This window comes from Saccopteryx bilineata, chromosome X (genome assembly GCF_036850765.1).
Source record: "Saccopteryx bilineata isolate mSacBil1 chromosome X, mSacBil1_pri_phased_curated, whole genome shotgun sequence".
NCBI classification, from domain to species: Eukaryota; Metazoa; Chordata; class Mammalia; order Chiroptera; family Emballonuridae; genus Saccopteryx; species Saccopteryx bilineata.
The window spans coordinates 135,662,539-135,734,627 of record NC_089502.1 but is presented as its reverse complement, the minus strand read 5'-3'; the positions used below and the strand labels follow the sequence as shown (position 1 = coordinate 135,734,627).

At 38.7% G+C, this 72,089-nt stretch overlaps 1 protein-coding gene across 1 annotated transcript; it reads left to right on the top strand.

Annotated features, from left to right (window-relative positions):
- The first annotated feature begins 21,435 nt into the window (after positions 1 to 21,435).
- Positions 21,436 to 69,511, top strand: GRPR (gastrin releasing peptide receptor). Its single transcript, XM_066249890.1, has 3 exons — positions 21,436 to 22,180; positions 61,285 to 61,639; positions 62,678 to 69,511. Exons 1-3 carry the CDS (start codon positions 21,786 to 21,788, stop codon positions 63,065 to 63,067), a joined length of 1,140 nt encoding a protein of 379 aa, XP_066105987.1. The 5' UTR covers positions 21,436 to 21,785; the 3' UTR covers positions 63,068 to 69,511.
- Positions 69,512 to 72,089: the final 2,578 nt, after the last annotated feature.

Genomic DNA, 72,089 nt, shown 5'->3' with positions numbered 1-72,089 from the left:
AAGGCTGATGATAGCTGGTCTCCAAAGGTAAAACTTGATTGAAACTTTTTGGCTAGAATTTTGTAAGCCAAAGATATAAATGCTTCCCAGGGGTCTAAGAGATGCTGACTCTTCTTTCCCTCACACCCATCTGTCCGGGAGACATACTCGTTTTCAGTCAATAAAGAAACAAGGATCTCTTTCTGAAACTTTTACCTAGAAGTTCAGAAATTAAATGTATACTGTTTATCTGAGGCTCAGTCTCTATACATTTCATGTGGCTCTTTAGCTATGATTAAAAAACTTTCCATTGCCCAGTGAATGTCCTTCAGTACAGAATTGACATATCCATTCACAGGAGCATCACTTCCCCAAATCATTGTGCTTTAGAAGTACAAAAAAAGATAAAGAAAAATATTCAGCTACAAAGAAATAAATAAACATTTATTTTAGAAAAAAATAAAGCTAAAAGAGATCTGAGATTTTATACTAAACTTGTTCAGTTTACAGATAAGGAAACAAAGATCCAAAAAAGCCAACAAGATATATCAGTCAGCTATTGCTGCTGCATAACAAACAACTACAGAATCATAGCAGCTTATAATAAGCATCTATTTAGTAAATGTATCTCTGGACATTTACTGATTTGGGTTTGGCTGATCTAGGTTTTTGTGGCTAGAGAAGTCTATTTCACATTTTAGTTTCTTGGATTTGCTCTAAATGACTCTCATTTTCCTTCAGCCAGAGGGCCAACTAGAGTGTATTGTACTTATGGTAATGGTGGGGGAAAAAAGAAGTAAATAGATGTGTAGAAGACATTTTAAGGCCTACAGTTGAAAGTAAAACAGTGTTATTTCCACTTACATGTCACTGGCCAAAGTAAGTCACACAACTAAAGTCAAGGAGCAGGGAAATACTCTTTGCCCACAAGGAGGCCCTTCCAAAGGTATAGATTGAGGATGAGATAAAGAATAAGGCCAATGAATTAATCATTCATACACCATTTGCCTAAGGTCAAAAAGCTACATAATGGCTCAATTAGAACACTAGATCCTAATCTCTCCACACCGACTCCCCCCTCCAATCCAAGGCTTTCCTCATTAATCCAGCAAAACAGTCACTGAAGTATACAATAGATATATTTAAAATATCTCTCTGGAAGATTTCATTGGTTTTGTGAAATCCCTTTTTGGTGGCTCAAGAGAAGCCTCTTCATCTTTTCCCCTTGAACACCTTAAGAATATCCTCTACTTGGTGTTGTTCATTACAACAACCAGCACTTTGGGGAGAGTCCCAGGTTCCCCAGAACTGTGAACCCTCCAGTTTCCAAAGTGACATTGTATTCCCTGAAGCCTGCCTTCATAGTCCTCAGCTATAGTATACTGCTCACAAAAATTAGGGGATATTTAAAAATGAATATGAAGTAATAAAATATCCTTTAATTTTTGTGAGCAGTATACAATGCCGCATAGATCTGTAGATTCACAATTTCTCATGAAAATTGGTCCCTAAGTTTTTCTTGTTATCCCATCTTTCCAGATAGTTCAGACATAACTATATAGAGCCAGGCCAAGGATCTATATTCTAAAGGCCATTTTTTACTCTTCCTTAGGTGATAAAGCAAATTTCTCTTCCTTTAACCAAGGCTGTTTATATAAACCAGTTTACAGATATAAATTTATCAGACATATTTAAATCACAGTTAAGACCTAAACTAAAATTGTCTCCATATATTTTTTTTTGGAGAATGAACTTTCAGATTAGCATAAAAAAATATTGTTTCCCAAAATGGAATGCAGCAAAGGTGTGAGTCAGTCATTTTCATTAGGAAATGGAAATTAATGATGCCAATTTTAGTGACTTGATTTGTATTTCTCTTATTTTTTTCTCCTTAGAAATTATTACTTGACATTTTAAAATAGTTTCCAAAATGCAGTTTATAGGAAATCTCTCAGTTTCATGGGGCATAGCTAAGTTGAATTGGAGCATGGCAAACCCATTTAATTTTGCTGAGGATGCATTTAGAACCTGAATCTTTCTACTAAATGCATGTGCATGTTCCCAAAGGTCATTTTTTCCCTGCTGAGATAAACTCTCAACATGACCCTGAAGATGTAGATGTCATTTCAGCTTTCTTTTTCTGTTGAGAGATCTGTACCTTGCTTCCCTTTGGCTAGAAAAACAAATGCTTTTCTTCTTAGGTACTATTTTGCCATAAAGGATCTGGCTTAGCCCTCCTTAAATATCTTAAAACACAAGGCACTTCTGAGACTCATCTGTCCCAGTGCTGTACTTTTATGCTGAACTCTCCTGAAAAATCACTATCTTCTCTATGTATTCACTACCCAAAGAGATAAAAAGAAAAACTATTGTTACTTTTAAAATATAAAATTATATTAAGTATGATTTTACAAACTATACATGCCTCCCAGATATTCTGATTCACCCTTATAGAAAAAAGCTGCCCTCTCCCAATCATTTTTATAAGCATTGCCTTAGATCCTATCAGTGAAGCAGTTACCGTGTACACTTCACCTATATCTAATTGGGCCTTACCATTTTAGTAGAACGATCTGATTTCCATATGCCAAAATCTCATTTCTTTTCTTGGAGATATTCTCTGGCCACTGAAGCCCTATCTGTCCATGGACAAGACAGGCCAAGAAATGAATTCCCTTTCTCTCCCCCAGTAGTCCTCAACCAATGTAAGATGGGAATTGGTGTGCAAAAACCCAAGTCCCTTGCCCTTCTAGTAGCACAGTTCTGAGCCATGTACTCTACACTGGCTCTCCAACTTCCCAGTGTGATTGAGCTATAGTCTCTCACTGTGGAAAGTAGTTTAGCACTGTACTTTTTATTCATTCCGTTTCTTCCCAGACATGCTTCACCACTCACCTGCCAGAACTTCTTGAATTTTCTCACAAATAATTTTCACTAAAATTTGTGTCTCAGGGTTTGCTTCTGGTGAAATTAAACCAATCAGATACAATCAAGACAGACATCACATCCTGATAACAGCATCAAGTAGCATACTTTAGACACTGGGAATACAAACTTGTAGGATATGGTTCTTATTCTTATGTTCTTTTTTTTTTTAGAAAATTAAATTTAACAAGGTGACATTGATCAATAAGAGTATATAGATTTCAGGTAAACATTTCCATAGTATTTAAACTGTTGATGATGTTGTATACCCATCACCCAAAGTCAAATCATTTTCAATCAGGTTATACTTGTCCCTCTTTACACCCTTCCTCCCACCCACCCCCTGGCAACCATTTCACTTTTATCTATGCCCATGAGTTTCAGTTTTATATCCCACCTATGTATGAAATCATACAGTTATTAGCTTTCTCTAATTTACTTACTTCACTCAGTATAGTGTGTTCAAGGTCCATCCATGTTGTATATGGCACTATGTCATCATTTCTTATGGCTGAGTAGTATTTCATTATATATATGTACCACATCTTCTTTATCCATTCATCTATCAAAGGACATTTAGGTTTTTTCTGTAGCTTGATTATTATGAATAAAGCTGCAATGAACATGGGAGTGCAGATATCTCTTTGAGATACTGATTTCCTTTTTTTTTAGATATATACCCAGAGTAGGATCAGCAGGATATTTTTAATTTTTGAAGGAAACATGGGCTATGCAACATCTTCTGGACACTATGCAAACTACTAGCTTGATGTAGTTCACAGTTTCAATATTAGATCTACAGACATAACATGATGTCTTTGTGAAAGCTGTGTATTCAGCAGTTGTTATAATAAAAAGCAAATTCCAAGTGAAAAATCAATGTAGAGCAGGAAATGAGGATCGTGGTTTAAGGAATTGATTCTGAGGTTTGAGAAATTGTACAATGTCCAGCAGGTACACACATCCCATTGGGAAGTAATTAAGTAATTGTGGTTATTGAAGAATGAAATTTCATAATATATGTTTTTATTTATATGTATTTTTTTCAAATGGCTTCTAAGTTGTTAGGATACAAATATTTAATAAATTATTTGGATCTAACCACTTAGTAAATGGAATTGTTAGGTGTTTGGCAAAGGATACCAAGAAAAAATTAGAGACATGAAGTGCAGTGAACTTAGGAAATTTTGGAACCTGTGGTTTATTATATTTTAGCTATTAAATAGCTAATTGAAAGTAGAAATTAATTAAAAATATTTGGCATATGCAACTTTGACTGTATCAGTCTACTGCTTAAAAATCTCAGTGTCACCTGACCTGTGGTGGTGCAGTAGATAGAGCATTGCCCTGGAATACTGAGGTCACTGGTTTGAAACCCCAGGCTTGCCAAGTCAAGGCACATGCTTCCCACTTCTCTCCTGATTTCTCTCTTCTCTAAAATTTGATAAATAAAATCTTAAAAAAAAATTGTGTCTTCGCATGCTTGCCAAATAACCACCAAATTTTTCAGACTAAAATTGCGGACCTTCCAAGATCCATCCACCCCTAACATACCTTTTAGGTTTAATCTTGTACCATCATCATCAGGCTAAACCAAAATATTCACTATTCCTGGAGCTACCACTTGCCCTCTCTACAACTGCTTTGCCCAAAATGCGTTCTCTTTTGTTCATAGTGTCCTACTAATTCTTCATGAATCTTCAAAATCCGAAGTAATTCTGTCTCTTCCATTGAAGAACTTTGTCTTTCCCTTCTGTCAGATGTGATTTCACATGCTTTGGAAATCTGTAGACTTATATAACTCTCAGGAGCATTTATCTCATATTTTCTCTTGTTTTCTTTTCTCTCCTAATACATACAAAGTTTCCACATGGTAAAGACCATTTCTTATATGTGTTTCCATTCATTTCAATGTTACTACCTTGAGTAGACCTGTGGAATGGATGGATGAAAGGAAGAATGGATGCATGGGTCAATGAATGGTTAAATAATAAAATGATGATGGATGGGTAGAAAAATGAGTGCATGACTAGAGGATGGATGAATAACAGATAGAGAGATGAAAAGTACATGAATGTGTGAATAAATGTTACAGCAGTTAAAAAGATTTTTTCCTAATGGTTTAGTCCTTTATACTCATAAATTACCCAGGGGTTCCATTCAATTAATAATCCTTTTACCATTCCATTCCTTTTTAGAACTCTAATGTCTCTTCTCATCATATTATAAATTATAACAAAATTTCTCCTACTCACTAATAAGATTTATTTTCCCAGTAAAATTTATATATCAGCTTCCTTATCAAATCATTTTGTCTGTCCAAAAGTTAAGACATATAATTTTATTATATATAATATTTTTATATTATATATCACTTAAAGGCAGTGTGCTTATAGAGAATAAATATTCCTCCCATAAAAGATGGAAGTCAGCTAATTTTATACAAATATGGTTCAAGACACTGTAATGGAGCTGTGACTATCAAGCACAAAATTTGACAATGATCTTTGGAATGGGAACCACTATTTATTGAGTGTCACTATGTGTCATTTAATTTTCACAACTACTTTGTGAGTCAGAGATTATCATTCCTATTTTAAAAATGATAAGATAGAAATACATAGACTTTGTGAATCTTGCCCCAGGTTGCGTGTATCATATATGGGGAAAACAGTATTGACAGTTGCACTGTTTTTACCAATTTAACATGGCTCAGACCCATGCTTTTTGTTCCTTGCCATATTGGGATGCATGCATGGATACCCAGCAATGGTATGTATACCATTGGTCAAAAACAACCAGCTACTAATGTTCCCACCATGCTGGGTGTTTGATTGGGGACCACCGAGGAAGAGTGTGGCCTGAGCTCAAAAGTTAAGGTGGATCTTGAGGGCACTTAACAACTGGAGGTTCTCAGCTAAATGTACTTGTGGCTGAACAATATTTTGTCTGGAAGGAAGATCTGAAAGTGCATCTCAACATTGCCATGATTCCTCTGATGGAATGTCTCCTAAAATAATAGCATGGAAGAAAGATGGAAGAAGGGAAATAGGTGAGTTTACAGGAGACCTGGTTTCTGACCTTCACTCAACATTTGTTTCCTATGACAGTCTCAATTTCTTTGAGTCTCAGTTTTCTCAGCTAAGAAGGTGTGTGTGTGTGTGTGGGGGGGAGTTCTATTGAAATCGGAGAATATTTGACTCTAGATAGCAATAATTCTTGTTTAGAAATTCCATGGAACTACAGTGGTATTAAGAGCATGGATTCTGGGCCAGATTATCTGAGTTTGAAATCTGAGTTTGCTTTAGCACTGACTAATTATGTAATCTTGGGTGAATTGTAAAATCTCTCTAGATTTTGGTTTCTTTATCTTTAAAATGAGATGACTACTAGTACCTACCCAATATTGTTGAAAATTGAAAGAGAAGAATGCATTTAGAATAGTGCCTGCTACATAGTGAATACTCAGCAAATGCTAGTTAAAACTTTCAACGCCTACCTACAAATGTTCCCACATACTGATACTCCTGAGAAGACTTGGAGCTGAGAGTGAGAATTTAAGGGACCAGTGGGTCCAGGTTGGGCCCAGCAGCAGTTATGTCTAAGGAAAAAGATTAGTTATGCTTTTTGTATATCCTCGTTTCTGAGAAAAGAGTGAAAAGCATTTTTCTTCAGAATACAGTTTGTGAGGCTTCTGGGTTGCCTAGTAACAGGAGCCTCACCTCATTCTTTTTTCCGATCTGATTGTTTTCACCTGAACAATTTTTTAATTGAAGTTTTTTTTAAAATTGGTAATTGAGTTCTGTTCCTCTGACCATTTGAAGTCACTGAATCTCAAACAAAATGCTTCAAAAGTCCATTAACATTATCATCTGCTACAGCTTGCTCAGTTATTAACTTCCCATTCTTTTATTTTTAGGGTATTTGACAACCAGGTTTTCTTTCCTATAGCCATAATGAGATGTTATCCTTAAGTCAACCTCACAGCTGAGGAGGGGTAGGGGGTGTCTGGCTAATCTCTTCTCAAAGGCAGAGTTTCCACATTTTCAGCCATTTGATTAAGGAAAGAGAATGTGCTTTAGAAATTGATTCCAATGCTACAAAACCCAAAGAGCAAGATTATTGTCAATCATAATCGTCAAAAGGAACATTTACAAATGAAGTAAGAGGGTGAAATGTTTTTGAATGACTGGAGTGCGGTCTTTCTAATTACAACAGAAGAGTTTGGCTGTTCATTTTGAAAGGTGGCATCCTCACTGTTGGCGAAGGGATGCAGAAGTGGAATTAGGACAGGGAATAGGGAGTGCAAATGGGAAATGGAATGGAATGCGTCAAGCTTTGCTCTGAGTCTATGTGTTGGCTCTTTGCTATGAGATTAGAAACAGGGGCATGTTAATTGTTGTTAAGAGTCACCCTGAAGACTGCAGTGTTTTCAGCAAAATGGTGCATAATTTGCTTCATGTTTCTATGAGGATGTTTTATCTTGTTTATTGAAAGAGGAGGCACACTGGGAACCAGTGTGTCATCTCTACACTACATCATAAATTACTTTGATATTGAAGAAATGTGACTATAGACATGAGACAGGAACTGAGCATCCTGTTTATTTCCCTAGATGCAGAACACAAAACAAACAAACAAACAACCCCCCCCAAACCAAAATACACAGGACACCATTGCCAAGGAAGAAATAGAAACCACAGCTGTTGGACTCTCCATGTTTTTTTTTCCACTAGCTTTTCAGCTTTCTAATTACTTATCCCTACTTTCTATTTATTTGTGTTTCAACACTTTTTTCCTCTTTCCTGCTGGTCTATTTCACCTCCCAGGACAAGTCCAAGGCATGATTGTCTCTCTACTTCTATCACTTGTCCCCTGAGAAGTGTGTGGTCTAGTAGTTAAACATCCAGTTACAGGAACACACTATTAGCTGTGTAAATTCAGGCCAGTTACTTCTCTTCCCTATACCTAATTTCCTCATCTGTAAAAGGGATGTAAAAAGTCCTATATCATACGGTGGTTGTAAGTACTCCATGAGGAAAAATGTATAGAATCAACACTGGCTCTTCTATTATTATATCCTCTATCCCCACCCCTTCACATGGATCTTGTATTACTTATTACTAGCAATTTAAAGAAAAAAAAGAGAAAACTGACTAAGAGAAACAGAAAGGTAAATGCAGTAATACCTTTCTGGCAGAGAGAAAAGGGAACACTTAGCAATTGTTGAGATATAAGAAGGCCCTCTCTAGAATTTTTGTGTAAGAGTCTAGAACAACCATCTGAGTATATATAATTCACATAGAAAATAAGGATATAGGCATAGTCATTTTTAATTTTTCTGACACCCATAATAAAGGACCCCATTTAGCACACCTAGTCTTAGGAAGGAATTTGAACTTAAAAATTGATCTCATATTTTTGGCTTCTGTAACACACAAGCAGAATTTAAAGTATACTAGTATGGCCATGGGGAAAAATAAGAAAAGACGAGAGAGAAAGCAGTAAGAAAAAGCAAATCAGTTCATTTCCCTGATGCATCTAAGAGACACTTTCCTAGGCTGACAATCTGTTGGCCAGTATGAAATCAGTTCCAACCCAAATCATGTGGGCTCCATGGCACTTCAATCTCAGGCTTCTGATTGACATGGAGCAGAGGAAATGCATAACTGAATAGCTGGAATGATGGTGCCATGCTCTGGGAAGCTTGACATTATGCCAGCCAGCCAAGGCCACAAAGGTACATGCATGGGTAATTACTTGGTTGGCATTATTAATCCTGTTAGTAATAAATTACATGTTGACAAACTTTTAATAGTGGAAGATTTAAAACATACAAAATAGACAGATGAATATCATGAATCCTTACGTACCCTTCACTTATCTTCAACAATAATCAACTCAGGACCGAGCCTATTTCATTTTGCCACTACTTATTTTTCTATTTTCCATATGATTTTGAAGCAAATCCTGGCTGTCATATCGTTTCATCCATAAGTATTTTAGTAAGTTTCTCTGAAACAGAGGTTTGCAAACTCTGGCCCATGGAACAACCTCCTGTTTTATAAATAAAGTTTATGGCAGTGCAGTCATGCCCATTTTAAAACTATTTTCTATTCTCCACTTTCCACAGAGACCCTATGGTCTGCAAAGCCTAAAACATTTACTATTTGGCCTTTTAAGAAAAAGTTTGCTGACCCCTGCTCTAAAGAATAAGGACTTTCCAAAATGTAACTACAGATAGCATTATCACATCTCCAAAATTAGCAATAATTTTCTACACAGTAACTTAAAATTGTTTAAGACTTTAGGACTTCATACCTCTTAAAATGCCTTCTTATTTTTTTTTTATCTCACTTGGATCTTAATGTCATTAAGGAAAACCTTAATGTCATTTAAATCCTTTTTGCAGTAGAAAGAAAAAATAAGTATAGAAAGTTTACAAGTGATTTCATCGAAGGCATACAACTAATAAGGAATTTAAATAAAAATCTTCTACTGTACTGTGGCAGGGTAAGGGAAAGCTTGAATTCTATAGTATGTGAATGATAAATTCCCTGTGCATTTCTCAGTTGTTCCATTTTAGGAGTAGTTGACTTGAAGAACCTGCTATAGGATATATATTTCAGACATAACTTGGAGTTAATTTAAGGTGAGCCTCGCTCCAGTAGTAAAAATAAGAGTTTTTATATTGAGTGAGAATTCCCAAGGAACCACTCTGAGTTTGAAGTGCTATAGTGGCTGGAGAAAAATCTACTTATTGGTAATCCGGTTTCCTGGCATCTTCCTTAGAAAAGAACATGGTGTATTATTTTACAGACTGAAGAAAAAGGGTGAAATGTGAAGTGTGGAGATTCACTTCAGTTACACGAGTGCCCAGAATCTATGGGTCATCCCAGCTTTTTTTTGCCCCATAAAGCTGTCTGTAAACAAAATAAAAGCCAGAGTTTCTTATGAAAAACCTGATAGCATTTTTATTAGTCTGCCCATGAGATAATACTCCACCTTTGGGGAGAAAATCCATGAGAGCACATCTAAGTGGGAAATAGTCACAGAAAATCTAATCGTACTTCAGAAACTATGAGAAAATTTATTTCTATGTATGCATGACCTGACAATTTATACAATCAAAGGTTGTCACCAAAGTAGTGTCCAAATTGTTTATTTTTTTTTAATAAATTTTTATTAATGGTAATGGGATGACATTAATAAATCAGGGTACATATATTCAAAGAAAACATGTCTAGGTTATTTTGTCATCAAATTATGTTGCAAACCCCTCGCCCAAAGTCAGATTTTCCTCCGTCACCCTCTATCTAGTTCTCTGTGCCCCTCCCCCTCCCCCTAACTCTCTCCCTCCCTCCCTTCCATGTCCTCCCTCCCCCCCACCCTTGGTAACCACCACACTCTTGTCCATGTCTCTTAGTCTCATTTTTATGTTCCACCAATGTATGGAATCATGTAGTTCTTGTTTTTTTCTGATTTACTTATTTCACTCCTTATAATGTTATCAAGATCCCACCATTTTGCTGTAAATGATCCGATGTCATCATTTCTTATGGCTGAGTAGTATTCCATAGTGTATATGTGCCACATCTTCTTTATCCAGTCTTCTATTGAAGGGCTTTTTGGTTGTTTCCATGTCTTGGCCACTGTGAACAGTGCTGCAATGAACATGGGACTACATGTGTCTTCACGTATCAATGTTTCTGAGGTTTTGGGGTATATACCCAGTAGAGGGATTGCTGGGTCATAAGGTAGTTCTATTTGCAGTTTTTTGAGGAACCACCATACTTTCCTCCATAATGGTTGTACTACTTTACAGTCCCACCAACAGTGAATGAGGGTTCCTTTTTCTCCACAGCCTCTCCAACATTTGCTATTACCCGTCTTGTTGATAATAGCTAATCTAACAGGAGTGAGGTGGTATCTCATTGTAGTTTTGATTTGCATTTCTCTAATAACTAATGAAGCTGAGCATCTTTTCATATATCTGTTGGCCATTTGTATCTCTTCCTGGGAGAAGTGTCTGTTCATGTCCTCTTCCCATTTTTTTATTGGATTGTTTGTTTGTTTGTTGTTGAGTTTTATGAGTTCTTTGTAAATTTTGGATATTAGGCCCTTATCTGAGCTGTTGTTTGAAAATATCAGTTCCCATATAGTCGGCTGTCTGTTTATTTTGATATCAGTTTCTCTTGCTGAGCAAAAACTTTTAATTCTGATGTAGTCCCATTCATTTATCTTTGCCTTCACTTCTCTTGCCATTGGAGTCAAGTTCATAAAATGTTCTTTAAAACCCAGGTCCATGATTTTAGTACCTATGTCTTCTTCTATGTACTTTATTGTTTCAGGTCTTATATTTAGGTCTTTGATCCATTTTGAATTAATTTTAGTACACGGGGACAGGCTGTAGTCGAGTTTCATTCTTTTGCATGTGGCTTTCCAGTTTTCCCAACACCATTTGTTGAAGAGGCTTTCTTTTCTCCATTGTGTGTTGTTGGCCCCTTTATCAAAGATTATTTGACCATATATATGTGGTTTTATTTCTGGGCTTTCTATTCTGTTCCATTGGTCTGAGTGTCTATTTTTCTGCCAATACCATGCTGTTTTGATTATCGTGGCCCTATAATAGAGTTTGAAGTCAGGTATTGTAATGCCCCCAGCTTCATTCTTTTTCCTTAGGATTGTTTTGGCTATTTGGGGTTTTTTATAGTTCCATATAAATCTGATGATTTTTTGTTCCATTTCTTTAAAAAATGTCATAGGGATTTTGATGGGAATTGCATTAAATTTGTATATTGCTTTGGGTAATATGGCCATTTTGATTATATTTATTCTTCCTATCCAAGAACAAGGAATATTTTTCCATCTCATTGTATCTTTTTCTATTTCTCTTAACAATGCTTTGTGATTTTCATTATATAGGTCCTTTACGTTCTTTGTTATGTTTATTCCTAGGTATTTTATTTTTTTTGTTGCAATCGTGAAGGGGATTATTTTTTTGAGTTCGTTTTCTAATATTTCATTGTTGGCATATAGAAAGGCTATGGACTTTTGTATGTTAATTTTGTATCCTGCGACCTTACTGTATTGGTTTATTGTTTCTAATAATCTTTTTGTGGAGTCCTTCGGGTTTCGATGTATAGGATCATATCATCAGCAAAAAGTGATAGCTTTACTTCTTCTTTTCCGATATGGATGCCTTTTATTTCTTTGTCTTGTCTGATTGCTCTGGCCAGAACTTCTAGCACCACGTTGAATAAGAGTGGAGAGAGTGGACAACCCTGTCTTGTTCCTGATTTAAGGTAGAAAGTCCTCAGTTTTATGCCGTTTAATAGGATGTTGGCTGATGGTTTATCATATATGGCCTTTATCATGTTGAGATATTTTCCTTCTATACCCATTTTGTTGAGAGTCTTAAACATAAAATTGTGTTGTATTTTATCAAAAGCCTTTTCTGCATCTATTGATAAGATCATGTGGTTTTTGTTCTTTGTTTTGTTGATATGGTGTATTACGTTAACCGTTTTGCGTATGTTGAACCATCCTTGAGATTCTGGGATGAATCCCACTTGATCATGATGTATTATTTTTTTAATATGTTGTTGTATTCGGTTTGCCAGTATTTTGTTTAGTATTTTAGCATCTGTATTCATTAGAGATATTGGTCTGTAGTTTTCTTTCTTTTTGCCATCCTTGCCTGGTTTTGGTATGAGGGTTATGTTGGCCTCATAGAATGTGTTTGGAAGTATTGCTTCTTCTTCAATTTTTTGGAAGACTTTGAGTAGAATAGGAACGAAGTCTTCTTTGAATGTTTGATAGAATTCACTAGTATAACCGTCTGGGCCTGGACTTTTATTTTTGGGGAGATTTTTAATAGTTTTTTCTATTTCCTCCCTGCTGATTGGTCTGTTTAGGCTTTCTGCTTCTTCATGACTCAGTCTAGGAAGGTTGTATTGTTCTAGGAATTTATCCATTTCTTCTAGATTGTTGTATTTCCAAATTGTTTAAAAGGAAAGCTTGCTTATGTTTATAAACTGACTTTCTTCAAAAAAAAATTTTTTAATGTTATTTTTAGTTAGACAATTATCTCCTGGAGAGTGGGCCCATTGCTGGTTAATTTCTTTTATTTCTAAGGCCTAGAACTGGGTCTGGCAGGGCGTGGCACTTAATGTAAGTGGTGTCAAATTATTATTACATAATGTCAACATTATCAGTTTAGGTATGAACACAGTCATGTTTCTAGGAATTAAAAAGGAAGCTTTCACCAAATAATAACTTTACAGTGAAGAATCCTGGCAGACACTACCTTAATCAAGTGATCAAGGTAACATCACTACTTATAAAGCATGTGGATATTACACAGCCTGCATTGGGTAAATAATGGCCCCCAATATCCAAGTCCTGATACCTAGAACCTGTGACTATGTTATATAGCAAAATTTATGTGACAAAGGGACTTCATAGACACAACTGAGATGGGGAGATTACCTTGGATTATTTGCTTGGGCCTAGTATAATCCAAGAGTACATATGAGAGGAAGGCAGAGAGAGATTTTACTCTGGAAGAAGAGAAGGCAATGTGATGACAGAAGCAGATATTGGAGTGATGCAGTCACCAGCCAAGGGATGGTGAAAGCCTCCAGGAGCTGGAAGAAGCAAGGAACAATTTTCCCTGGAGCCTCCAGAAGGAACAAGTCCTGCCAGCACTTTGATTTTAGCCCTGCAAGACTCATGGCAGACTTCTGGCTTTCAGAATTATAAGAGAATAAATTTCTGTTGTTGTGAGCCACTAAATTCAGGTAATTTATAATAGCAATAGGTAATACATTCCCCCTGATATGTGATGAGAAGAGCACCTCACCTCTATAGTTTTCTCCTCAAAATCCATATTCCCAGTCTCATAATGAAAAGATATCAGACAAACCCAAATGGAGGGATATTCTATAAAATACCTGACTAGTTGTTGGGCAAATAAGTTTGTAGAATTTGTGTTGTTTGGTTTTTCTTACTTTTATTAGAAATGGCACAGCCCACGTTAGGCAGCTGATTGCCTTCATGCTTGGGAAGGGGCTTGGTTATGCTAATGTGTGCTGGGGAAAGGCTTTCACGCAGGAAAGTTTTAAAAGGAGGAGGAGACCACGTTGTTCCAGGAGAGAGGTCACATGGTTGGAGGGGAGGAGGCAGCCAAAATGGAAGCATGCAGAGGGGACCGAGTGAGGCTGGTGAGGCCTTTGATTCTAGGGAAAAACTGGAGAAAGTCAGTGGCTTTGGGAGCCCTGAAGGGAAAGGGAAGTGTTTTCCCACTGTATGTATTTCTTGCCCACTGGGTGCAAGCTAGGATTAAAGATGATGGTCCACCAGTTCTTGGCTCTGTTGTTTCATTACCATCTGTCTGAATCAAATGCAAACCTGCACTTGCCAGGTGGCTGTGATGGTGGCCACAACTCTTCAAGAGTATCAAGATCGTGGAAAACAAGAAAGTTGGAAAAACTGTCACACAGAAGAGGAGACTAATGAATCATATTGATTAATGCACTGTGGCATCTTGGACTGGATCCTGTAACAAGTAATGACAGTAGTACAAAGACTGGTGAGATCTGAATAATGTGTGTAGTTTAGATTATAGTATTTTACCCATGCTAACTTCTTGGTTTTGTAAATATCAACAATAGGGGAACTGGGTGAAGGGTATATGGGAACTCTTTCTATAATTATTGCTAAATAAAATGTTTAAAAAGGTGTCAATCCCAGCACCATGTTGTCTTATCAGATCTTTTATCAGAGGTGTAAATAATACAAGGATGTTTCAGGGAGTCTAGGCCCTCACTGATCATATTCTTCCAAGAGAGAGGAAAAATGATTTGGAAAAGGAGATGACTGAAGTGCCACTCTCTATTGCCTTAGGTGCATCTTGGTGGTACTAATGCCTAGCTGTCCAAGAGCATAGGCAAGAGGAAAAGGCCTCTGTATTTTTATGGGTTGAGACTCCATGGCATAGAACAGTTCAGTGGTAAATAATGTTCTTTGAATTGATTTGACTTGCCCAAGCTCACTGAGCAAATGCAGAAATGGAATATAAGTTGTTTAATTTCCAGGTATATGGTGGCTGGGCAAGAAAATTCAGCTCATTTATAATACTTTAAAAATACATATATTTTATTTCAGCCTCTATAACTTTCCTAGAGTTGACCACACTTTTCTTTCCTTCACATCCTGTCTAACCACTCAAGGTTCAACTCTGGTTTCTAACACTCTTATAGTATTTCGTTTTGGTTTTATTTGTCTTTTTGGTGGTTTTTTCTTCTTCCTCTCCCCATCATTCTACTTACCAGGTATTATCTATTGCTACATAACAAATTACTATAAAAGAGTAGATTAAAACAAAAATACATTTATTAACTCACTGTCTCTGTGGGTCAGGAATTTGGTTATGGCTTGACTGGTGGCTCTAGCTTGGTGTCTCTTGAGATTGTAGTCAGGATGTCAACTGGAACTGCAGGCATCTAAAGGCTTTACTGAAGATGGAGGCTCCACTTCCAAAATGACTGACTAGCTGTGGACAAGAGGCCTCAGTTCTTGACCATGTGGACCTGTCCATAAGGTCACTTGAGTATCCTCACAACATGGTAGTTGACCTCCTTCAGAGCAAGTGATCTATGAGAGAGTGCATGGAGGAGCTGCAATGTCCTTTGTCACCTAACCTTGGAAGTTACACATTATTACTGTGGTCTCATTCTGTTTTTTAGGAGCCAGTCACTAAACATAGCTTACATCCAAAGGAAGGGAAATTAATCCACTTCTTGAAGGAAAGAATATGAAGAGCTGGTAAATATATAAAAAAGCACCATATCACATGTCTTCTTGGTCTTGGTCTGACTGAGAGTTTGGTCTTTCACTCTAGACCAGTGTTTGTCAACCATCGGTCTGCAGAACAGTCCACCAGAAATTTTGTGCCAGCCCGCAAAAAAAAGTTAACCATTCTGATGTTGTGTGAAGATTATAGACCCAATGATCTTAGTTGAATTTGGTTATGCTCAGGGTGACTTCTGCCTTAGCAGTACTGGAAATATTTTTCCTATTTTCACTGGTTCCCAAGTGTGAAAAGGTTGAAAACCACTCCCTAGCCAGGCATCCCCAAACTACAGCCCATGGCCATGGCCGCATGCAGCCCCCTGAGGCCATTTATCCGGCCCCCTGCCGCACTTCCGGAAGGGGCACCTCTTTCATTGGTGGTCAGTGAAAGGAGCACTGTATGTGGCAGCCTGAGGGACAGTGAACTGGCCCCCTGTGTAAAAAGTTTGGGGTCCCCTGACCTAGACTGTTTCTGGGCATCTACATTTACTCTTACAGCTTTGTGAGGATCAAAATGAAACTTGACTTCTTCTTTCAGTAGAAACGCCCTATGTCTTTCCTAAATTTCCAAGCCCCATGAAAAGTCACAGAGTGTTAAGAAAAGAGAAAGGAACTTGAAATGATCCCAGCGTTACAGGATCTGGATATAGTCATCTGTCTCCTTTGTTCCTGCTACGGCACTAAAATGTGACATCGCTGATCCTTCCCAAGCACGGGCGTTGCATTGTTTTCAGCAGCTTCTCCACAGTACTGTCACAAATAGGATACTAAAATTATGCTCAATACTCACTGACTTTCACCACATGACCTCCTCAAAGGTTAATATCGCCTGATCCTCGGTGAGCTTTTCCCTATTGCATTCGGAGTTCCAGCTCTCAGGAGTCTTCTTATTTATTACTTCTCTGCTCTCCAACTTCAGCTCTTATTTCCATTGACATTTTTACTTTCCCTTGTTTATATAGTGAACTCAGTACACCTAAAACCAGATGCAGCATTTCTCTCCACAGTGGCTTCCCTCTTGCCCTTCATCTTTATTCTCTGAGTCACGAGCCTAAAAAATAGAATTCACCATCTAGGGTTTCTCCATTGCTTATATTCCCTACCTTTGTAATAAGATTTTTGCCCCTGTATAGTGGCAAAAACAGTTTACCTGCCATGCAGTCTGGGACAATTTCCAGCTATTATCAAGAATATAAAAAAGCCCTGATTCAATGGCTCTTCAATAAGCTTCACATTCGTCCAGTTGCTGGTTCCATTCTGCACGTGAAATTCCTGCTCTTTTCCTTAACCTGTTCCCAGTTCCTGTCCTGGTTTCTTAACATTTTCTGTCAGATATCCCTAATACATAGAGCAGCACATCTCAGACTTGAATGTGCTTGTGAATCTCTGGGGATATTATTAAAATGCAGATTATAATTTAAGAGGTCTGGGATGTGATCTGAGATTCTGTGTTTCCAACAAGCTCTCCGGTGATACTCATGCTGTTGGCTCAAGGACCACACTTGGGTATAAAAGGCCATAGCCACAACTTCCTGAATGTGCTTCCTTGCTCCCCCTCTTCCCCTGCAGAAGGAAAATCACAAGCACTATTATGTTGTTATGATCTCTGAATCACACACTGCCTGCATCACTGTACAAAAGTGCTAGAATCCCCTGGTGAACTCATAAAAAATACTGATTCTTGGGTTTCATCCCTGGGGATTCTGATTCAGTAGGTCTGGGGTAAGGCCTCCAAACTTATATTTTTAAGAAGTATCCCAGGCAATCTTGATGATTTTTCAAGAGTTAGGGTCATATAGGCTAAAGTGCAACTGAAAACTTAATGTAGTCTTCTCCAGCACATTCAATCTCACTTATGTCTCATTTATTGCTCCCCTCCAAACCTTGTTCCAGGCAGACTGTCTCTCAAGTAGACCCAGAGCATCCTCTTCTCTGTACTCTGGTTCCACCTACAATTCTACCCACTCTATAATAATTTGACATGCCTTTGTATGCTATTGTCACTACCAAGAATACCAACTATTGAAAGCCACAGCTAAGGAACTTCATCTCCACTCTTTTTGGTCCTGTTGAGTCCACCTATCCTCCCAAGTTCTACCAACTCACTGCTTCCTCATACTCAAATCCCACAGAAAATCCACTTTTCTGTAAGAATAGAAAATGTGACTTGCTTAACTGAAATAGAATAAGAAGTAACATCCTTGCTCTAACACATACAAAAGGACGCTGAGTCACACTTTAATTCTATTCAGAAACCAGAGCCCCTGAGGACAGGGACTTTGTATTGTATTTGTTCTATGTCCTTTTCATAAGTCAAAAACATTTCATGCTCACCATTAAGTAAAAAACTAAGCAAATGTCAAAATATGTTTGGCGATCTCCTGGAAGCTGACGCATAATAGTAGAGAAAGAAAGAGTCATTATGGCCAATTAGTTGCAATGACATCAAAATTCTCTAATTAGTGTTGAAACATCTTTGCTCCCAGAAAAAACGAAGTTGAACCTCAATGTATCTTCACTCCTAAAATACCATTAGAACAAGTCTCCAGGGCTATATGGAGCACATAAGGCTAACACCAGCCCTGACAAATTAACATCTATCAGTATCAACTTAACTTACACGGGAAGAAACACTAATGGCCTAGTTGAGGCTGACTCAACAAAGAGGAATATCTAAAGAAATAATGGGAAACAACATCCAGAAGTTCTCTTTGTGAGCTGAAAATATATCTCTGGATCAAATTTGGATGGCCTTTCTGGACTTGTAGCCATCCCCTGCCCCAAACCGTATTCCTTCTTTTATGCCTGTGTACTAGGAGCATTCTGTTTTCTCTGTTCAAAAGGTTCTGCCAAACAACACTTAACCTTTAAATCAAATGCCATCTTCTCTGGAGAAAAGGGAGTTGTTTCGTCCTAGGGAGGGGATGAGATTTAAATTGTGACTTTTTAAAAAAGAAACCAGAGTTTATTTTTATTTGAATAATACTCAAGGAAGTTTCAGAAGATTAAAAGGGCCTGACCAGGTGGTGGCAGAGTGGATAGAGTGTCGGACTGGGATGCGGAGGATCCAGGTTCGAGACTCCGAGGTCGCCAGCTTGAGCGCGGGCTCATCTGGTTTGAGCAAAGCTCACCAGCTTGGACCCAAGGTCGCTGGCTTAACCAAGGGGTTACTTGGTTACTGAAGGCCCATGGTCAAGGCACATATGAGAAAGCAATCAATGAACAACTAAGGTGTCACAACGAAAAACTGACGATTGATGCTTCTCGTCTCTATCCGTTCCTGTCTGTCTGTCTCTATCTATCCCTCTCTCTGACTCTCTCTCTGTCTCTGTAAAAAAAAAAAAGAAGGTTAAAAGGCCCAAAGATATGGGATTTAATATAATAGTATAGCCAAATGCTTGCTGTTGCTGCCTCTGTTTCAAAATTCTCAGAATCACTCTGGTCAGCTCGATGCCTTGCTAATTCTTCTAGTTCAAGAGGGGCAAACTCTTCTGCGTTTTCACATGATTCATACAAAGTTATCCCTCCAGTAACAATGACATCAACAATGATGCCAGAAGCAATCATTGTCATTGAGAGAGAGAAAGGTGAATTATCAGGAAAGAAAGCCACCATAGCAATTTTGAGAAACAAAAATATTACTCCAGTATAGAACAAAAAGATTGCTTGTAGAATCTAAAAGGAGTGAAAAGACTTTCTTGTGTTATTTTTTGATACCAAGTCCTGTCTGACTATGAGCTAAGCAGTTGAAATCGTGACGGGTCTTATAATAACAGGTTTCTTCGTGTTATTTTTCTCAAGCTCTTGCACAGTGCCTGGAAACTGGTGGATGCTTGATGAGTGTCTTTCCAGTAAATGGAGGAGTTTCTGGTTCCCCTGTATAAGTAGGACTTTTTGCTATTGATCTGAAGTCAATTGCTCTTCTGACCTTATTGGGCTTTTCTATAGTAAAATCACAATAAAAATAAAGTAAAAATTAAAAATCTCTCTCAATCACAACAATAATATATTGCTCACAAAAGTTAGGGAATATTTTTTCACTTCTTATTCATTTTGAAATATCCCCTAATTTTTATAAGCAGTATAGTTATAGTTAGAGCAGCTAATACTAATTGAGCACTTACTATGTGCCAAATATTATGAAGTCTTAACATGGATAATTTTAACTTTACAAATTACTTTCACTTTAAAGATAAGGAGCTTGAAAACACCAAGTAATCTGCCAAGGTAATAAAGGAGGGAGTCAGGATTTAAGCAGAGGGTCCATACACTGTGTTAAGATATACTAATCAACACCGCTGTGCTCCTGGTTATTGCCTCATTCACTGGTGTTGCTGATTTCTGCTGAGAAGCTCTTCCCCCTCCAGGCATGCTGCATCAAACTCTCTTTTGCTGGCTGAGAGGAGCATTAGCCCTTTGGGTTTATAGGAGCATGGCGACATTCTCAGTATTGTAACCTGCTACTAAAAATTTCCATGACAACACAGTTGGAGATTTTCTTGTAGAGATCTGACATGGTGATGAGTGCAAGCTTCTTTGTTCCTATGGACCCTGGAAAAAACAAACCTTCAATGGCAATACCTGCTAGTAACTGACTTCCTGTGATGTTCCCGCGATGGAGCTGGCTCCACATAAGTCTTGAAGCTGTACCCCCGTAATGTATTATAAATTGTTAGCTAAAGATCTAAGCTCCAATCTAGTAGTACGTCCTCAATAAAGGTTTTCCTGGCACCCTGTCCCCTCTACGTTCTTTCCACACCTTAATTCCTCAGTATTCTGTCTGTAATTCCTTTACAGTTCATTTTTGACTCAGGGTTTAAGAGGAAATTTACTGTAAAACGTGGCAAGCATTCGGTTAAAAAAATGCAAATAATTGCATCAAAATGACAATTCATGTCATGTTTAAATCCAGCGAGAAAAGAAAGACTCATTCTTCTGGAAAAGATCTTTGAGAGTTAAGAATGCAGCTGGCTCCTGATTTAATTTCTCCTGGTAGAAGGGAAAAGAATGGCCTGGCAAACCCACTAGAAAGAGCATGTGTATGTTCTGCTTCTGGTTTTCCCAGAAGTCAGTTGCTGAAGGTTTAAAGCATGAATCCCATGCCTAGTTTTCCTTAGGAGTATCCCCACTCTAACAGGCAGTGGGAAAGCTGAATGGGACAGCTCACACGCAGACAACCTGTGCATCCGTGTGCATTTAATTCAGAGATAGACTTCATTATAAGGCAAACCTTACTTATCATGTCATTCTAATGTATAGGGAAAATGAGAAAATAGGATATGAGGTCAATCTGAATTCATGGGCATAGCATCAGAAAGATTTCCAGTGGCTTTTCAGAGTGCTAGCACCACTTATTAAATACCTACCATCAGTGCTGCGTCTTAAACGAAAAGCCAAATGTATCTGTTAAATCCCAGTGAACGTTAGAACCAGAGCCTGCTGGTGGGGAGCAGGCGACTGGGCAGTGATTGAAGTGTCCAGCAGGGGGCTGGCATTCTCTGTCTATAAGTAACCCTGGTTCCTCTTCAGAGTCTCAGCTCAGCTAGGCTGTCGTTTGCTAGTGAAGCCAGTGACGTGCGAAGCATCCTGCCTATAGGATTTGAGGCTTTCTCAGTGCAATTTTTTTTCTATCCACTTTAAACCTTCAGGTTCTAAGTATCAGGAAAGACAGGAAATGCCATGTGAAAATAGAAGACCAAAAGTTCTTAGTTAACTGCAGTGAGGGAAACTCAGACTGGGATGGAGGTAGAAAGAGTTGATACAGAATTATTTTAATTCTAAGCCTTTTTTTTATGGACTGAATTTAGAAATGTAATGCATTGGTCATGTGAAGACCAGAGCAGAACCAGCATTTAAATAGTGACAGACAGTTCTGAATGCCATAGTCTATGTGTACTCAGAGTATTTTTATTAAAGAAGATCAAGAACCTAGCAGAGATTTTACTCTCATCTTCACCCCAACTGCAAAATCAGAAGTTAAAGAATAGCATCTAAGGGCACTTTTTGGGTGGAAAAGAATCTAGAAGATGGCGCTAAATGATTGCTTGCCTCAGAATGTGTTCTGCAACTTCTCCAATGAGAGTGGGGCGATCCCCATGGACAAGGACTGGTTCAGCCGGGGAATCCTCTATGTTATCCCTGCAATTTATGGGCTCATCATTCTGATAGGCCTCGTTGGCAACATCACCCTGATCAAGATCTTTTGTACCGTGAAGTCCATGCGGAATGTGCCAAACCTGTTCATCTCCAGTCTGGCTTTGGGAGACCTGCTCCTTCTGGTAACGTGTGCTCCCGTGGATGCCAGCCGGTACCTGGCTGACAGATGGCTGTTTGGCAGAATTGGTTGCAAACTGATCCCCTTTATACAGCTTACTTCAGTGGGGGTGTCTGTCTTCACACTCACGGCTCTTTCTGCAGACAGGTAAGTACCCAAGGAAAGCGACATTCTGTCTGAGGGTGCTAGATGCCTCGGTAAATGAGCTACCACTTTGGGACAGACGGAGCTGTTTGCACAAAGGGAAGTTTTTCTCAAACTCAGATTCCCTTTCAGGCTTGTTTTTGTTCTGGGGATGACTTCTTGAGTTTCACATATTGGTTTATGAAAGAAAAGTGGCAGGGAAAAGAGGGGGCCAGTGAGAAAACAATCTCAGCATAAGGTGGAGGTGTATTTTCTGGACACAAATGAATTTAGCACAGCATTTTTCTAACTGCTCCCTCCCTGCAAAATTAGTTGACCAGTGAAAAAGAATTTACAACTTATAGAGCTTGAAACCCCAAGCAAATGTTTCTTAGAAGCAATTCAAAATCTTCAGAGAACAGAAAAGCCCCATTGAATTTCTAATTCAAAATATTCTTTCAGACGTGACCGGCAGGAGGAAATAAGTGGCATTTCCTTGAAATTCATTTTTCTCAGTTGAACTTTTCTCACAGCTGATTCTGTATTTGGCTCTCTGTAACTGAATAGTTTGTGCACTGGTTTTCCTAAAAATTTCTTAAGTAAAATCAAGCATTATTGGACTTATTTTTCTGGAGAAAGCTCCATTCAAGTTAGATTTTCAATTTTAGTATCTTTGGTGATGTACTTCCATATACAGTGTCTTTGGAGCTTTGTGTGGGGGGCAGGGCAGTCAGTACAATGTTTTAATCTGGTAAATATACATATTTGTGAATTGCATTTTTTGTGTGACTCTATTGCTTAACAAGTGCTACTTATTCATTCTTAAAAATTTATATTCATTCTTTAATACCTGCTTGCATTAACCACTCAGGAAATACCTGCATGTTGTTCACACAAGTTACTGGGCATATCTTATGTACTTCTGAGCTCTAGAAGCTGGACACAGTAATGAATAGACTCCAGACACATCATAAACCAGATGGTTCAATTAAGAAAAATTGGTCTAGTGAACCAAAGACTATACATTTTTATTTTTAAATTAACTGTATGTTATGGTGTTAAAGATATATACAGATTTGAAAGTGTACCAGGAGAAGTATAGAAGCAGCTTTGAAAATTTATACTCTAAAAAAAATGGCCCTCATTTTAATATATGTGGTGCTGGATTCTCATTCTGTAGAGGAACAAACAGTCCCCAGGTGATCTGGCTTTGATGAGTAATGGACAAATAAGATAGTGTTATCAGTATTTGTAGACATGTGTTTATACTTAGCTGCCTGAAGTACACTGCTCAGCACACAGACATTTTCAAAGACTGAAAACAGCCCAGAAATGAGATTTGCGCATTGCAAATCTGTGGGGACAGGGTCTCTCCACCCCCCACTCCTCACCTCCAGTCTTCTGTGACCCTGAACATTTGTCTACAAGTTACTAATGACTACAGGCAGTTTTGGGTGTTGATTCAGGACCGGCAAACTTTGGACCTTTCAGAATGTCTAGGGCTCATTACCAATGGTCAAGACACCTTAGGGTGAGGGAAATTTTCTTGCTGGGAAGATGAGATTTTTGTTTCTGGGTTGTGAATGCGGTGGTACAGATGGTGTTTACTATCTTCTTGGTGGGGTGGGGAGGACACAAAGGAGGGTGAGGGCATGGGATGTAAAAGTGTAGCTGCACAGAACTCCAAATTCGCCATCAGCAAATAGATGCTTTCAAAAACTGGGTTGCACACTTTGTCAACTCTAGTGTATTCTCAGTGAGTTCATAGTTATTGTGTGTCATTCCCTAGTCCAGAAATCACTATGAGCTCCCATATAATTAACTTTTTGTGTTTTTCTAAGGTTTAAAAAGGCTGATGGATCACCTGACTTACATACAGGTAGTGCATTCAACCAATTTCAACAAGAATAGGGATTGAGCTATGTAAATAATGTAAGACTGACTTATCTATTTATCTCCTTTTTAAAAGCTGTTGTAGCCTTTTGCTAACCTCACGGGGTTGGCAGGTCAAAATGTACATATCCACACATACAGAATATCTATTTTTTTCCTTCAATAAGGTATAATCTATATACAGTAAACTGAACAAGTGCACAGTTCAATATATGTTTACATGTGTCTATATAACAACATAACTACCACCCAGATGGAGATATGGAACAGTTCCAGCATGCTAAGAGTTTCTTTTATGCTCCTCTCCAGGTAATACCCACCTCCATAAAAAGATAGTCAGTATTCTGAGTTCAACTAGTATAGATTATTTTTGCCAGTTCTTTAATCTCATATAAATGGACTCATACTTCTTATGCTTACAATTATGTTTGTGACAATCATCTTGGTGCACATAGCAATGATGTGTTCTGCTTAATCATCAGGTAGTATTTCATTGTGTGAATATATTCAATTTACTTATCTAGTCTAACGCTGATGGAGATTGGGTGGTTTCCAATTTGGGGTTGCTATAACTTTCTCTGGATATTCTTATTCATGCCTTTTGAGATACATATGTGTTTATTTCTCTTGGGTGTATGCCTGGGAGTAGAACTGCTGAATCATAAGGGGCATATATTTAGTAAATATTGTCAACGAGTTTTCCAAAATGGTAGTCTATAGTGAATAGATTGGTAAAAGGGTGAATCGGAAACCCTCCGAGCACTATGATCATCACAATCATTGGGGAGCTTTATATATATATACAGATTCTTAACCCCCATCCTAAATCTACTGAATCAGGGCTTGTGATGTGTGAACAGACACAGCAACAACCATCCATCCTTGCTCCCTACTGCACATTGACCAGCAATGCCAGTACTCATCCCAGCATCCTTTGTGCAGTCTTTCCCTGCCCTAGGTGAACTTGAGTCTTTGTTGATATGAAAAGAATAACATCTTTTTAAAAAAGGTTTATACTTTTGCCACTCTGCCAAAGGGATACTTCAAGGCAGTCCCAGAAACCAGAATTCTGGCCTTTTCCCGGCCAGCCAATGTGATGTATGGCTTAGAATGGGCATCAATAACCTTGCGCTTTAGGCTTTTTTTCTGCCTAAGAGGGAGTCAGACTGAGTTACTTAACTCTCTGACCTTAGTTGAATTATCTATAAAATAATAAGGTTGAGCCAGATTATTTCAAAGATCCCTCTAAGTTTTAAAATTATATCTTTTTTTTTAATTTGTCATTTTGCCTATCATTTGGAATCTGGCTCAAGCCTCTTCCTTAAAGCCCTAAGTAGGACCATTTTAGCTCAAATTTCCTAACCCTCTTCTAAACATGAGATTTATTATCTGAGACATGAGTTATCTTGTGATGTCTTTCACCATGCTTTTTTGAAATGTTTCATTCATTTTTCTTTTTTCGCCTATAACAAACTCATTGCTTTAACTTGTCAAGCAGATTATTAAGAATGTCGAGGACAAATATTTCTTATATATTCTTAAATATTCCACAGTGCCTCACATGGTACCTTGTACTAAATGGGTGGTCAATAAATATTTATTAATTAAAATTACAGTTAGTTAATTTTTCCTTCTCATTCTTATTATTCTTCCCCATTTTTTGGAATTTATCTGAAAGCATACTCTTTAAAATGTACCATACAGTCACATGCTTATTATTTGTTCCTCTCTATTAAGCTCTAATTATTTAGGTTACTAAGAGAAAAGCTATTCTATTTGAGTCAGTAAATAAATATGGGGGATAAATAGATAGGTAGGTAGATGGAAAGATAAATAGATAGATGGGAATATGGATGGGTAGATGGATGGATGAATGAGTGGATGGGCAGATGGTGGACAGATGGTTGAATAGATAGGTGAATTGTTGGATGGATGGATATATATTTCACATAATGGTCTTTCCTACTAAGTGCTCATCTCTGTACTTGGTGTCTCAGTATTGTGTAAGTAAAATTTCAGACCTGAATTGGATCCTCAGCAGGAAAAGGGTAAGTGGAGTTTGTGTTTTCTTTTCTAGTAAGTGTAAAGTTTAAAGCTGGATTTAATCTTGACAGCATATAATGCCCAAGTTATGTTGTGCCTGCTTCAGTATCATTATGCAGTGTTATTTGCTGTTAGAAAGGAGCTTGGAGAATGAGTTCTAAGTACAGATAAATGTAGCAGTTCCATTGTAACATGGTCCTTGTTTGATCCCACAGAAGACTGTTCATAAGCTCCCTCTCCCTTGTGATTTGGAAAGCATAAAGGAACAGGAAAGTATTACATGTATGCAGTCTTCTTGAAGTATAGGTTATTTTAATTAATTGCCAAGAATTTTTTGAGATGGTATTGTTTTCAGCCCTTCCTGACACCTAGAGCTACATGGTCCAACATGCTAGCCATTAATCATATGTAGTTATTTAAATTTAACTTAAATAAAACTAAAAATTCAGTTCTTATTCACACAAACCACATGTCAAGTGCTCAGTAGCCATATGTTACTCTACTGGACAGTGAAGATAAAGTACATTTCCATCACTGCAGAAAGTTCTATTGGACAGTGCAGAAGAGAGTTTGTTCTTTGCCTTGGGCTCCAAATTTCTTTCTCAAGATCCATGTTAGCTGCTCTCACTCATTGAGGGTTATCAGGAATTCTTCATATAAGCAAATATCAAATACCTCCCAACTGCTCAGGCTCTAAGTCTTTAAAATACCTTTTATTGGAAGACAGTCAAACATGAAGAGAGAAGAAACCAGGCAGCCCAACACAATCAGCAGCCACAGGCTTGGGGAATTTAGGCATTCTATTGCTGAGCTTTTGGGACCTTCTGAAGAATACACTTGGAGTTTATTTGCCAGGTCTGCATTATGAACTTCTGTCTGACCATTCCATTCTCTTTGGCCAGGTCCTCTTCCACCCACCAGACTGTCTTTATATCTTCCTACCCTAACACTTGCCAGAACAAACACTGCTCTAACCAAACTCAATTTTTCACTGTCTTGCATATGTGCCACCTGACTTCTCCTCTTTCTGATTTCATTTCCTCCTCTCTGATGGTTAGGCTCTATTCCCTCCATCTATCCAAATCCTAGCAATCCTTCAAGGCTCATTTCAAATCCCTTCTCTTTTGTGAAACATTTCCTGATCTTTTCTTTCACTGATTTTTCCCCCCTTCCTAAGATGTTTCTCCCTGTTCATTAAATATCAAATCTATCCTAACTTGTGTTACTAGGTCTTTTTTTATAGATGTGTTTTCTACTTCCTTAATCACATGTCGGGGGGGGGGGCTCCATAGGGTCTCTGTCTTTTATGGCACCCAGGTCCACCCTACATTTATTAAGAAGACAATAAGTACAGCTTTGTTGATATTTGAGCAGTAACAGAATGATAAAGTCCAATGGTTACAAATAAAATTCAGACCCTTATAAATTGTGTTCTGAGACTCAATTTCCAGTTGGAGGAGAGGTTCCGCACCCCTCCAACATGTAATTCTCTGAACACCAGCTGGTTATCTGAGTATTCAACTCAATTCTGACACAATCTGGCCAGAGGTAGCATCAGATCCCACTAGTTGAAGGACCAGTCTTACAAGGCTACAACACCCACTCCCCAGCCCAACTTCAGACACCAACCACAAAGCCAGGCTTTTACCTATACCGTCTATAGATTGCAAGTTCCAACGACTCCTCATTAGACTTCAGACACCAGTCACAAGTTTAGGTTGCTACCTATATACTTCTAACCAACTGTCTACAAATCAAAGGTTCCCATAATCCCCTCTCCTCAGGTTCCATTAATTTGCTAGAGTGGCTTACAAAACTCAGAGAAACATTTTCCTTACTAGATTACCAATTTTACTATAAGAGAACTCAAGAACAGCTAGATGGAAGAGATCCATAGGGCAAAGTATGGGTAGAGGGCACAGGGCTATAGGCTCTCCAGTGCACCACTCAGCCCACATCTCTTAATGTTTACCAACCCTGAAACTGTCCTTTGAGTTTTTATAGAGGCTTCATTATGTAGTCTTGGTTGATTAAATCATTGACCATTGGCAATTGAGTCAACCTCCAGCCCTGGTCCTCTTCCTAGAGGTTGGGGAGCAAGGGAGGGTGAGACTGAAAGTTTCAACCCTCCAATCATATGATTGGGTTGCCTGGTGACCCGCCCCCATCCTTCAGTGCTTTCCAAAATTCACTTTATTAATATAACAAAAAACACCTTCATCATTCTCAACACTTAGGAAATTCCAAGAATTTTAGAGTTGTGAGCAAGGAAATATAGACAAAGACAAAATATATATGAGAAATATATTTTGCTCATCTGAATGACCAAATACATATTTCTTATAAATCATAATATCACATCTTGTTTGATACAGAGACCACCAGAGGTAATGGAATTTTGCCTTGTCACAATGAATTCAGAATAGTCAGACTACAACCCTGCTTTCTTCATTCCAAGTCCCAGTTAGCTTCAAGAGAACTGGAAACTTTTTTTCATAAATTTTCTTCATAAATCATCAGAACACCGAGTCTGACTCTATGTCCCTTCTCTGGGCAGTGAGAGCTACTTATCCCAGGCCCTGTGGTTTTGAGAGAAGATACTGACTCCATGGTGGTTCCCTTCTAGGGATCACCCAGTAATTTCAAAGTCTTGTCTACCATTCTAGAACCCCAGCTTCACTAGTTCCAAGGAGACTGGTCCTTTCCCACAAGAGAAGGCAATTTAATTTCTTGTCCCTCTGTTGGAGAGTTTACATGAGCCATCAGTTCATAATTTCTCTATAGTACGATTTTTCTGAAGCATATGCTGCCTCTGTGGGAGGAAACTCAACTCCTGTCTCCCCACAGTGATGGATCTGTCACAGCTGCTGGCAGACTCTGGAAGTGCTCAGAGGGCAGGTGCAATGGAAGTGGGATTTCCCAGGAAGGCTTTTTATAATTGGAGCCTTTTCAATTTTGCTGTGGAGAGAAGGGCAGCAAAGAACTTTGACCTTGTTTTTGCACATTATCTTCTAAAGTGTTAGACTTTTATGTGATTAATTAAGCATCATTTCTGGCAACTTAATATGTATGGAAGAAGAAGAAAAAAGCACAGACTTGATCATGAAACATAGACCATAGCCTGAAAGGGCCTGGTGAGATTGTTTGAACTGTGCTGTTAATAACATTCTTTGAAAATAGCCTAAATTAGCAATTTTTGCACTTGTAATTCCTCCTGGTGTGTGAGGTTTGCATAAATTCTCTCTCAAAGCACATGTTTTTTAAAAATTTAATTTATTGTGTTTACATAGATTCTAATGTCGCCCCGAATGCATCCCTCCCTCCCCCATATTCTCCTCAACATCTCCCTTGCCCCCCTCCCAACAGCTCCCTCCCCCCTTCCGTTCAAGTTTATTTCATTCTATCATTTCCTTTCCCTCTGTCCTCTTTTCCTCTGTTCCCTTTGATCCCTCCTCTGTCTCAATTCCGTTCTTCAGTTCACATTGTTCCTTGAATTCTTCAAATGAGTGAGGTCATATGATATTTTTTTCTCTGCCTGGCTTATTTCACTTAACATAATAATTTCTAGGTCCATCCATGTTGTTGCAAAGGTAATATTTCCTTCTTTTACATGGCCCCATAGTATTCCATGTATATATGTACCACAGCTTTTTAATCCATTCATCCACTGATGAGCACTTGGGTTGTTTCCAGATCTTCGCTATTGTGAACAATGCTGCCATAAACATGGGGGTGTATTTCTCCTTTTGAATCAGTGCTATGGTGTTCTTGGGATATATTCCTAAAAGTGGGGTGGCTGGGTCAAAAGGCAGTTCCATTTTTAAATTTTTTGAGGAATTCAAAGCACATGTTTTTTAAAAATTTAATTTATTGTGTTTACATAGATTCTAATGTCGCCCCGAATGCATCCCTCCCTCCCCCATATTCTCCTCAACATCTCCCTTGCCCCCCTCCCAACAGCTCCCTCCCCCCTTCCGTTCAAGTTTATTTCATTCTATCATTTCCTTTCCCTCTGTCCTCTTTTCCTCTGTTCCCTTTGATCCCTCCTCTGTCTCAATTCCGTTCTTCAGTTCACATTGTTCCTTGAATTCTTCAAATGAGTGAGGTCATATGATATTTTTTTCTCTGCCTGGCTTATTTCACTTAACATAATAATTTCTAGGTCCATCCATGTTGTTGCAAAGGTAATATTTCCTTCTTTTACATGGCCCCATAGTATTCCATGTATATATGTACCACAGCTTTTTAATCCATTCATCCACTGATGAGCACTTGGGTTGTTTCCAGATCTTCGCTATTGTGAACAATGCTGCCATAAACATGGGGGTGTATTTCTCCTTTTGAATCAGTGCTATGGTGTTCTTGGGATATATTCCTAAAAGTGGGGTGGCTGGGTCAAAAGGCAGTTCCATTTTTAAATTTTTTGAGGAATTCAAAGCACATGTTTTTCAGAATAAAATAAAAAAAAATTCCATTCCTCTTTTTCTAACCCCCGAGATATATTTTTATTGCACTCACCTTTGAAATTCTGATATCTGATATTTGATGCTACTTCAAAATGATCTAAATTTTTTCAAAACCCCCAAGAAGGTGCTGGTTCATTTTATGTATTAAACGTCACCTTCTGTAGGTTTTCAATGGCTACTCATTCAAAAAGGATGACCAACATTATGTAATCTTCCAATATTTTTTTCCAGGTTGATTGAAGTATAATTTATATTTGGTAATTTTTAGGTGTACATTTCTGTGAATTTTGACAAACTTATGCAGTCATAAAGCCACTACCATCACAATCACAATACGGAACATTTTCACTATCCTCCAAATTCTTTCCCATCCTTTGTTGTCTGTCCCCTTTCTCCATCCCAGCTCCTAATCTTTTCTAGAATATCATATAAATAACATACAATATGTGGCCATTTGAGTTTGGCTTCTTTCAACTCATGTTGTTGCCTGTATAAGTAGTTAATTCTCTTTTATTGGTGAAGTATTGCATTGCATGACTACACCACAGTTTGTTTATATATTGTTCAGTTAATCAACATTAGGATTAGTTTCAGTTTTAGGTGATCACGAATAAAGCTATCATAAACATTCACATACAGTTTTTGTATGGATGTGTATTTTTATTTCTCTTAGGTAAATTTCATCCAGTATTAATTTCTTGAGAACTATATTGTTCATTTGTTTATTCGCTTGTTCACTGTCTGTTTTCCACCACTAGAATGCAAGCTTCACAAATAGAAGGCTATCTCATTCATTAGGATAGTCTCTGGCACTAGAACAGTTTCTAAACTGTAGTAGGTCCGTGGTAAGTTTTCAGTAAATACATGAATTTTATACCGTGTTGGCTCTCAGTTTTGAGTTTGGCAAAGAACGAATTCAGAACCAAGAACTCCAGCGCAAGAAGTTTATTTAGCATGCCAAGTGAACGTATATGCAAGGAGAAGAATTAAGTGGCTGCTCAGACAGCTGCCTTGCCATTCTAGAGAAAAAGTCACAAAGGCAGAAAAAGTGAGCCAGCTGGACTGCATGGACTCAGGGAACAAGTTATAAAGGCAAAATAAAAGCCCTTGGAAACAGGTGCAGAGAGTTAGCGTGAAATGAGCTGTTGCTGCCCATTGTTCCCCTGATTGCAAGTGTCATGGGGACCCTTAGAGCTTAGGAAAAAGAAAGCAAAGATACACAACTGAAGAAAGAAGGTGCAGTCATGTGCTAGAGAGAGGGTACACTGGGTCCTTTGTCTTAAAGGGTTGGTTTGTTTGTTTTTTAGCAGTGAAGGAGAGAGAGAGACAGACAGACAGGAAGGGAAAGAGATGAGAAGCATCAACTTCTAGTGTGGCATCTTAGTTGTTCATTGATGCTTTCTTATATGTGCCTTGACCAGGATCTACAGCTGAATCTGACTCCTTGCTCAAGCCAGAGACCTTGGGCTCAAGTCAGCAACCTTGGGGTCATGTCTATGATCTAGCCCTCAAGCCAGTGACCTCAGGGTATCGAACCTGGGTGCTCAGCGTCCCAGGTCAATGCTCTGTCCACTGCACCACCAACTGGTCAGGCTGTCTTAAGGACATTTAATCTGCTTTCTAAACACAAGAATTTTAAGGGAGGATCTCAATAGAATATTCATCAGCTTTCCAGATGTGTCCTTTAATATGATAATTTATCAAAATGAGCATATAGGGTCAGGGTCGTGGTCCCTACTGATTGGTTGGTACTACAGTAGGGGGCTAAATTGGTTATTACATCTGGTCCCGATGCCAGCCATGGCATTGCTTCATCTGGTTTTGCTGCTTTTCTGGACCTGGAGCTGAAATGCAACTGAGGCCTAGATGTTATCTCTAGTTTGACCAAAACTTTGTCTCTGTGGTCAAAGGACCCGAGGCTTTGTTCTTAAGATTATTTCATTCTGATCAGAACCTCATTGTCACCTGGCTGTGGTGGCGCAGTGGATAGAGTGTCAACCTGGAACAGTGAGGTCACTAGTTTGAAATCTTGAGCTTGTCTCCTCAAAGTACATACAACAAGCATGTAATAAACAACTAAAGTGAAACAACTATGAGTTGATACTTCTCATTTCCCCCACCTTTCTCTCTGTAAAATCAATAAATAAAACCTTAAAAAAAGAACCTCATTGTCCTAAGGACTTAATGATTAGGGGAGTGGACATGCAAAGGAGAAGGAGGCAGGTGAGTCAGCGGGCTGGATGAAGCCAGTCTGAATCAGCTGTCTCAGTTTCCCCATTCCACCAACCAAGGAATTTTTCTAGCTTCTTACTATCCTGCCTTAAATAGATGGATACATAAGGAAGGAGTAAAGCAATGAATGAATTATGATGGGTTCTATTGAGCAAACCTGAAATATTGGGTTGCGGTCTGTAAATTGTGTTTATTTTCTTTCATGGTTAACAGTGACTGCAGCAGAACAGTTGTTTCAACCCTTGATGACAAGACCTTATCCAGGTTTCATGGGGACTAGTGAGAGGGCACTTTTAAAGAAAAACAAACAAAATTATAAATACAAAGTTAGGTAGAGAAATGAATGTTTTAAAATATTTAGAAAACATACATTAGATTTACATATCACAATAAGTTACAAATCTAAATAAGTTGATAATTTCCACAAACATTACAAAATCCAGAAAAATAACACGATATTTGTTAACTGCCTGATGTTGTCTTTCATATTTTCTTAAACATTTTAGCTTCATCTTCATTTGCCTCTTTTTCCCCCATTATTAAAAAAATTATTTTTTAATTTATTGTGTTGACATGATTTCAAGTATCACACTCAATATATACCCTCTTCACACCACATTGTGCCCCATGCCCCATGCAAAGTCTCTTTTCATCCCCAGTTCCTCCCCTTCGCTCCCCTACCACCTCCTATGGCTACTGCTACCCTATTGACTTTACATATGTGTTATGTATATATGGCTTTTAGCTAATCCCTTCACCTTTTTTGATCCCATCCCCTCTTCCCCCTTCCCTCTGACAGCTGACCATCTGTTCCCTGTGACCCTGCCTGTTTTTATTTTGTTCCTCAGTTTATTGTGTTCATTAGATTCCACATATAAGTGAGATCATCTGATATTTGTCTTTCTCAATCTGGCTTATTTCACTTAGTATAATAACCTCCAGGATCACCCATGCTGTTGCAAAATAAGATTTCCTTCTTTTTTTTTTTTCCTTTTATTTTTTTGTATTTTTCTGAAGTTGGAAACGGGGAGGCAGTCAAACAGACTCCCGCATGCGCCCAACCGGAATCCACCCGGCACGCCCACCAGGGGGCGATGCTCTGCCCATCTGGGGCGTTGCTCTGTTGCAACCAGAGCCATTCTAGTACCTGAGGATGAGGCCACAGAGCCATCCTCAGCGCCCGGGGCCAACTTTGCTCCAATGGAGCCTTGGCTGCGGAAGGGGAAGAGAGAGACAGAGAGGAAGGAGAAGGGGAGGGGTGGAGAAGCAGATGGGCACTTCTCTTGTGTGCCCTGGCCGGGAATCAAACCTGGGACTCCTGCATGCCAGGCTGACACTCTACCACTGAGCCAGCCAGCCAGGGCCTGATTTCCTTCTTTTTTATGACTGCATAATATTCCATTGTGTAAATGTACCACCACTTTTTTATCCACTTATCCACTGATGGACTGTTTTTCCATTTGCCTCCTTTTAAAATGACAATGGTTTGGAAATATCCTTTTCTATAAAGAAATTAAAAAGATAAGTCAGTGTTTAGCGTGGTTGATTAAAATTATCTTATTATTAGGAGTGACGTCACGGAAATGGCGCCGTGAGCAGTGCGTCCGACAGCTCTCCCCTAAATCACAACAAATTTATCAACTAGAAACAGAAAAATTTATCCTCGGAGCATTCCGGAGTTCCACACAAACTAATAGTGAAAGGACTGTTATCACTTGAATCTGAGAGACGAGGGTGTGGAGGAATCTACCACAGGGATGTTCTTTCAAACCGCAAGGAAGTGCGCCTGTGGTGAGTCAGCCCATATACTTGGGAACCGCGAGCCGCCGCTAGCGGCCGAGGCGAGCCCCCACCGCGAGCCGCGAGCCCCCGCGAGCCGCCGCCGCGAGCGGCCGCCGCGAACCGCCACCGCAAGCGGCCGCCATGAGACGCCGCGCGCGCGCCTGGTCCAGTTGAGCACCGCTGACGTTCCCAGCAGCCCGCACACTGCGAGTGGGGGTCGCCGGCCACCGGTGCCCGGAGCACCCCATTTGCGCGCGTGCCTTGGGCATTCCACACGCCCAGGGCGCCCTGCTGGCCCGCACACCCAGGGGGCTCCATTATCCTACGCCTGGTGCGGTCCAGCCGCCAGCGGCGGGGCGAGCAGGAGAGGCTTGGGAGATTCTCTCCGTGGGCGGGGCACCTCACCCAGCCATTCAAGCTAACAATCAAGCGTTGGGGGAGGGGCGCGCACAGGCAGCCTAAAATACCTTCGGAAGCACAGCTGCGACCCAATCACTGAAATTAGCTTAACCCATAAAATCTGCACACCCTCGGTTCTAATTGATAAGATCTCTCTCAGTTCAGCGATCCAAGACAAGAGGCGTGATATTTTTTAGTGCCTCTCGCGAAAGGGGCAACTTCTGATTGATAGAGCCTCCATATTCAGGGATAAATGCTAACAAGAAGGACTTGGCAGATAATAAGGTCTATACTACACTAGTCGTAAGCAGAGACTAGTGCCTCTTCTTCCCTGCAAAAACAGGCTACAAAGCGTGGAAAGCCTGGGTTGAGAGGTCCAACTAAATGATAGGCGCTGAACAGTCACCTTGACAACAATTGACTCCCACCCCCGCCTGATTACACTGGAGGCCCTGACTGTCAGAGCCTTTCCCAAAGCCTTGCACTGAGTGAGGATAGAGTGGGGATTTCCCAGCCCTTTGAGCCTCTTACTCCCCAGGCAGAAGCAGTTGCAGCCTTATACCTGGATCACCAGACTGCTAATTCAGAAAGGGGGGACTAGGAGAGAGAATCCAGGAAAGCAAACTCTCTCATCGTTGGACCCTGCAAACGCCAACAAGCCTTTACTTCCAGCAAGACTAAAGCCAATTATATGACATTGCCATAGAATCCCATCAACTGCAAATCCCTACCTAAGAGTGACACAGGGGCAGAGCCTGGGGTACAGAGTCACCAACCAGGAAGAGGGAGAGAAAAGAAAAAAGAAGAAGTTAACCTCTCAAAATCAAGAAAAACCCACAGACTTTACAACTTGATCCACTAATTTTTTTTGTTGTTGTTGTTGTTTGTTTCTTCTATCTTTTTGCCTTTATTTCCTCCACCTCGGTCCTTCTATTCTCTGCCCATCTTATGCTTCCCCTTTCTTGAACTACACTACCCATGAGTGTTGCATTTTATTTTTCTTCTTCATCCTCACCCTCCTTTAAGGTTATACTCCAAAACACTTAACTCTCACTCTCTTCTCTTTTGTTTTGTTTTTGTCTTGCTTTATTTTGTTTTTTTCTCTTCCTATTTTATTCCTTCCTTCGTTTTTCTCTTTTTCTTATTTTTTCCTTTCTATTCGTTTTTTTCTTTTCTCATTTTACTTTCCTCCCATATAATCCTCAATCACGAACAAATTAGTTAATTTGGGACTCAAGGCTTTTTTTTGGCTTTATTTCTCTTTTTTGCTTTTGTTTTTATTTTTTTTTCTTGTTTGTTTATTTTTGTGGCATTTTGGGTCCTCCCAACCTAAGGTTTCCATTGTATTTAGTCTTCGCTCCACTTAATACAACAGATTTTTACTTATTATTTTTATTTTTTCTTCTTTATTATTCTTTTTTGGTCCTTTTTTCTGGTTCCCTCTTATCCCTCTCATTATATCTCTTAGTTGACCATCACTTACAAGCAAATCATCTTATGCTTGTCTAAGATTTTCTTCCTTTTTTTTTTTTTTTTTTTTTTTGCATTTAGTAGGTCCCTACTCCCTTTTTTTTTGCCCCTTGAACTCTTCACCCCAAATCAGGCCCTCCATTATAGGCACGATATTTCCCTGAGGAGGGGAGAGGAGGAAAAGAGAAGAGAGAAAAAAAGGGGGAAATAATAAATTATTACTGTTTTTTTTTGTGGGGTGTTTTACCTTTTATTTTTTATTTTTTTTTTACTTTTTACCCTTTATTAATTCTAATTAGTGCTATCAATAAGACCACCCTCAAATGCCGATAAGAAAGAGGAAATCGAATATTATGGATACAAAAGAAAGAGAGGTAACACAAATAGATGTGGAAAAATCTATGGAGAAAAGACTTAACATATTGGAAGCCTTGGAGCTAAATGACAGAGAATTTAAAATAGAAATCTTAAAAATACTCAGAGATATACAAGAAAACACAGAAAGGCAATATAGGGAGATCAGAAAACAACTCAATGAACACAAAGAATATATTACCAAGGAAATTGAAACTATAAAAACAAATCAAACAGAAATGAAAAACTCAATTCACGAGCTGAAAAACGAGGTAACAAGCTTAGCTAACAGAACAGCCCAGATTGAAGATAGGATTAGTGAAATAGAAGACAAACAACTTGAGGCACAACAGAGAGAAGAAGAAAGAGACTCAAAAATAATAAAAAACGAGAAAGCCCTACAGGAATTGTCTGACTCCATCAGAAAGAATAACATAAGAATAATAGGTATATCAGAGGGAGAAGAGAAAGAAAATGGAATGGAGAATATACTCAAACAAATAATAGACGAGAACTTCCCAAGCCTGTGGAAGGAACTAAAGCCTCAAATTCAAGAAGCAAACAGAACACCAAGTTTTCTTAACCCCAACAAACCCACTCCAAGGCACATCATAATAAAGATGACACAAACCAATGACAAAGAAAAAATTCTCAAGGCAGCCAGGGAAAAGAAGAGTACAACATATAAAGGAAGGCCCATTAGATTATCATCAGATTTCTCAGCAGAAACTCTACAAGCTAGAAGAGAGTGGACCCCAATATTTAAAGCCCTGAAAGAGAGGAACTTTCAGCCAAGAATACTATACCCATCAAAGCTATCCTTCAAGTATGAAGGAGATATAAAAACATTCACAAATACAGAAAAGATGAGAGAATTTATCAACAGAAAGCCCCCACTCCAGGAAATACTAAGGGGGGTTTTCCAACCAGATTCAAAGAACAAAAGAAAACAACACCACAAGTAACAGCTCCACCAAGAACACAATAAAACCAAACTTAAACTGTGACAACAAAGGAAAAAAAGGGGGGAGAGGATGGAGATTAACAGTAGCAAAGGATGATGAAGTGCAGAAATACTTATAAGATAGGGTACTACAATGAATATGGTAGGTACCCTTTTCATTACTTAATGGTAACCACCCTTAAAAAAACCACCACAAAAACACTTGACTTAAAAAAGGTAGCAACAGAGGAAAGAAGTATGGAACACAAACAAACAAAAACAAATGATAGAAAAACAAAAGAGAAGAATCAAACTAGATACAAAACTAACAGAAAGCAATTTATAAAATGGCAGTAGGGAACCCACAAGTGTCAATAATTACACTAAATGTAAATGGATTAAACTTACCAATAAAAAGACACAGAGTAGCAGAATGGATTAAAAAAGAAAATCCAACTATATGCTGCCTACTAGAAACACATCTAAGCAACAAGGATAAAAACAAATTCAAAGTGAAAGGCTGGAAAACAATACTCCAAGCAAACAACACCCAAAAAAAAGCAGGCGTAGCAATACTCATATCTAATAATGCTGACTACAAGACAGAAAAAGTACTCAGAGACAAAAATGGTCATTTCATAATGATTAAGGGGAAGTTGAATCAAGAAGACATAACAATTCTTAATATATATGCACCAAACCAAGGAGCACCAAAATATATAAGACAGCTACTTATTGACCTTAAAACAAAAACTGACAAAAATACAATCATACTTGGAGACCTCAATACACCGCTGATGGCTCTAGATCGGTCATCCAAACAGAGAATCAATAAAGATATAGTGGCCTTAAATGAAATACTAGAACACCTGGATATGATAGACATCTACAGGACACTTCATCCCAAAGTGACAGAGTATACATTTTTCTCTAGTGTACATGGAACATTCTCAAGAATTGACCATATGTTGGGCCACAAAGACAATATCAGCAAATTTAGAAAAATTGAAATTGTACCAAGCATATTTTCTGATCATAAAGCCTTGAAACTAGAATTCAACTGCAAAAAAGAGGGGGAAAAACCCACAAAAATGTGGAAACTAAACAACATACTTCTAAAAAATGAATGGGTCAAAGAAGAATAAGCGCAGAAAACAAAAGATATATACAGACAAATGAAAATGAAAATACGACATATCAGAATCTCTGGGATGCAGCAAAAGCAGGAATAAGAGGAAAGTTCATATCACTTCAGGCCTATATGAACAAACAAGAGAGAGCCGAAGTAAACCACTTAACTTCACACCTTAAGGAACTAGAAAAAGAAGAACAAAGACAACCCAAAACCAGCCGAAGAAAGGAGATAATAAAAATCAGAGCAGAAATAAATGAAATAGAGAACAGAAAAACTATAGAAAAAAATCAATAAAACAAGGAGCTGGTTCTTTGAAAAGATCAACAAAATTGACAAACCCTTGGCAAGACTCACCAAGGAAAAAAGACACAGGACTCAAATAAATAAAATCCAAAATGAAAGAGGAGAGATCACCACAGACATCATAGAAATACAAAGAATTATTGTAGAATACTATGAAAAATTATATGCCACCAAATACAACAATCTAGAAGAAATGGATAAATTCCTAGAACAATACAACCTTCCTAGACTGAGTCATGAAGAAGCAGAAAGCCTAAACAGACCAATCAGCAGGGAGGGAATAGAAAAAACTATTAAAAATCTCCCCAAAAATAAAAGTCCAGGCCCAGACGGTTATACTAGTGAATTCTATCAAACATTCAAAGAAGACTTGGTTCCTATTCTACTCAAAGTCTTCCAAAAAATTGAAGAAGAAGCAATACTTCCAAACACATTTTATGAGGCCAACATAACCCTCATACCAAAACCAGGCAAGGATGGCACAAAGAAAGAAAACTACAGACCAATATCTCTAATGAATACAGATGCTAAAATACTAAACAAAATACTGGCAAACCGAATACAACAACATATTAAAAAAATAATACATCATGATCAAGTGGGATTCATCCCAGAATCTCAAGGATGGTTCAACATACGCAAAACGGTTAACGTAATACACCATATCAACAAAACAAAGAACAAAAACCACATGATCTTATCAATAGATGCAGAAAAGGCTTTTGATAAAATACAACACAATTTTATGTTTAAGACTCTCAACAAAATGGGTATAGAAGGAAAATATCTCAACATGATAAAGGCCATATATGATAAACCATCAGCCAACATCCTATTAAACGGCATAAAACTGAGGACTTTCTACCTTAAATCAGGAACAAGACAGGGTTGTCCACTCTCTCCACTCTTATTCAACGTGGTGCTAGAAGTTCTGGCCAGAGCAATCAGACAAGACAAAGAAATAAAAGGCATCCATATCGGAAAAGAAGAAGTAAAGCTATCACTTTTTGCTGATGATATGATCCTATACATCGAAAACCCGAAGGACTCCACAAAAAGATTATTAGAAACAATAAACCAATACAGTAAGGTCGCAGGATACAAAATTAACATACAAAAGTCCATAGCCTTTCTATATGCCAACAATGAAATATTAGAAAACGAACTCAAAAAAATAATCCCCTTCACGATTGCAACAAAAAAAAATAAAATACCTAGGAATAAACATAACAAAGAACGTAAAGGACCTATATAATGAAAATTACATAGCATTGTTAAGGGAAATCGAAAAAGATACAATGAGATGGAAAAATATTCCTTGTTCTTGGATAGGAAGAATAAATATAATCAAAATGGCCATATAACCCAAAGCAATATACAAATTTAATGCAATTCCCATCAAAATCCCTATGACATTTTTTAAAGAAATGGAACAAAAAATCATCAGATTTATATGGAACTATAAAAAACCCCAAATAGCCAAAACAATCCTAAGGAAAAAGAATGAAGCTGGGGGCATTACAATACCTGACTTCAAACTCTATTATAGGGCCACGATAATCAAAACAGCATGGTATTGGCAGAAAAATAGACACTCAGACCAATGGAACAGAATAGAAAGCCCAGAAATAAAACCACTAATATATGGTCAAATAATCTTTGATAAAGGGGCCAACAACACACAATGGAGAAAAGAAAGCCTCTTCAACAAATGGTGTTGGGAAAACTGGAAAGCCACATGCAAAAGAATGAAACTCGACTACAGCCTGTCCCCGTGTACTAAAATTAATTCAAAATGGATCAAAGACCTAAATATAAGACCTGAAACAATAAAGTACATAGAAGAAGACATAGGTACTAAAATCATGGACCTGGGTTTTAAAGAACATTTTATGAACTTGACTCCAATGGCAAGAGAAGTGAAGGCAAAGATAAATGAATGGGACTACATCAGAATTAAAAGTTTTTGCTCAGCAAGAGAAACTGATATCAAAATAAACAGACAGCCGACTATATGGGAACTGATATTTTCAAACAACAGCTCAGATAAGGGCCTAATATCCAAAATTTACAAAGAACTCATAAAACTCAACAACAAACAAACAAACAATCCAATAAAAAAATGGGAAGAGGACATGAACAGACACTTCTCCCAGGAAGAGATACAAATGGCCAACAGATATATGAAAAGATGCTCAGCTTCATTAGTTATTAGAGAAATGCAAATCAAAACTACAATGAGATACCACCTCACTCCTGTTAGATTAGCTATTATCAACAAGACGGGTAATAGCAAATGTTGGAGAGGCTGTGGAGAAAAAGGAACCCTCATTCACTGTTGGTGGGACTGTAAAGTAGTACAACCATTATGGAGGAAAGTATGGTGGTTCCTCAAAAAACTGCAAATAGAACTACCTTATGACCCAGCAATCCCTCTACTGGGTATATACCCCAAAACCTCAGAAACATTGATACGTGAAGACACATGTAGTCCCATGTTCATTGCAGCACTGTTCACAGTGGCCAAGACATGGAAACAACCAAAAAGCCCTTCAATAGAAGACTGGATAAAGAAGATGTGGCACATATACACTATGGAATACTACTCAGCCATAAGAAATGATGACATCGGATCATTTACAGCAAAATGGTGGGATCTTGATAACATTATAAGGAGTGAAATAAGTAAATCAGAAAAAAACAAGAACTACATGATTCCATACACTGGTGGAACATAAAAATGAGACTAAGAGACATGGACAAGAGTGTGGTGGTTACCAAGGGTGGGGGGGGGAAGGAGGACATGGGAGGGAGGGAGGGAGAGAGTTAGGGGGAGGGGGAGGGGCACAGAGAACTAGCTAGAGGGTGACGGAGGACAATCTGACTTTGGGCGAGGGGTTTGCAAAATAATTTGATGACAAAATAACCTAGACATGTTTTCTTTGAATATATGTACCCTGATTTATTAATGTCATCCCATTACCATTAATAAAAATTTATTTAAAAAAATTATCTTATTATTAATGAGAGGTTAGAAAAGTTTCTTTCAGTTTCATAACTCATTAGTAATGTCATATAAATGTTTAGGATTATTATCGAATGCTTAGGATTATTTGAGAAAGTCACTTTCCAGTTTCTTTGCAATATGGGCTGTAAAATCTTACAGCATTTCAAGTTTTCTTGTGCCTTGAGTAATCGTAAATACTGTTAATTTATGATGGGCATTAACTTATTTGCCATGAATGTCTTCTCATTAGGAGTTTTAAGTTATCTTCATCAATTTTGGTATTTTGGAGGGGTATATGTAACATAAATGACTTCACACAAACATATCTGCTGTTTGTAATTTGGCTACAGGTTCCTACCCTGTAACACATGACATAGTAAAAATCACTTTTGCTGATATATTTGGATTTAAATCTACCATTTTTATTTGGTTTTTATTGTTCCCACCTGTTTCATACACCTTTTATCCTCCCTTCTTTTCAATTAATTAAACATCTTCATTACTTTATTCCCCACACCCACATCTTCTTTATCCAACCCCCCATTGAGGGACACTCGGTTGTTTCCATGTCTTGGCCACTGTGAACAATGCTGCAATGAACATGGGGCTGCGTGTGTCTTTACGTACCAGTGTTTTCAAGTTTTTCGGGTAGATACCCAGTAGGGGGATTGCTGGATCATATGGTAGCTTTATTCTTAATTTTTTTGAGAAACCACCTAAAATGTCCCTATGAGTATAAAATTCTAGGCTGGCATTCTTATATTTCACACTTTGAAGTATTGTCCTCCAACTTTCACTGTGAAGTCAGGTGTCAGTTTTATTGTTGCTCCTTTAAATGTATTGATTTTTTTCTCTTTGATTAAATTTTTTTCTCTTTATATTTGGTTTTCAGCAGCATCACTACAATGTATTTAGATATGTTTTTCTTTTGTATTTTCCTGTTTGAGAATCATACCTTTTCTTGAACCTGTGGCTTGAAGATTTTAGCCAATTTTGGAAAGTTCTCAACCATTACAACTTCAAATATTGCTTCTGTCTTATTCTCTTTTTCCTTTCCTTATTCTGTATTTCCTTTCCTTATATGGCTGCATATAAATAGAATAGCTACAGGTTAACTTTCAGCTTTTCAAGTTTTTTCCCCTGTGGTTGTTTTTGTTTTATCTTTTACTGAAAACTGTTTTAAGCACAATTTCATTTCACCATTTCACCATGTCCCATAAATTTCCTACTCCCTTTTCTGTATTTTTCATTCTTTTTTTCTCACTGTACCCAGTCTGACCATTTTCAGCTCTGTAATCCTCTCTTTCAGCTGTGTCTAGTCTGTTTCTGAAACTTTCTTTTAATTATTAACTTCAGTTATAATATACTGCAATTCTAGAATTTTCATTTGGTTTCATCTTGTCATCTAATTTCTTAAATTGATTCCAATGTATTGTAAAATCCCTCTTTGGTAGCCTTAATATGTGTAAGCTCTCTAAGCCTGCTTTGAGTATAATTTTTTCTCTTGTATTTTGGCCATTTAATTTTGTCTTCTGGTATAAGAAGCAATTTTTGTTTGAGTACTTAATTTTGTATATGAAGAACTGTAAATAACTTGAGGTTCTGGATACTTATATCTTCCAGAAATAACTAGCTTTTACTTCTTTCAGGCAATTGGGAGGATACTGTATATCTAACCCAAACAGGAATGGAGCAGTTCAGAGGCTGAGTTTGTGTAGTTGTGAAAATGGATCTATTTCTGGCTCTCCCCGGCTACTAAGATACACCCTTTTGTACAAGTCAACTGTTTTGTTTTGTGTTCCTTTTACCTGGACTCTTCTTCTTGGTGGGCCCTGAACTCCATTCATTGTTCCCTTTTATCCTGAAACTGCTAGAAGCTCTGCTCAGCTCTCAGTTTCTGTGCTGCTGCCTGAAATTGGGGAAATGCCTTCAGGGGAAGATGCTGCTGAATAACTGCTTCACCCCTGCATTTCCCTTCTCCCCAGGATTACGGCCCATCGAATTCTTCCTGCTGGGTATTTCTCTGATGTTTTCAAAGAGGTTTTTCTAGTTTTTCATTTCAGGAGAGTTGGTCAGCAATAAGCTTCTTTGCTATTATCAGAAGTAGAGCTTGACCAGGCGGTGGTGCAGTGGATAGAGCATCAGACTGGGATGTAAAGGACCCAGGTTCGAGACCCCAAGGTTGCCAGCTTGAGCGTGGGCTCATCTGGTTTGAGCAAGGCTCACCAGCTTGAGCTCAAGGTCGCTGGCTTGAGCAAGGGGTTACTCGATCTGCTGTAGCCGCCGGTCAAGACACATATGAGAAAGCAATCAATGAACCTAAGGTGTCGCAACAAAGAATTGATGTTTCTCATCTCTCTCCCTTCCTGTCTGTCTGTCCCTTTTCTGTCTCTGTCACTCACACAAAAAAAGAAGTGGAAAATCCAATACCACCTCTGTTACAGACCTGATCTGCTGCCCCCAAAGCTAGCCATCCTGGCTCCTTTAAAGAGGTATACGAAACTACCTGGTCAAACCAAAGGGATCAACACTCAGAGCCTCAAATTATCTCAGCTTTTGAGGTTCAGAGAAGTGAGCTCTGGCTAACTTCAAAGTGAGTAAGTCAGGAATCCCAGCTGCAGCCTGCAACAGTGGACACTGCCAAGTGTTGTAGGTCCATCGAAGCTCTGGGATCTTTCAATGAGGCCAGGACTCTTAGCCCCAATGAGCCAGAGCCAACATTGAGTTAGGCAGTGATTGATAACCACTGAAATTTCATGAGAAGGAAAGAGATAAAAGTGTCCTGGAGGTACCTTTGTTTAAACGTCACTTCTTTATTACCCTTTTTTTCCCTTTTGTATTGTTTTGTCAGTTGGTCTGAACCAATTGACCAGTGGTAATAGCTAAATGTTACATACGAAAGAAATAGGGGGGAAATATGAAATGTAACCCATAAAGAAATTTATTTTCCAGGTGAGAAGAATTTACTGTGACAATAGTATGTCCATGTGACTCACTTATTTCTTTATGCTGTCCACATTTAAGTAGAGTAACTATAGGCAACTCTAAGCTTTTCAAGGTTTCTTTTTTTCTTTAGGGTGGTTTGTACTGTCAAGGAATTTCATACCAGGATTAGGCCTCTGTTATGAGAAATACTTTAAACACAATTTAAGAACAACGTAAAATTATGTAAAAACAAAATTACAGTTCATATGGGAAATGCTTATTTTTAAAATAAATGGTGATAAAAATAGATTTTTCAGATTTTATTATCTTTTTTTCTCTTTCCACTTCAAATGATTGAAAACATCACAAGAGAGCAGGAAAATCAAAATTTGGTATCTTTTCTTTCCTAGATTGTCAACAGAGATGAAATTGAGGATTCAAAAAATGTGTTAAGTGTAGTAAATATTTAATTTTAAGCATTCTTTACTCATTCTTTTAAGACCTGAGAATCTGAAGTGCTAGAGTCAAATAGAACTGAGGTAGGGATCTAAGTTCTAGTCTTTTGTTTTGTTTTGTTTTGTTTTACAGAGACAGAGAGAAAGTCAGAGAGAGAGATAGACAGGGACAGACAGATAAGAACGAAGAGACGAGAAGCATCAATCATTAGTTTTTCGTTGCATGTTGCAACACCTTAGTTGTTCATTGATTGCTTTTTCATATGTGCCTTGACCGAGGACCTTCAGCAAACCAAGCAACCCCTTGCTCGAGCCAGCGACCTTGGGTCCAAGCTGGTGAGCTTTTGCTCAAACCAGATGAGCCCATGCTCAAGCTGGCGACCTCGGAGTCTCGAACCTGGGTCCTCTGCTCTATCCACTGCGCCACCACCTGGTCAGGCTAAATTCTAATCTTGATTGTCAGCTAAAGAGCTGAGGGGTCTCTCTATGATCACCACTTTTCTGTTCTTTAAGTTAAAGAAGTGAGACTTAGTGACTTCTATATTTTCTATCCCATAGTTATATATAAAACAAGTTTGTAATTAAACATGTACTCATATATCTGTATCATGCTAACAACCATTCATATACAGACTTAGCATCATTTATTTTAGGAGTACTACACAGAGGGGGATATACATATGTAAGTATCATTTTATTGTTCTTTAAGGGTTTTACCTGAATATATCTAGCTTCCTTCACCAGATTTTAAATTCCTTTCCTTTTTAACTTTTAAATTGTATTTAGAAAATTAACCCTAACAGGGTAACACTGATCAATAAGAATATGTAGGTTTCAGGTGAACATTTCTATAGCAGTTGAACTGTTGATTATGTTGTATACCCATCACCTAAAGTCAAATAATTTTCTGTCACTTTATATTTGTCCTTCTTTACACACTTCCCTTCCCCCTCCCTCTCCCCATTCCCCACCTCTCTTTCCCCCTCCCCCATGTTCCCTTCCCCCTGGTAACCAGATTTTAAACTCTTAATGGTGAGAAACTTTTATATCCACAGTGCCAAGCAAAGCCTGAGATACTAAATTAGTCCTTAAGTGTGCTGATAAATTGACTAAGAATCTTGAGCAATGAGTGTTTAATACTGAAATCCAATGGCAGATGTCAGTAGCTTAGTGTCCTGATTATCACAAATTAATAAACTTAACAGGTGGTGCTGTGTGAAATGGAAGATAGGCTTTCCTCCATTTAAAAATGAACCAATAGCTCTGGTGTGGACAAGCAGCAAATAACAGAAATATTAGCCATGTTCACACATTCAATGCATACAGGTAAGAGGCTGGCAAACTTTCTCTTTAAAAGGACATATAGTAAATACTTTTGCTTTTGTAGTCTAAAAAGTCTCTGTTGCAGCCACTTCTCTCTACCATTATAGGGTGAAAGCAGGCATAGACTTTATATAAGCAAATAGGGTGGCTGTGTTTCAATAAAACCTTATTTATGGGCACTGAAATGTGAATTTTGTGTAGTTTCTACATGTCTAAAATATTCTTCTTTTGATTGTTCCTTCAACCATTCAAAATGCAAAAACCATTCTGAGCTCATTTGCCATATGAAAGCAAACAGAAGGCCAGGTTTGGCCAGTAAGCCTTAGTTTGCTGTCCCTGATAGAGAGATGGCCAATTAACAGTGAGAGTTTCCTATTTTTATGGAGTGAGGCCTAGGGGAATCCATGAGCCCTGTCTAATAAGCCTAAAGAGACTTCCTAGGGGAAATGCTCAATATGAATCACACAGCTGTATGTTGCTTTGAGATATAAGGCACTGTCATCTGCACATTAGCTTTTGGATTATCCAAAAATTGAGAATCAAGTCAACATCTTTAAGCAATGTGTCTTTTCCAGAATTCCCTGGGTCCTCTGTGATAATAACAGTTATTTTAATGGAGTAAATAAGAAAGTTTCAAATCAAGGCTTAGCCAGATTCCAGCTCCCATGGGCGGTGGACGTGGAGGCAGAGCTCTCTTGTTGCTCATTGGGGGAGTAAGAATGTAAACAGACACTGCTCTTCTCATTACCTCCTCCCCATGTTTCACCATGATGCGCAATGTTGCCATAAAGTCTTTTCATCATAGGCTCATGTCAGCAACTTATCTCAAAATTGTTAAAAAGAAGAATTGTGCTCAGGAGAATAATTTTTTCAGGACCCCAAGAGGTTTTCTGGGTTTGAAATGGTTAGAGAAAGAGGAAGTGTTTAAGCTATAGGAGATCTCTTGGGAAAAGACTAATAAATACGTTGATGTCCAAAATGATTTAGGGTAAGGAGGCACGAGAGGAATATTTGGCTAGGAAGATGGCAGGGGGAGGGATGGGTTATTTTGAGCATCTTGAGCACTTTTCTTATCTGAAAATAAGACATTACAGGCCAAATTGGGTACAGAGTTCTAGATTCTTAGTTTTAATTACAGTATATGTTTGTTCAATAAATGAAATGAGCATAAAATGAGAAAGCCATAGACCCTACTCTTAAGAAACTCAGAGTCCTGTGGCCCAGGATGCATGAACCTTTTAAATTTACAGGATGGAATGAAAGAAAATGTCAGAGAGTCCAGGGCTTATGCTCTTGGCCTCTTTTGTACCTAGTATAGTGGGTGCTTAAGAAATGCTTTGGTTGTTACAAGTGCTAGTTTGGGAAGAATGGGCATGCTTTGTTTCATTTAGGCATGATGTGTTGTCTGGAGCTAATCCTAGAAATAACCTATAAATGCACGGACCTTGCCCTCTAGTGACCACAGGGGGCTCTATCGATCTGAATGGAAATGGTGCCCAGAGAGGCCAGCTGGCATCTACAGAGCGCCACCTGCTGGCTAGAGGGTCATGGGCATCTGTGTTGAGACCGAAATGCTTAGGCTACAGATCCTTAAACCACGTCAACACAATAAATTAAAATTTTAAATAAGTAGTAAAAATGATACAGAATTGTACGTTTTCAATTCTGTTCAAAAACCTAAGGAAAATTGGAAGGATATAGATCAAAACATCCTTTGTAAGGCTTATGGATAACTTTCTTTTTTTTTCAGAATTTTCTAAATATTAACAATGAGTTGTTAGTACTTTTATTGAGCTACAAAATATTTTAAAATAAATATTATTTAGCTTAAATTAATCTCATATTACACTTCAGTTTTTTTTATTATAATTTTATTTTTTTAATGGGGCGACATCAATAAATCAAGATACATATATTCAAAGATCAACAAGTCCAGGTTATCTTGTCTTTCAATTATGTTGCATACGCATCACCCAAAGTCAGATTGTCCTCTGTCACCTTCTATCTAATTTTCTTTGTGCCCCTCCCCCTCCCCCTTTCCCTCTCCTTTTCCACCCTCCCCCCGTAACCACCACACTCTTATCAATGTCTCTTAGTCTCACTTTTATGTCCCACCTACGTATGGAATAATGCACTTCCTGGTTTTTTCTGATTTACTTATTTCACTTCGTATAATGTTATCAAGATCCCACCATTTTGCTGTAAATGATCCGATATCATCATTTCTTATGGCTGAGTAGTATTCCATAGTGTATATGTGCCACATCTTCTTTATCCAGTCATCTATTGACGGGCTTTTTGGTTGTTTCCATGTCCTGGCCACTGTGAACAATGCTGCAATGAACATGGGGCTGCATGTGTCTACGTATCAATGTTTCTGAGTTTTGGGGGTATATACCCAGTAGAGGGATTGCTGGGTCATAAGGTAGTTCTATTTTCAGTTTTTTGAGGAACCACCATACTTTCTTCCATAATGGTTGTACTACTTTACATTCCCACCAACAGTGTATGAGGGTTCCTTTTTCTCCACAGCCTCTCCAACATTTGCTATTACCTGTCTTGTTAATAATAGCTAATCTAACAGGTGTGAGGTGGTATCTCATTGCAGTTTTGATTTGCATTTCTCTAATAACTAAAGAAGATGAGCATCTTTTCATATATCTGTTGGCCATTTGTACTTCCTCCTGGGAGAAGTGTCTGTTCATGTTCTCTTCCCATTTTTTTATTGGATTGTTTGTTTGTTTGTTGTTGAGTTTTATGAGTTCTTTGTATATTTTGGATATTAGGCCCTTATCTGAGCTGTTGTTTGAAAATATCATTTCCCATTTAGTTGGCTTTCTGTTTATTTTGTTATCAGTTTCTCTTGCTGAGCAAAAACTTCTTAGTCTGATGTAGTCCCATTCATTAATTTTTGCCTTCACTTCTCTTGCCATTGGAGTCAAATTCATAAAATGCTCTTTAAAACTCAGGTCCATGAGTTTAGTACCTATGTATTCTTCTATGTACTTTATTGTTTTAGGTCTTATGTTTAGATCTTTGATCCATTTTGAGTTAATTTTAGTACAGGGGGACAAACTGTAGTCCAGTTTCATTCTTTTGCATGTGGCTTTCCAGTTTTCCCAGCACCATTTATTGAAGAGGCTTTCTTTTCTCCATTGTGTCTTCTTGGCCCCTTTATCAAAAATTATTTGACTATATATATGTGGTTTTATTTCTGCCAGTTTTTTTTAAACTAAGAAACCTACTATAAAACAAACATAAATCTAGTAAGTCTGAGCATAGTTTCCTTATTTTATGTCAGTTGTCTACCATCTCTATGCATTTATTCTGACTTTCTTTTTCAATTACAGTTTACATTCAATATTATTTTGTATCAGTTCCAGGTGTACAGGATGGTAGTTAGACAATTATATACTTTACAAAATATTCTCCCTGATATTTTCAGTACCACCTGGAACCATAGATAGTTATTACAATATTATTGACTGTATTCCCTATGCTGTACTTTATGTCCTCACGACTATTTTGTAACTATTTGTCTGTACTTCTTAATCCGTTCACCTTTCCCACGCAGCCCCAACCCCCTTCCCTCTGGCAACCATCAGTCTGTTTTCTATATCTGTGAACCTGTTTCTGTTTTGTTTGTTTGCTTATATTATTGTTTAGACTCCACATAGCACTTTTATAAAATTTTTTAACTGAAAAAAAAAGTTGTTCACAACAGCTAACTGCCTTTTGACTACCTTCCTTGGTGATGTCTTTGCTAACTCAAACCAAACTTTTTCAACTGATTCTTAAGATATCCTCAGAGTTGCATGGTGACAAATTTACAAACCCTTTCTTCTTTCCTTCTTTCCTTCTTTCCTTCCCTCCCTCCCTCCCTCTCTCCTTCCTTCCTTTTTTCCTTTCCTTCCTTCCTTCCTTCCTTCCTTCCTTCCTTCCTTCCTTCCTTCCTTCCTTCCTTCCTTCTTTCCTTCCTTCCTTCTTTTCTTCCTTCTTTCCTTCCTTCCTTACTTTCTTCCCTCCTGTCTCTCTATCTCTTTCTTTCTTAATTTTTTAAAGTTTCTGGTAAAATATACATAACATAAAATTTATCATTTTAATTATTTCTAAGTTTACAGTCCAGTGGCATTAAGTACATTTGTATTGTTCTGCAATCATCACCAACATTCATCTCCAAAATACTTTTCATCTTTCTAATTTAAAACTTGTACCCATTAAACAATAACTTTCCTTTTTCCTTCTTTCCTTTTATTCGTTCTTTCCTTTCACTTACTAATTTTTGAAGGTGACATTTAGTAGTGTACTATTCATAATGAGGACAAATTCAAAAGCATTCAATTTGAAAAGCTATCTGAGGTTGAGCCTTGGTTCCTTTGTCAAACTGTGTGACTTTGGGCAAATCACTCTACTAGCTTTAGTTTTCTGATCTGTAAAATGGGAATAAGGGTATTTACCTTTAATATATCATGGAACTGTTGTAACTTTTGTAATGATGAAGTGAAATGTGTCACATTCTTTATGAAATGTTAGAGTTCCTAACCAAAGAATGAGGGTGCCATTAGCATGATTGTTACTTGTGTTCAATAAGTAAATCAGAAAAAACTAAGAACTATATGAACCCATACATAGATGGGACATAAAAATGAGACTCAGAGAAATGGACAAGAGTGTGATGGTAACAGAGGGTGGGCTGGAGGGGTGGGGAGGAGCGAGGAAGGAGAGAGAGGGGGTTGAGGGAGGGGAGGGGCACACAGAAAACCAGATAGAAGGTGACAGAAGACAGTTTGACTTTGAGTGAGGGGTATGCAGCATAATCAAATGTCAAAATAATCTGAAGATGTTTTCTTGGAACATATGTACCCTGATTTATCAATGTCACTGCATTAAAATTAAAAAAAAAAAATAAAAAAAGTTAAAAAAAAAAAAGGGACCTGAGAGGGTATTGTTAAAATCTCGACCACTGGACAGTCATTTCTTTTCAGGAAAAGCAATAACAACAGTTTATTTAAATAGTGTTTTCTAGTTTTCCAAAGTGCTTTTGAAACACCTCCTTTAGCTCCTCTTCATAGCAAGTAAAGTTGATATCATTATCTCTGATTCACAGATTTAAAAAATGGAGGCATTAAAGTCTTGCAGTTGAAAATTTGGACACAGGAGTCAGTTCACCTCTGTTCAAACCCTAGCTCTGCCACTTAGTAGCTGTGTGATGGTGGGCAAGTTATACAACCTCTTTGTGCCTCAGTTTCCTCTTCTGTAAGAAAAAGATAACAGTAGTACTTATTTCCTAGAATTGTTATAAGGGATTCAAAAAGATAATTATTAAAGAGTTGAAAGCTGTCCTAGGCCCTTAGTGAGTGCTGTATAAGTTTTTGTTAAATAAAAAATAAAAAGAAGTAAAGACAAGCATACTTATGCAAAAATAGCTAATTATGGAAATAGGAATAGAATGCAGGGCTCCCAGGACCCATCCAATCAGTGATACCTTCCCAACACTGCCAACATTAACCTCCAAGGCTAGAGGAGTTGAGTCATGATTGCACCAACGTATAAAGGCTCTCACAAAAGGTTATTTAAATATAGAGATATTAAATTTTTATAATTAGAGATAGTGATTCAGATGCCATATGGTATTTTTGAGCTTTAATAATTCTTATTTTGAACAAAAGAATGCATTTTATTAAGGTGATTTAGAAATTCTATTTTTATCCCTAGTTATTTGAAATACACTTAAAAACTGAAATTATCTCTGATATTTCATTTTCTTTAGATATGTGATAAACTGACAGGACTGGGAGAAGAATTTATATAGTGGGTGCTGTTGGTGGCCCACCCATATTCCTTGCACACCAGAGGTCACTGATGGACCTGGACTTCCTATGCTTTTCTGATCCAAGGTGATTTCTGGCCAAGGGAAGTTCTGGGCCAAAGCCGAAGTGCTTCAGAATTAACACTGCAGGTGAATTCTCAATAAGAAACAACAGGAGTTGGTAGGAAAACACCCTAGCCTCCTCAGTTTTGGTGGCACAGTTCTGGAATGTGCTTACCACAGTCTCTTATTGGGTGGGGGAGTCCCCAGCAGGCCTGTATTCAAGTTATCCAGAGTGATTCATTTTACTGGCTTCTATTCCCTTGTTCTACTTTCTAGGATCCCCTCCCCTCCAAAATTATTTGCACCCAAAACCTGTCTCAAGGTCTGTTTGGAGATGAGTGACAATTTATGAAGACAGTGTGTGACTCAGAGGCCGTTGCTTCCAGCCCAGAGCATGAGTGATTTCCCCCATTCTCTGTGTATCTTCTCTGCTACACGGTAGAGTAAATGCAGGCTATGTCTAACTACAATTTGGAAATAGGATTTATAAACATTCTTCAAACATTTTGGCTCATAAATTGCTAAAAAAATGTCTAACAAGTTATAAATATATGTTCTTCCCTCCATAACATTTTTGAGGAATGGCCTAGGAACAACTTGTGCCAGGATGTTTGCACACCTACTGAAGTTTAACTGGGTGGCTGTTTTCCTTTGTCATTTTAAACATACCCACTGGCAGCTGTAATATTTCATCCTGATTATACCCCGCCTGATGGCTCTGTTACAGGATTAGCACTGAGCTCTGGAATTAGATCATCCTTCTAAAACCCATTTTGGGCCCAAGGTTCAATAGTTGTCCAACTTCTTCTGCCAAAGCACCATCAGACGTCCAACAAATGCTTATATCTCTCTTTTCATTTTATTCTTCAGCTTCTATATCCCTCATATCCCAGAACCAGTACCTGTATTTCTGATATCTCCCCCATGTCAGTGGCTTTTTCTTTAGCTTCATTCCAGGCTCTGGTTTTTAGCTCTTGCAAGAAGTCATTTTTCACCTTGGTTTCAAGATCTCACTCAGATGGCCCTGAGGTTTCTGACTATATGAAAGAGCCCACACCTCACTCTAGGCCTGAGGTCACTTTGGAACTTCAGGTTGCATATACGGGGATGAAAGACGCAGGGGATTTGGCATAACAGACTCAAGAAAGAACAAGAATCCTGTGTTTGCCTAGAAACACAGTGTTCTCGCCATAGCTGAAGCAGATGGAAAACAGACATTCTGATTATTTATTTGGCTTTCTTCTTTAATCCCAGTACCAGTGAAGGGGAGTACAATTTGCCACCCCAAAATGTGCCTCTTTGGCACATTGTAATTAGATATAGGACTTTACATATAGGAAGATGATCACATTGACTTCAATCCATACTAAAGAACAAATGACTGATATTTACTGCCCTTCCCAAAGCAAAGCTTGCTCTCAGGGAGACAGTGAGTGCCTATAGGGAGAGAACACAATGAAAGAAATTTCAATTCACAAAAAGGTGACTTCAAGACTTTACTCAGGAATGATCCTGCATAGATCCCCATGATCTGTATCTTGATCTCTCTGAAGAAAATGAGAAAAAGAAAAATATAATTACACTTTATAACATGGATCAGGATCCTCCGCCTTGACCTGAGTTTAAAGCTCACTTTCTCCAGAGGGAGGATGGTCTCTGAGACAGGCTTTTAGAAGGTCCCTTGAAGCCTTAGCTAAATTTTCTGGATAGTGTCTTTTGAGACAATGAACTCCAAAGTAAGATTCACACCTTCCAGGGGAGGTATAACTTGATCTTATAGGTAAGGAAGGAAAGCAGCAAAACCACTTATATTAATTCTTATTTAGAAATAAGGATGGTCCCTGGCTGGTTGGCTCAGTGGTAGAGTGTTGGCCTGGCATGTGGATGTCCCAGGTTTGATTCCCGGTCAGGGCACACAGAAGAGGCGCCCATCTGCTTATCCACCCCTCCCCCTTTTGCTTCTCTATCTCTCTCTCCCTCCTGCAGCCATTGCTTGATTGGAGTGACTTGGCCCGGGGCACTGAGGATGGCTCCATGGCCTCCACCTCAGGTGCTAAAAAGAGCTCGGTTGCTGAGCAACAGAGCAACACTCCAGATGGGCAGAGCATTGCCCCCTACTGGGCTTGCCAAATGGATCCCAATCAGGGCATATGTGGGAGTCTGTCTCTGCCTTCTCTCCTCTCACTGAAAGAAAAAAGAAAGAAAGAAAAATAAGGATGAGTTAGACATTAGTAATACAGAGGGTCCTTGGGTTATGACACAGTTCCATTCCTACGACAGTAATGTAACCCGAATTTTGGTATAAGTCAAAACACACCCTAGCCTAAGTCACTTACCTATCCTAACAGAGTTGTAATATCATAAATTTAGAACATGAAAACACAACTAACCACAGAAAAATGAAAAGAACATAAATATACTGTACCATACACTGTGCTGCGTATTATTCCTCCACAGGCAACCAAACTAGTTTGCCCACATAGTCTGTAAGTACGAGGCTAATGGCATAAGCCAAAACACCCATGTCTCAATTGTTTGAAGTTTTTATGGGAGTGAGCATCGTAAACTCAAAACGTCATATGTTCAGACTGTCATAACGCAAGAGCCCCCTGTATATAGTATCCAAACTGAGGATCACCCTCTTGTGAGTGCATGTCTGAGGATGCATTATCCTGTGTAAGTCAGGCAGCAAGAGTGGGGTCCCACCACCTAGAAAACTCAGCAATGGCACCTCATGCTGCCCTGACCTCTCAGCTTATGGCAAGGCATTGCAGACTGATGTGTTTGTGCATGATCTAGTTTTAAACTAACCTCCCCAAATGAACAAGTGACTTGAAAAGATTCCTGCCAAAACAGAGTAAAACAAACTCCCAGATTGTAGATGATACTAAAATTACAAGCTGAAGAGAATGATTTGAACATAACAGAGAAGACATTTCCCTCACTCCTTATATAGGCACTAATCAGACATGACACATTCAACCATATTACAATTTTAATCATAATAAAGTTTTTTTATGACAGAAGGGTTTACTATTAATAAAGTAGAATAAAATATATAGCACATTATTTTTAAATTGTTATTTTACTGTTATTTCATCTTTTACAAACTCTATATTATAGTATTTGTTTTCTCTCTAACCTGTTTATGAACTTCAGTGCAGTACCCACCACATTCAACAATTAATATTTCTTAAATATTTGTCTGTTATTTTCCTAGTGTGTGTGTACACACACACACACACACACACACACACACACACATGTTTGTTTTGCTGAAGTCTGAAAAGTGGAGCAAACACCCTGACCTTTCACTGCTAAGTACTTATTTCAGTGTTTATTTCCTAAGAACAAGGACACTCTTCTACATAATCCCAATGCCATTATCATACCTAATAAAATTAACAATAATTTCTTAATCTCATCTAATATGTAATCTTAATTGTCCTAAAAAATGTCTTTTGTAGCTTTTTAAAATTCAGGATCAAATCAAGAGACCTCTTGTACATTCAAAAGTACTTCATGGACCAGGAACCAAGAACCCTTTGTATGACTTAGGGCCACATCATCTAAGCTTCTTTTATTTCTGCTTCATTCTTTTTCTTTCTCTCTATCTTCCCACTCTCCTTATGCATCTTGCACATAATTAAAATTTGCTGCCCTGATCCCTTCTTTGACATCAAAACCTTTTATTTCTAATGCCTATCACTGAATGGCTACATCCTCTCTCTTTCTCAGTTTAAATGCTTAAGAGAGCCTGACCTGTGGTGGTGCAGTGAATCAAGTGTCAACCTGGAATGCTGAGGTCGCTGGTTCAGAACCCTGTACTTGCCTGGTCAAGGCACATATGAGAGTTGTTTCTTCTTCTTCTTCTTCTTCTTCTTCTTCTTCTTCTTCTTCTTCTTCTTCTTCTTCTTCTTCTTCTTCTTCTTCTCCTTCTTCTTCTTCTTCTTCTTCTTCTTCTTCTTCTTCTTCTTCTTCTTCTTCTCCTTCTCCTTCTCCTTCTCCTTCTCCTTCTCCTTCTCCTTCTCCTTCTCCTTCTCCTTCTCCTTCTCCTTCTTCTTCTCCTCCTCCTCCTCCTCCTCCTCCTCCTTCTCCTTCTCCTTCTCCTTCTCCTTCCTCTTCTTCTTCTCCTTCTTCTTTCCCCTTCTCCTTCTCCTTCTCCTTCTCCTTCTCCTTCTCCTCCTCCTCCTTCTTCTCTCTCTCTCAAATGAATAATAAAAATAATTTAAATGCTTAAGACAAAAAGACACTTTTTAGTTCCTGACCAGGCAGTTCACCGGCCAGTTTAGATTAAAAATGTACTCCAGTCTAATCAGCCATTACTCTAAAACAGGAATTACTCAGTGGAGTCTCTCTGCATTGGGAGCTCCAGGTAGAGCAGTCTAAACTGAAAGAACAAATACACTGATATGTTCCATGCTCTATAGAACCATTTGACTTCCAGGAAAATTTGGTATGTTTCATACACATTTGGGAAACATCTAGTCTGTTTACTTGCCTGTAAGCAAAATTTACCCAAAGCTTTCTTCTGAAAGAGCTGTGATCCTGAAAAGAGCTGTTCCTAAATTAAATATTGACTCCACCACCTCTGAAACAGCTTCACTTTGTCACCTGTAGAATAGGAATTATAGCACCTATCTGTTGGAGCTGTCTGGACCATACATGAGATGATGTAGATGCTATTCTTTGCTTGGCACAAGACAAGAGCTTAGTAAATTGATTTCTTTAACTTATTTGAAACTTTATGAATATCCCATAACATAAAATTATTTACAATGCATTTAAACTTATTTTTAATTGCACAAGTAATACATATATGACTAAGTCTGAATATTTAAAAGCATATCATAGACATTATATTATTTCACTGGAAACTATTATAGGTGTGTTTTTTTTTAAACTAAAGTACTGTTAGTGCTTTTAGCATTCTGTCCAAAAAATCTTTGCCTGTGGAGTATGTTTTTAAAAAATAAAATCTTTTTAAAAAACAACCATAATACCATTATCACACCCAATACATTAAAAATAATTCCTTGATATCACCAGTATGAAATCTACATTTGGTTTTCCTCAATAGTCTCAAAAACACTTTTTATAACTGTTTGGCTTTAATCAAAATTCAAGCCTGGCCGGTTGGCTCAGTGGTAGAGCGTCAGCCTGGTGTGCGGAAGTCCCAGGTTCGATTCCCTGCCAGGGCACACAGCAGAAGCGCCCATCTGCTTCTCCACCCCTCCTCCTCTCCTTCCTCTCTGTCTCTCTCTTCCCCTCCCGCAGCCAAGGCTCCATTGGAGCAAAGTTGGCCCGGGCGCTGGGGATGGCTCCTTGGCCTCTGCCCCGGGCGCTAGAGTGGCTCTGGTTGCGACAGAGCGATGCCCCAGATGGGCAGAGCATCGCCCCCTGGTGGGCATGCCGGGTGGATCTCGGTTGGGTGCATGCCAGCTTCAGAAAGGAAAAAAAAATTCAAAAGGATTATATACATTGCACTTGATTGATATGTCTTACACATCTCAGCTTGTTTATAACCATTCTCTCTGACTTTTTATGCCATGTATTTGTTGAAAAATGGGGTCATTATTCCTATTGAATTTTCCAGTTCAGGACTTGTACCTTCATGGCATCATTTAGCAGGTTCTTCTATCCCCACTTTTCCTGAAAACTGGTACATTAGATCTAGAGATTTAACTAGGTTTAGATTAAAATTATTCTTCTGAAAAAAAAAACTATAGAAATAGTTTTATACTATCTTTTGTCTTTTAAAAGATGTGAATTTAAAATGGCAGCTCAGTAGTTCTCATGACATTTTTGCACTTAGGAATACAAGATTACCAAGACAGAGGGAGTTAAGCCATTCTTTTTGGTTTCTGACTCATGTATGAGTAAATCACCTTCACTTGGAGAGTTAGTGGTATATGACTGCTATCTTCCAGAGAATGCAGATAGAATAGAAGTCATAATTACCACTTTACCTCTAATCAATTTATTAAGGATATCTTAGGTTATATATGTACATATATGGCTAAAGACATTTACATACCTTTAATTAAAGATATCAATTCTTTGTTTATATTCTAAACTAAGAACAAAAATGTTTGAAATGAGTAATGACTAGAGAAAATACTAGAAGAAAATAGAAATTCTTTTGAAATTTTTATGATTTTATATAATTGCATAAAATGAACTAATAAGAATTATGGGTGGAAAACAAACCCAGGTACACAGAAGCAGGACTACATTGTTGTTCTGGAGTGCTGGTGATGTCCAATAAATACTAGCACTCTCTTCCCTACCTGAACTGGGGAGCTAATAGATAAAGGAATCAGAGAGACAGCAATAAAAATAATTGATTCTGTCTGATAAAGCTATTGGAGAATGTGACTCAGGGGTACAACAATAATGAACTTGCAGAAATTCTGATTTCCTATATTAGATGTGCCATTCTTCTAGTCAGGGACAGTAAAACATTCATAGGCCTCTCTGAGCCCAATGCACATGTCAGATTCTTTTTTTTTTTTCTTTTTTTTTTCTTTTTTTTTTCTGAAGCTGTTAACAGGGAGAGACAGTCAGACAGACTCCCGCATGCGCCCGACTGGGATCCACCCGGCACGCCCACCATGGGGCGACGCTCTGCCCACCAGGGGGCGATGCTCTGCCCATCCTGGGTGTCGCCATGTTGCGACCAGAGCCACTCTAGCACCTGGGGCAGAGGCCACAGAGCCATCCCCAGCGCCCGGGCCATCTTTGCTCCAATGGAGCCTTGGCTGCAGGAGGGGAAGAGAGAGACAGAGAGGAAAGCACGGCGGAGGGGTGGAGAAGCAAATGGGCGCTTCTCCTATGTGCCCTGGCCAGGAATCGAACCCGGGTCCTCCGCACGCTAGGCCGACCAGATTCTTTTTTTCACCGCACCACTTAATATATAAATTATCCTTCACACTTCCTGGGAGAAAAGAGGAAAGTAAGTGAGGAGTCGAGGGGCAGCAAACAGTGGTAACTCAATGGAGGTTTAATCAACATAGAAACAAGAAGAAATAAGCAAGTGTTCCTTCATCACTGAAGTCCATGATATAAGAGTATCATAGGTAGAATCCAGTTTCAACACAGTATTTTCAGCAGTGAACGTTCTCACACTTCATCAGTCACAATTCATATCAACTTTCACATTATAACAGCTCATGTTCAACTGAACAAATGTGTGTGGAGTGTGTGAAAATCACAATGCTTACAGATGCCAAGATAGAAAAAGATATATTCTTTTCCAACCAGGACCTCATCTTCTAGTGAGTTCTCAGGCACACACAAAATAAGTGTGCAGCCCACAGTGCTAGTCATTGTATGGAAAGGAGTGGCAGACATGGAGATGTTCATCTCAGACTTCTCTTGAAGAAATGACTCACTGTCCAGGGACTGTGGTTAGCTGACAGCTTGCAGCTTCAGGATCCACTTTAGCTTTCAAGCTATGGTCACGCTCTTCTTGGACAGTTCCTGGTAGTAACCGAGGTCACACTTTTTTTTGGTGGCCCCAGCCAATGCTAAGCAAGATGGTGATACAAGGGCCTAGCCATTTCAGCCCAAGTCAGGACTCTTCTATTGAGCTTTCAAGCTACCAATTGAGCTGGTGTAGGGTGACCAGCAGTTTGCTGGGACTCAGAGATTTCCCAGGATATAGGATTTTCAGTGTTAAAACTGGAAAATTTTCAGGCAAGCTAAGATGACTGGTCACCTTAACACTTTGTCAGGTCTGCATCAGGGTCTGGCAGCTTGCTCTGCCCAGTCTTGCTTCCTTCCCTTTTTCCTTTCACAGTTATTACTCTCCAATAAATAAAGTCTTTGTCCTCCTGAATTCATCTCAGTGTCTGCTTCCCAGGACACTTGATCCAAGACAAGGGCACATGGAGCACAGGAACCAGGAAGGATCCAAACACTACAAGGGAAGATGAGGCTGAAAGAAAGTAAGAAGGCTGAGGAAAGATTAATTTGATAATTACACGGATACTCCTGTGTATAACTTTCCAGGGGACTAGTCATTTTATAGCCTTTGAAAAAGAGGAAAGGCATATATGTAAATACTCAAAGACTTAAAGTTCCCTACACTGCATTTGAATACTCAAAATGAAGGCTTTGCCAAAGAAGAAAAAAAAAGTCAACCTTCTTGTCCCTGTGTCCTTCTTTAAACATGCTTTATTATTAATTCCTATGATTTAAGGAGAAAAATAAAAAGAGCTTTATCTTTCCTTAGTATTATTCTTAAAATCAAGAGAGAATGTGGGCAAACTGTTACTGCAGGAGAAAAGGAAAGGCAATCCTCAGGGCTGGATGTGAATAAGGTGAGTGAGGTACTTGGGGGCAACATTTAAGTAGCCACACTGTCAGGGTTGTGTACAGAGTTGGCACTTGCACGAACATGAGAGTGAGCACCTCTTTAAATATTGCACCCCCGGGCCTCATTTACCTCACCCTAGTCCTGGCCCTGGCACCCATAATAATATTAGGCAATCTATGCAGAACATTTTTTCTTTCCTGCCCCAGGTACAAAGCCATCGTCCGGCCGATGGATATTCAGGCCTCTCATGCCCTGATGAAGATCTGCCTCAAAGCTGCATTGATCTGGGTCATCTCCATGCTCCTGGCCATCCCAGAAGCTGTGTTTTCTGACCTACATCCCTTCCATGAAGAAACCTCCAACCAGACCTTCATCAGTTGTGCACCATACCCACCACAGTCTAATGAGCTGCACCCCAAAATCCACTCCATGGCTTCCTTCCTGATCTTCTACATCATCCCACTGTCAATCATTTCTGTCTACTACTACTTCATTGCCAAAAATCTCATCCAGAGTGCTTACAATCTGCCTGTGGAAGGGAATATACACGTCAAGAAGCAGGTGAGTGCTTAGGATTGATTCATTTTCTCCTTAGGGTTTGACCCTTGCATTTCATTTGGACTCCACTGAAAAGTGCAGTATTTAGGTGGTCGTGTCCCCTGATTCTACAATTAAAGGAGGCAGATGACCTACATCCAGATGGTAAATATAACCGCTTAGCCACAGAAGCCCAGGAATTCAGTTGCCCTTTATAATCTTGTTCCCATATTAAAGACCTAAGTAGGGAGGTGTTGAGATCCTGAATGATTTAGAATATGGGTTTGTTTGTTTGTTTTGAGAAATATCTGAAAAAGTGTTGTTTTGTTGTTGCTATTGTTTAAAAAATAAGATGTTGAGGCTCAGAGGGATGTGACTTGTTTAAATTCCTATCACATTGTTTAGATTAGAAGAGAATTTCCACATGGGGGGAAAGCACAGCAGGCAGGAAAATGAGGCTCATTGAAGAAATAGAAGTAGTTTGATTAAGATAGGTTCACACTGATTTAGGCTCAAATCCAGGTTTTATGACTTACCTTCTCTGAGCCTCATCCCCTTATCCACGATAGGGTAATACCCCTAGATTGTAAGGCTGTTGGGGGATTGCTAAAGACAGCACATGCATACCCTAGACTTCCCCAAATGCAGGCTGCCCTCCATATGTATGAGACTCCCATCCCAAAATGCCCTCCTGAGAAAAAAGAGGGCACTTACTAGAATTTCAGTGTGTAACTCATCAAGTATGTAATAAACTTTGCTTAAAGATCTGTCCTTAGTAGCATGGTCTAACTGTATTCTATTTCATGGATTTCTGCTTTCTGGGTTTTCCATCTCTGTGTTTCTGACCCCCCTCCTTTTCTGTCTGCTTCTGTTGCTTTTCTCTCCTTTATCTGATTCTCTCTTGTCCCTTTCCCATTGCACCCTTTTTCCATGGCTTTATGAGCTTGCTCTTTCCTTCATTCTTTTTTCCTATGTTTCTCTGTCTGAATCTTTGTCTCTCTGCAATCCTCCCACACTATCCCTTGGTCCCTCTGTCTTTTCTATGTGTGACTCTCTCCTCAGATCGAATCTCGAAAGCGCCTTGCCAAGACAGTGCTGGTGTTTGTGGGCCTCTTTGCCTTCTGCTGGCTCCCCAACCATGTCATCTACCTATACCGGTCCTACCACTACTCCACGGTGGACACTTCCATGCTCCACTTTGTCACCAGTATCTGCGCCCGCCTCCTGGCTTTCACCAACTCCTGTGTCAACCCTTTTGCCCTCTACCTGCTGAGCAAGAGTTTCAGGAAGCAATTCAACACCCAGCTCCTCTGTTGCCGTCCTGGCCTGTTGGCCCGGTCTCATAGCACTGGCAGAAGTACCACCTGCATGACCTCCTTCAAGAGTACCAACCCCTCTGCAGCCACCTTCAGCCTAATCAATGGAAATATCTGTCATGAGGGGTATGTCTAGCCTGACTCTTGACCCTGTCCCCCTAGAAACCCTTGGTTTTGCTTTACAGCTGGTAAGAAACCCTCACATCTATTGTCTCTGTGCCCTTTAAGGATCCTTTGTAAGACTCAGGACTGGCATAGGCATGTTGGGGAGAGGCCTGAGTGGATCACTGTCATATTTGAAAGGGCCATTAAGGCTTATCTTTCCTATTTCAATTTGTGAATACTTCTTCTGATATAGAGTGAACTTTACTTTTTTAAGAAAGGGGACTAAATAGAAAGTTATGATTTTAAACTTCAAGCCCTGATACATAGCTGTGGTCAATTAAGTCATAAAACTATATGAAGAACCAAATGTATATAGCAGAGAAATTATACATTGAATGTTCACTTTGTGAAAGATTTCACCTTGTTGTTTCTTTAAGCAAGATCTAATGCTTTCAAAACATTCAGGAATATTTATAATCACAAAGCAAGAAACTTTTTTTGATACTGATAATATGAAAAGTCAACCTTATGAAAGAGTTCCATATATGAAGGATAGTCCCCAAATTGATAACACTGGGAACCAGTTTAAGACAAATCCAAGTGTTGGACATTACTAAAGATGTAGGAGAAACACTTGAGACGTCATTTGAAGGCAAAAACACAACCAAACACATAGACACATATGTAAAAATTCATGTATGGCTGTGGAGTAATATCTCACATTCTGAATTCTAATTCAATGGAAGTTCTTTATGCTGTTGCCCAGCTGTAGTCAGTTCTACCACAGAAGACAAATCCTTTTGGGGGGAAAAAATGATCATGCTATCAATTCATCAAACATTATAAGTGCATAAAGTTTGTGCTTATTTTAGGCATACAGGACTTTTAGTCCAATGTACTTACTTAGATTTGACTGTCCTTATCGGTTGGTTATATTGAAGCAGTAGTTTCATAGAAGAAAAAAAAAGACTATATTTGAGTAAAAATAGAAACATGTTTTCATTTAACAAGTGCTTCAACCTAAAGTCTGTGGGAGGAAATGAATATAACTTCAGTAATATGTATTTCTATCTGAATGTATACAACAAAGTTACAGGGGGGGGGAGCTTAGCTTTAAAAACTAATTAAAAAGAGCTACAGATATATTGTTTCTACTTAAGAAGAGTATTTACAAAACAGCCCATGTGCAGAAAAATGCTAGACTTCAATCTTTTTTTCTGAGTAAAAGGATTTAACTATCTTACTTTAGAAACCTGAATCAAGGTTGTTTTTTTTTACTTGAGGACAGGCCAATTTGACAGGTTGCAAACATGTTAACCCACTTTCAGATACAGTGGTACTTTGAGATACAAATTTAATTCGTTTTGTAACCGAGCTCGTAAGTCAGTCAACAAGTATACCAAACTGCAGACACTGGACCCGTGTGCCGACGCGCCAACTAGTGGCAGCTTCCCGAATCACGACTCATATCTCGGAATTTCGCTTGGATCTCGAACAAAAATATGGACCTAGTCGCAGCTTGTATCTTAAAAATAATCGTATGTTGGTCTGTTCATATCTCAAGGTACTACTGTAAATGCAAATTCTGCAAATGAGACCTAATATATATTCCTTACATCCTAAGACCATTTTATTTCTGATCTTCTCTATCCAGGTGAGATAGAGCAATAAGCTCTCTTTTGCACATGACACATATTAAAAGATTTTTGTCTCTTGATACAAAGAAGGACTCACTGTCTGCAGAGCTTTAGAAGTTTGGATCTAGACAGTTGTAAAGATTTGTGTTTACAGTTGTATTAGCTAGAGTGAAACCACTCCACTTCTGTTTGCTTCATGCACTTATTTATATACTGGACACACCTGCATTCCAGGTACTTCACTATTACATTGGACAACTTCAAAAGCAAGACAGGTAGTGTAGTTGAAAAAAATCAAGATTTTTAGATTGACTTTCCAATTCTGTCTAGCTTAAATGAACTTGGCTATCAATATCTCTTCTCTAGAATAATTTTTTTTCATCTTTAGAATTGTGACTTTATTCCTAGTAGTTGCTAGAGTGTATAGCATTCTGGATACTAGCATAACTTATTCAAGCTTCTCTGATCTACTTACTTCCAAAGATATTTTGGGAGTAGGACTCATCTTAATGTCTCCTTCAGTTACCATCATGGCATGGATTGTGTTTGGCCCTTTCCCCGGCTTTGGGCCAAACAGTGAGGAAATCGAAGTCTAGGTTTAGCTGTGTGTCCTTAGGCAAATTCTATAACCTCTATGATACTCTTAAATGAAAGAGTTGAAGGAGGCTTTTGCCAGCCAGTGTGAATCAACTGATGGATTGGCTCAAAGCTAATTGGGGTGAACTTAACTTCTCTAAAGAAGTCAAATTTTTATTTCACCTCAAGAACCTAAAACCACAGTGAGAGCAACCCACACTCTCATGTGGTATCACCTTTCTTTTAGGGTATAGTGTGGCAGAGGCTTGGAACTAAGATATTTCACGCCTGGCTTCCAAAGATAATCACATTTAGTGCTTATGTCTTTGGCAAGGGAAAAAATCAATTTTTGCTGTGGAAAACCATCTGTGTTTATTCAATTGACAGACACTACCTTTCAATCTATCTTAAATTGAGCCTCCCTGAGGCAGGCAGCTCAACAGTGATAGATTAAGCAATAAACAAAGCAGTCTTCCCACCAATGGCTGCTGCTGGCAGGGAAGGTACAGTGGGCTGGTCAGATATTCCACAGCAAGATGATCCTCCGAGGTTGGAGAAGACAAGGCCCTTCCCTGTTGTTGATTTGATGAGTCTCATAAATGGAGATGGTTAAACCATGTTGTTCTGGCTGTGCTCACTGCCCCACTGAACCTGGCCTTCTGCCTCATTAACAAGTCCTGGATTTTCTGCTTTGCCCTATAAACAATTTGGTTTCATTTTGAAGGATGAAAAACTCTTAGATAAACAATTTAGAAGCTGTTCACATGAACCAAGTTCAGCTTGTTATGAAAATGTACAATGAACAAAAACAAATGAACTTGGTCATAAGATGTGGGTTCAATTAAATTATAAAATCTTTATTTGTGCCAAAAATAGCATTCAGTTATTGGTTTCAAAGTCTATTCATGCACCAAATGGCTTCCATAATAGAGATTAGCTTTGTTTGGGGACTACCTGTTGAACGACATCCTCAATCTGTGGGTTAAAAAGTGGCTAAATCACTTCCCCCAGAAGCCAGGCAGGAAAAATTGCCCTGAGGACCTGACTCTATGAGAGTGGAATGAATAGTACGGACTTGTGTTGTGATGAGTTGGAAGGAATACATTGGGGTCCTTCATATCCACACCAAGACATAGCCATTGTTAAGAGTAGCTTAGGATTAACCCTGAGTTCCTAGAAAGAATGGAACACATTTTGCACAGTTGTCTAATTTCGGGCCGAATTTTCATGAAATAGATTAACAGCTGACAATAATGGAATTATTCACTCTCCTGGGACCAGGCTTTTTGTAAGCTAGTCACTAAAACCAAGTCCTAACAAGCTCTTCTTCATTCTGTATCTGGATGGTCATTCCTCTCAGACCTCACCTGGATATATTCCTCTGGATATGTTCCAGCTAAAAAGATCTACAGCAATCAACGAATATACCACACTGAAAACAAACTTTTCTCTTTTGAAACTCCATGTTAACATGCATCAGTGAAATTTATATAAATTTTTGAAAAGTTTGAGAGCCCCTGGGTTAAAATATTACATGCCTACAATTAATTCAGAAAAATACTTTGTGTCTACCTAGCATTCATAGTCTATAAAGCACTTTTATAGTCATTGCCTCATTTAATCCAAGCCTTCCTTGCTGATCAAAGAGCTGCTTTACATCATTGATCATGGAAATTTGCAAATGACATTACTACTGACCATCTACTATTAGATTAGAAGGCCCATGAAACTATAAGGCTGAAACATGTGGAACTGCAGATATTGGACCATATTTGACCTACAGAAAGGTGATTTCATCTGGTTCAACTTAATCTGATCGCATTCATTCTCACAGCTCATTCTGTGATACTGAAAAACAGAACTGATCATTGCTTTCCCAGTTACAGGATAGTTTTTCATCCCCAGAACAAGTCTGTTTAACTTGGCACAAGGAATGAACGGTATCATTGTTGGTTGCCCTAGGAGAGGCATATTAGCGGGATCAGCGTTCTGCGTCACAATGAAATGGAAGGCTAAGATAAGAAGGGTGGGATCCTTGGGAGCAAAACACAAGCCACAAAACACATCACATTTATCACAAACCTGAATGGAGTTATGTGCCTCTAGAAGTGCTGGAAAAAAGGAACTCAAGTCACCAAACACCAATGACATGCCAAATGCAATGCTAAGCATAGTGCTATTCATCCTCACAAGCACCTTGAAGAGTATTCAGATGATGAAGCTGAGGGTCAGGAAGTTTTTTTATGATCCCAAGGATAAATGGCACAGTAGAATGGTAGAGCATTAATGTACACTTGGATCTCTCTTAAGTCCATTCTGCTATTCAGCATTGCTTCCCAAATCCAGCCCATGTGAGAAATTAAGTTCACAGTGCCTAATAGTCCTGTTCCCTACCCTGGAGTTTGTCCTAAGACTTGAACTAGTGATAAAGTTGAAGAATATACACAAAGGGTATCAAAGATATTTCTAAGCACCTAAGTTAAGAACTCACTGCCTACAGAGGCTGAAATAAGGCACAAAGTAGGTGGCAAGGGAATCTTTTAGCTTAGTTGCCTCCAGAGACACAATTTAGATGCAACCAGAAGCGCTGGGATAATTTTTCTGATTGGGACTAACCAAGGTGAAAAAACCCTGTGCAGGGAGAGGACCCAAGTGAAAATAGTCAATCCAAGTATCCCTCTTTGAACCAAGGTTAGAAAAAAGGGGTCTAGAAGAGGTAGAAACATCCACTCCTCTATGTGCCCCCCCACCAAGAGTAAAATATGAGAGTATATGGTTTCCCAGAGCCTGGAGAACCAGGCTACCTGAGTAGCCTCTAACAGAACAATATCTCTGGACTAAGGGACCAAGTCATGAGCTCAGGTTTGAGTGCCTAGCCCAAAGTGCCCCATTATAAACCCAGATGCCACCATCTCTCTGCCCTCTCTATACTCACATTCTAGAAGATAAGATTACTTTCTTTTTTCCCCCAATTTAAAATTTGTTCCCATAACCATATAATGACATGGAAGGACTCACATAATATTATGGTCTTTTGAAAGAATCATTTTAATGGACAGTAAACTTTACCCATTCAACACCTCATTAATTCTCAGACAAGCTTGAAATTTTTGGTATAACTTGGGATTTCAGTGTTTAAAATACATTATATAATTGGAACCTGTTGTGAATCAAATTTTTTCATTGCTTTGCTTCAGTTTTAGCTGTTGATATTGCTATATTAATATTGATAATATATAATATTAAGAAAGTAAAACTGATCTTCTTTAAATTTTTTCCTGTAGTCTAACTTAACTGATTCAAACATGACCTTTCTTGTATCCAAGTCTGCAAGGTTGTGGGTAATAAAATTTATTGAAACGATCATTCATTGAGTTTTAAAAGTACATGGCACAAATGTGTTTAATGTCATGTTCTGTTTCGTTTTAAATATTAGACCCATATTTTGTAAATTATCATTGTACTTGTTAGTATTAACTGTAAATATTTATTGCATTAAAAATGTGCTCTGGGTTAAATAACTCAGAACAAGTTGCAGGTGTGGTACTTAGTATAAATAATGTCATATCTTGGCTTTGCCTAGACTCCTTAGACTATTGAATAATTTATAAGAAATTCACAATATTGATATAAATGATTCAGATCCTTTTGAATATGCAAACTTAAGTATGTGACCATCTAAAATTCTATCTATGATGTGCTCACTGATTGTATTCTTATTTTTCAAGAGATGTTGACTGACCAGGTTGTGATACAATAGATAAAGCATCAGACTGGAATGCAGAGGACCCAGGTTCAAAACCCCCAGGTTGCCAGCTTGAGTGCAGGCTCACCAGCTTGACTGCAGGGTCACTAGCTTGAGTGTGGTATCATAGACATGACCCCATGTTCACTGGTTTGAAGTCCAAGGTCACTGGCTTGAGCAAGGGGGTCACTTGCTCTGCTGTAGAGCCACCCCCTGGTCAAGGCACATATTAGAAAGCAATCAATGAACAACTAAGGTGCCACACGAAGAACTGATGCTTCTCATCTTTCTCCTTTCCTGTCTGTCTGTCCCTATCTGTCCCTCTCTCTGACTCTCTCTGTCAAGAAAAAAAGAAATGTTCCCAATGCTTCTATCATATTGTACATGGTCTGCATAACATTAGTCAAATCCAGTGTATAAGCTGAATATTCAAGTCATAGAAAATAAGAAATATTTTATTTCTTAATGTAATAAATCATAGATTATGAAATGGAAAAATGCATATATTCAGTGTTCAATAAAGATATATCTGTTGCATGAATGGAGTCTATGGTCATACACCCTACAGTTCCTTGGTTCTGGAACCATCTACATCAGGATCACCCAGGTTGCCTGTTGCAAGTAAGGAATTTCTCAATTCTTCATTGACTTGGAAGGAGGTTTGGGGGTGTGGTCTATAAATTTGCATTTAAAACAAGCACCCCAGGTGATTCCTCAGGATACTAGAGTTTTGTTTAATTAAACTTTTAAAATATGTATTTAACTTTTGAATAAGTAAGCCATTCTCATGGTTTAAAATTGAAAGCATAGGAAAGTATCCAGTGACAAGTTATCATTCTTCCTTTTAGGCACATATTAATATTCACCTTACTTGTCATTCCAAATCGAACTGTCAAACAACTTTCATTTGCAGTACACAGAGTCACTCATCAACAGTAAAAATGAATTCCTATGCCAACACTGATTTTCCAAATGGACATGTGTTCCAGTCTACCATGCTGTAAGCCGGTGAGCATCTTGAGAAGGTTAATAAGGTGCAAGCTTGTGAGCAGAGGTCAGTGTGTCTATAAAGGCAGCTGTCCAATTTGCATACCCAAACTATGAGAAAGCACTCTAACTAGCAACATCAGCTAATGCTGACATAATTCACCATTATTAAAAAATTGTGCCTCCTTCAGACAAGAGTGAAAGTAACCACAGCTCCCTGACCTGTAACCACAGAGAGGTTAGCCTTCTGAGAGCTCTTTAGTGTACATCAATTACTGTGGGTGGTCAAATTTCTTATAAGCTGTCTTAGTCTGTTCAGGCTACTATAATAAAAATACCATTGACTTGGTAACATAAACAGGAAGATTCAGTGTCCTGTAAGAACCCTCTTCTGATTCAGAGACGATGCCTTCTCACTGTATCACAGTGAAAAGGGCAAGGGAGCTTTCTGGGGCTGCTTTTTAAAAGGACATTAATCTCATTTATGAAGACCCCCCACCCTCATGACCTAATCACCCCCCAAAGCCCCACCTCCTAACACTATCACCTTGGGAGCTAAGATTCCACATATAAATGGAAGAACCATAAACATTTAGTCCAGAGCATAAAGGTTCATTTTAATTAGGTAATTTTCTAGTAAAAAATATGCAGAGACAAAAGTAAATTTTTGCACGCACAGTCCCCAAAATGGCTTATTTAAAACAAAACTACTCCCACACTATCCCCACTTTTTATTTCTTAATTCACTTCTCTTCTCCCTACTCTAAAACATATCTCAGGCAGTAAGCAGAAGGACTGGTTATCAACTACTGAATTGGAATACACAGCCAGAGCAATAAGAATACCAATATAAATGAGGAGTGTAAATAAAGAAAAAAGAGAATATTTGGTGACCACATGATCACCCGCACATGAAATGTCAGATCACCTGAAACAATCATGGATTTCCATACCTGCCTTGTAGAAAACCAATCTATTAGAACTGGTTACATAGGATGTTAAGTCTGGTTGATGAAGAGAATGAATAGATCAGCTAACTTTTTCTCTGGTAGCCCACCACCTGTTCTAAGCCTCTTCCTTTAAACTACAGCCTTATCTCTCATAACTTTGGGACAAAGAAGCATTTTCTGCAAAGTTTACAGTGGAAAAACTGTGCAACAGTTTCAAGGGATATAACATTTACCAGGAAGCCTTTAATGAAGGAAACAGGAGCCAAAACGAGGACCCCCTTGTAGGAGGACTGGGAAGACCAGCGTTCCAGAATGTAAGCAATCTTAAAAGACCAGCCTATGGTTTGTCCAAGACCTACGAAGTCCCAGGCAGGCCTGGGAGGCTCAGCATCCCTTCAGTTATCCTTCAGAGTTCTCAGGAACAAAGAGCCTTGGTCTAAGGAGGGTGACCTCAGGTCAGTAGTAGGAATATGAGCCCCTGATAAACTTCAAAGGGAGGATCCAGAGTGAGGAATGGGGGAAGGACCTAGGCAGAAGAATGGGGTCCTATAGAACCCTGTCCTGGCTGTCCACTCTTGCAGGTTTAGAACAGCTATGGATGAATCCGTCTCACACTGACTTCCAATTTGGTGGTCCCAGGAAGTTGAAGATCTTGATTTGATGTGGGAAGCCTCAGGTCAGCTGAGGGTGACTTCCTAAGATTAGGCCTGACATTAAAGTGCTCAGGTGTCAAGGTGAGGATGGTGAATGAGGACTGAGGAACCACTCGCTCCAGAACATAGCAAGACCCACAAATCTCCACACATACCCTCCCCCACTGGCAACTCTGGGAGGTCCGGGAGAGGATTGTCAGGTCGAGGAGCACCCTTATTTCCACTGGGAGAAAAGGGAGAGGGAGTTGGTCTAGTTGGGACAAGCCCAGTTCTGGAAAAGTGGAGAGCCATGAGCTAATGGGTGTTGAGGTGAAGACTCTGACTGATGTGAGGGGACTCTCACCAGCAATGAGGTAGCACAGAGCCTCACATACTCTTACCCCTGGAATGCCCAGGGCAGATCCCTCAGCTCAGGAGCCCTTTATTTTTGCTTGGACAGTCACAGGGACAGCTGGCCTTGCTGTAAAGGGCACCCTAGTTTTCAGAGGAAGGAGTTTTGGCCTTA

Bases quoted from the DNA above. Each gene is read 5' to 3' on its own strand.
- GRPR (XM_066249890.1), top strand. From the start codon at position 21,786: ATGGCGCTAAATGATTGCTTGCCTCAGAATGTGTTCTGCAACTTCTCC. The intron at 22,181-61,284 runs GTAAGTACCCAA...TTCCTGCCCCAG, and splicing joins ACGGCTCTTTCTGCAGACAG to GTACAAAGCCATCGTCCGGC. The intron at 61,640-62,677 runs GTGAGTGCTTAG...CTCTCTCCTCAG, and splicing joins ATATACACGTCAAGAAGCAG to ATCGAATCTCGAAAGCGCCT.